At 43.9% G+C, this 72089-nt stretch overlaps 1 protein-coding gene across 1 annotated transcript; it reads left to right on the forward strand.

The window, feature by feature from the left end:
- The first annotated feature begins 21320 nt into the window (after positions 1-21320).
- On the forward strand, positions 21321-41276 carry LOC125634676 (cysteine-rich venom protein-like). The gene is made up of 8 exons (XM_048845746.2): positions 21321-21443; positions 24340-24401; positions 25650-25766; positions 26362-26449; positions 29647-29792; positions 34344-34438; positions 36433-36518; positions 38865-41276. Exons 2-8 carry the CDS (start codon positions 24342-24344, stop codon positions 38990-38992), a joined length of 720 nt encoding a protein of 239 aa, XP_048701703.1. The 5' UTR covers positions 21321-21443; positions 24340-24341; the 3' UTR covers positions 38993-41276.
- The last annotated feature ends 30813 nt before the right edge of the window (positions 41277-72089 follow it).

Below are 72089 nucleotides of genomic sequence, written 5' to 3' on the forward strand. Positions count from 1 at the left end.
GAGGCTTTTATGGTGAGGTGTGCCTTTTTGAGCTTTGACAGCACAATTTCCAAGTGTTTGTTGTGATCGGCCCAAGTGTTGCTAAATACTGCAATGTCATCCACACACGCCCTTGCAATGCTCTGTAAATCATTTAACACTTGGTTGACTAGTTTCTGGAAGGCAGCTCCGGTCTTAATTAATCCATATGGTAGCATTGTGAACTCAGACTCCCATATCAGTGACGAAAGCAGATTGTTTTGCTGTGCATCCTTATCTAAAGGAATCTGCCAACACCATCAAGTTAAATCAAAATTGCTGAGATAGCTAGCTTTGCTTGAAATGGGATGGAAGCATTCATCTGTTGGCCTGACATGGCATCCTGAGAGGTATGCTGCCTGCCAGGAGCCCGTGTCCGAGATGATATGGAGGATCATCTGGCTCTCTGACTACTACCCCATGCTACTCATCCAGGTGGTCACGAATGATACTGCGAGGTATGACCCTGAGAAGCTCAGAAGTGACTACAGGGCTCAGGGAGTAAGGGTGAACGAGTTGGGAGTGCAGGTGGTGTTCTCTTCAATCCTTCCAGTCAAGGGTAGGGGCCCAGACAGAGACAGATCCATCCTGGAGATGAATGCCTAGTTGCAAGGATGGTGTTCCCAGGTGGGCTTTGGCTTCCTTGACCATGGGATGCTATTCCGGGAAGAAGGTCTTCTAAGCAGAGATGGGGTCCACCTATTGAGGAAGGGGAAGAGCGTATTTGGATACAGGCTGATTAACCTAGTGAAGAGGGCTTTAAACTAGGTTCAAGTGACAAAAGCCCACAGATAAGTCAAAAACATGGAGACCTGGGAGAAGGATCAGAATCTGTGGGGAGTATGGGCCCTTGTAGCTGGGATAAGGGAGAGACAAGAGAGAACATGGTGCGGGAGGAATCAAACAGTATCTTAGACATCTATATACTAATGTGAGAAGTATGGGGAGTAAGCTGGCAGAACTTGAAATGCTAGTTAATAAACACAACTATGACACAGTTGGCATCACACTTGGTGGAATAATAGTCATGACTGGAATATTGGTATAGAAGACTACAGCTTGCTCAGGAAGGACGGGCACAGGGAAAAAGGGAGGAGGTGTTGCCTTATATATAAAAATACATACACTTTGAGGTTGAGATGGAAATAGGAGACAGACTTATTGGGAATCTCTGGGTAAGGGGTAAAAAACAAGGGATAAAAGGGGTAAAAAACAAGGGTGATGTCATGGTAGGGGGTCTACTGCACACCACCGAGCAGGAAGAAGAGGTGAATAGGGCTTTTTTTAAACAACTAACAAAATCATCCAAATTACAGGACTTGGTGGTGATGGGGGACTTCAACTACCCAGACATCTGTTGGGAAAATACAGATTATCCAGCAAGTTCTTGGAATGTATTGGAGCCATTTTTTTATTTCAGAAGGTGGAGAATGCTACTAGGGGGGAGGCTGATCTAAATTTGATTTTGACAAATAGGGATTAACTGGTTGAGAATTTGAAAGTGGAAGGCAGCTGAGGTGAGAGTGATCATGAAATGGTAGGGTTCATGATTTTAGGAATGGTAGGAGGGAGAACAGCACAACAAAGACAATGGATTTCAATCAGGCAAACTTTAGCAAACTGAGGGAGTTGGTAGGTAAGTTCCCATTGTAAGCAAGTCTAAGGGGAAGCAAGTTCAAGAGAGTTGACCGTTTTTCAAAGAGACATTATTAAGGGCACAAGAACAAACTATCCCACTGCGTAGGAAACATAGGAAGTATGGCAAGAGCGCACCCTGGCTTAACCAGGAGAGCTTCACTGATCTGAAACTCAAAAAAGAGTTCTACAAAAAGTGGAAACTAAATCAAATGACAAAGGATCAATATAAATAAATAACACAAGTATGTCAAGATAAAATTAGAAAGGCCAAGGCACAAAACAAAATTAAACTAGCTGGAGACATAAAGGGTAACAAGAAAACATCCTACAAATCCATTATATGCAAGAGGAAGACCAAGGATAGGGTCAGCCCATTACTCAATGAGGGGGAAAAAACAATAACAGAAAATGTGGAAATGGTAGAAGTGCTTAATGACTTTTTTGTTTCGGTTTACACCAAAAAGGTTAGCAGCGATTGGACATCTAACATAGTGAATGCCAGTGAAAATGAAGTAGGATCAGAAGCTAAAATAGGTAAATAACAAGTTAAAAATTGCTTAAACAAGTTAGATGTCTTCAAATCACTAGGGCCTGATGAAATACATCCTAGAATACACAAGGAGCGGACTGAGGAGACAGCTGAACCATTAGCAATTATTTTCAATAAGTCATGGAAGACGGGAGAGATTCCAGAGGACTGGAAAAGGGTAAATACAGTGCCAATCTATAAAAAGAGAAATAAGGACAATGGGGAAATTACAGACCAGTCAGCTTAACTTCAGTACCTGGAAAAGATTATGGAGCAAATAATTAAGCAATCAATTTGAAAACATCTAGAGGATAATAAGGTGATAAGTAACAGTCGGCATGGATTTGTCAAGAAAAAATCATGTTAAACCAACCTAATAGTTTTCTTTGACAGGGTAACAAGCCTTGTGGATAGGGGGGAAGCAGTAGATGTGGTATATCTTGACTTTAATAAGGCTTTTGATACTGTCTTGCATGATCATAAACGAACAAGGGAAATACAACCGAGATGGAGCTACTATAAGGTGGGTGCATAACTGGTTGGAAAATTGTTCCCAGAGAGTACTTATCAGTGGATCACAGTCAGGCTGGAAGGACATAACAAGTGGGGTCTCGCAGGGATCGGTTCTGGGTCCGGTTGTATTCAATATCTTCATCAATGATTTAGAAAATGGCATAGAGAGTACACTTTCAAAATTTGTGGATGATACCAAGCTAGGAGGGGTTGCAAGTGCTTTGGAGGATAGGTTTCAAATGAAAAATGATCTGGACAAACTGGAGAAATGGTTTGAAGTAAATAGGATGAAATTCAATAAGGACAAATGCAAAGTAGTCCACTTAGGAAGGAACAATCAGTTGCACACATACAAAATGGGAAATGACTGCCTAGGAAGGAGTACTACGGAAAGGGATCTGGGGATCAAAGTGGATCACAAGCTAAATATGAGTCAACAGTGTAACCCTGTTGCAAAAAGAGCAAACATAATTCTGGGATGTATTAGCAGGAGTATTGTAAGCAAGACAAGAGAAGTAATTCTTCCACTCTACTCCATGCTGATTAGGCTTCAACTGGAGTATTGTGTGCAGTTCTGGACCCCACATTTCAGGAAAGTTGTGGACAAATTGGAGAAACTCCAGAGAAGAGCAACAAAAATGATTAAAGGTCTAGAAAATATGGCCTATGAGGGAAGATTGAAAACATTGGGTTTGTTTAGTCTATAAAATCAGGTTGGGCAAACACCTGCCAGGGATAGTCTAGATAATACTTAGACCTGCCTTGAGTGCAGGGGACTGGACTAGATGACCACTCGAGGTCCCTTCCAGTTCTATGATTCTATGGATCTGTGTTCTAGCTGTGGAACAGCATTACCATGAGGCTTTTTAACATAATATGTATCTTAATTTACCACTTCTGTTACCTCAAAAGGTCCTTCCCAAGAATTTTGCATTTTGTACTTTTTTGTTTTACAGGGCATAATGCCACCACCAAGTCTCCTATTTCAAGAGTGTTTATAAATATTTAATAATGCTACACATATTGTTTGGATTGACTGTCTTTGAGGTTAGTTCTAAAAATACCCACCATGTCTTTTAATTCCTTCCTAAACCTTTGTACATGGTCAGTTAGTGGCTCTTCCTTTGCCTCAGTGTGCCCTTCACAGGAGTCTCTGATGAGATCTAGGGGACCCCTCACTTTCTTTCCATATAGGAGATCAAATGGGGAAAACCCGGTTGATTCTTGGGGTACCCTCCCTATAATCAAACAGCAAATATGGTAATAATTCATCCCAATCTTGAACCCTCTTAATTGCAACATACCCAGCATGGATTTTAGGGTCCCATTGAATCTTTCCACCAAACCATTTATTTTTGGATGAACTGAGGTACCTTTTAGTTCTTTCAGCCCACATGACTTCCATAGCTCATTGAATAGCTGAGACATGAAATTTGACCCACAGTCAGATAAAATCTCTTCAGGGAAACCCGCTCTGCTAAAAGATAGTGAAAGGGTCTCTCGCTACAGATTCTGCCTCAATGTTAGAGCTACTACTTCAGGATATCTAATGAAAAAATCAATCACCACCAAGATATGTTTCTTCGTCCTACAGGTAGAACGTGGCATAGGGCCCACACTGTCCATTGCGACCCTCAGAAATGCCTTTTGTATTACAGGCTATGAGCATAGGGGAACTTTCTGAGGTCCTGAAGATCTTCAGCAATAGTTCCTCACAGCTTCCTGTATTCCTGGGTAGTAGAATTTTTTCTTTAATCTGGCATAGTTCTCTGTGCCCCCAAGTGACCAGCAAAAGGACAGGCGTGCTAATAACATTAATACTCCATAGTGCTGGGTGGGCATAATTAACTTTTTATAGGGCTACCCCAGGCTTTTGTTTTTTCCCCATACAGTCTATCTCCCCATTTTCTTTTCCTGGGCCCCTCCTTTAGGACAGGTTTCAGAGGAACAGCCGTGTTAGTCTGTATTCGCAAAAAGAAAAGGAGTACTTGTGGCACCTTAGAGACTAACCAATTTATTTGAGCATGAGCTTTGATGAAGTGAGCTGTAGCTCACGAAAGCTCATGCTCAAATAAATTGGTTAGTCTCTAAGGTGCCACAAGTACTCCTTTTCTTTTTCCTTTAGGACACACACTCTTATTCTCTATAGAGTGGCATCTATCCTTTGTTAACTGCAAAATGCTGGCAGCTGATATCTGGAACAGCTTATTCAGTCACAGGGGTTATTTCCCACCCCCAACCGCTCCCACACCTGGATACACACTGTTTTCTTCTGCTGCAGGAGAGTTAGAAAGACCTTCCCTGTGCCCTCCGTCAGCAGTTTCTGGTACTTTATCATTCCCCTTGGGATTCCAGCACAATATTCCCTTTTGCTACAGGTTACTACATTAATAGCCTTAACCATATGCAAAATATCATTCCCTACAAGAATTTCAACAGGGATACTATACAGCACCCCTACTGTCAAGACTCCTTTTAAACCTTGCCATTCCACATTCACTTTGGCTGAAGGTATAGGAATCCTTCCACTGCCAGAAGCGTCACTTTTCGGTAAGGTAACATGCCAATCTCTTGGCCCATGTTTCCCTTGACCAGAAAGATCTGTGCTCCAGTGTCTCTCCACTGTATGTACTCCTTGTTATTTACTCTGGCAACCTTAATAAATTCCATATGCACCCCCTCTGGGTCAGTCCTCACAAAACTCACCAGGTGAACTGTAGGTTCCTCTGGGGCTTCTGTGTTAAGGACAGCTGCATTAATGTGGGTTGGATGGGGCTCAGTTTCTTTTAGCTCAGGGCACTTATCTCTCAGGTGCTCAGTGGAGTTACATTGGAAACAGTTTCTTGGACTCTCCTCTTTCTCAGGAGGCTTGTGATGAGGACTTCCATTTCTGAGGAAGTGAGTGCCTGGGCTCCCAGACACCCCCATCCTCCTGTCTTGGGGTAAAACAGGATCCCCCCTTTACACCGGGTTTTTGTCCCTCCTTTTGGGCTTGCACAAGGGCATCAACCAGAGTGGCCATTGCTAACACAGATTTAATAGACTTATCCCACTAGCTATTTCTTACCTCTTCAGTGCTTATACTTAAGAATTGTTCTTGAGGAAAGAGATTAAACAATTGGTCATAATCCTCAGCTTCTTTCCCCTTTACCCATTTTCTCATCAGGTCATACATCTTATAGGCATATTCAGTATTACTTATGCCAGCACCTTTCCTGAGATTTCTAAATGTTAGCCTATACAGTTCAGAAGTAATTTGAAATCTTTGTAAAATAGCTTTCTTAAATGCAGTATATATCAGTTTACGGGTCTACTGTCAATCAAATGTTGACCCCGCCCCTTAACCCTTAAGGCCCTGCCAGCCTATCACCATAAGCCCCTCACCATGGGATATTACTTCTGGGGTCAAGATTGACACATAAGTGGAAGCAAAGGGTGGCATGTGACCCTTCTAAGAACTCCTGCCAGCACTCTCCACCAATTGGAGTGGGTTTCAGCACCATAGAAACTCCCCTAGAACAGGTTTGAACAATCAGGTCAGGTTCTGCGGTGAGGTGACCTATCTGCATGTGGGTAATGTGACCCCTCTAAGAACATCTCCCAGCATCCTCTACTAATTGGGGCATGTCAAGGTTCCTTCCCCACTCTGAACTCTAGGGTACAGATCATAGAATCATAGAATATCAGAGTTGGAAGGGACCTCTGGAGGTCATCTAGTCCAACCCCCTGCCCAGAGCAGGACCAATCCCAACTAAATCATCCCAGCCAGGGCTTTGTCAAGCCTGACATTAAAAACTTCTAAGGAAGGAGATTCCACCACCTCCCTAGGTAACGCATTCCAGTGTTTCACCACCCTCCTAGTGAAAAAAGTTTTTCCTAATATCCAACCTAAATCTCCCCCACTGCAACTTGAGACCATTACTCCTTGTCCTGTCATCTGCTATCACTGAGAATAGTCTAGATCCATCCTCTTTGGATCCACCTTTCAGGTAGTTAAAAGCAGCTATCAAATCCCCCCTCGTTCTTCTCTTCTGTAGACTAAACAATCCCAGTTCCCTCAGCCCCTCCTTATAAGTCATGTGTTCCAGACCCCTAATCATTTTTGTTGCCCTTCGCTGGACTCTCTCCAATTTTTCCACATCCTTCTTGTAGTGTGGGGCCCAAAACTGGACACAGTACTCCAGATGAGGCCTCACCAATGTCTAATACAGGGGAATGATCACGTCCCTCAATCTGCTGGCAAAGCCCCTACTTATACACCCCAAAATGCCATTGGCCTTCTTGGCAACAAGGGCACACTGTTGACTCATATCCAGCTTCTCGTCCACTGTCACCCCTAGGTCCTTCTCTGCAGAACTGCTGCCTAGCCATTCGGTCCCTAGTCTGTAGCGGTGCATTGGATTCTTCAGTCCTAAGTGCAGGACTCTGCACTTGTCCTTGTTGAACCTCATCAGATTTCTTTTGGCCCAATCCTCCAATTTGTCTAGGTCCCTCTGTATCCTATCCGTACCCTCCAGCATATCTACCACTCCTCCCAGTTTAGTGTCATCCGCAAACTTGCTGAGAGTGCAATCCACACCATCCTCCAGATCATTTTGAAGATATTGAACAAAACCGGCCCCAGGACTGACCCTTGGGGCACTCCACTAGATACCGGCTGCCAACTAGACATGGAGCCATTGATCACTACACATTGAGCCCAACAATCTAGCCAACTTTCTACCCACCTTGTAGTGCATCCATCCAGCCCATACTTCTTTAACTTGCTGACAAGAATACTGTGGGAGACCGTGTCAAAAGCTTTGCTAAAGTCAAGAAACAATACATCCACACTCCTTCCCCCAGTGAACCTAGTTTAAAGCCCTCCTCACTAGGTTAGCCAGCCTGCTCACGAAGATGCTCTTCCCTCTCTTCATTAGGTGGAGCCCGTCTCTGCCTATCACTCCTCCTTCTTGGAACACCATCCCATGGTCAAAGAATCCAAAGCCTTCTCTCCGACACCACCTGCGTAGCCATTCATTGACTTCCACGATTCGACGATCCCTACCCCGGCCTTTTCCTCCCCGGGGAGGATGGACGAGAACACTACTTGCGCCTCATACTCCTTTATCCTCCTTCCCAGAGCCACGTAGTCTGCAGTGATCCGCTCATGGTCATTCTTGGCAGCATCATTGGTGCCCACGTGGAAAAGCAGGAAGGGGTAGCAGTCCAAGGGCTTGATGAGTCTCGGCAGTCTCTCTGTCACATTGCAAATCCTAGCTCCTGGCAAGCAGCAGACTTCTCAGTTTTCCTGGTCGGGGCGGCAGATAGATGACTCAGTCCCTCTGAGGAGAGTCCCCAACCACCACCACCCGCCTCCTTCTCTTGGGAGTGTTGGTCGTGGAACCCCCAACCTTAGGTCAGTGTATCTCATGCCTTTCAACTGGCAGAGTCTCCTGCTCCCTTCCCCCAGACGTATCATCTGGGCCACTCCCCGCAATGGCACCTGTGGAGAGAACATGAAAACGGTTACTTACCTGTATCTGTGTTGCTGGTACATGGACGTTCCCCCTTCTTCTTCTGGAGGTCACATGTTACCAAATTTCTTCACTGTCCTCCTGTCCCCGCTGCGCAGCCTGCTCTGAATCTTCAGAATCTTCAGATGTGGGGACCTGCATGAAAAACCTCCTAAGCTTATTTTTACCAGCTTAGGTTAAAACTTCCCCAAGGTACAAACTATTTTACCTTTTGCCCCTGGACTTTATTGCTGCCACCACCAAGCGTCTAACAAATATATAACCGGGAAAGAGCCCGCTTGGAAACGTCTTTCCCCAAAAAATCCTCCCAAACCCTACACCCCCTTTCCTGGGAAGGCTTGATAAAAATCCTCACCAATTTGCATAGGTGAACACAGACCCAAACCCTTGGGTCTTAAGAACAATGAAAAAGCAATCAGGTTCTTAAAAGAAGAATTTTAATTGACAAAAAAGTAAAAGAATCACCTCTGTAAAATCAGGATGGTAAATACCTTACAGGGTAATCAGATTCAAAACATAGAGAATCCCTTGAGGCAAAACCTTAAGTTACAAAAAGACACAAAAACAGGAATATACTTCCATTCAGCACAACTTATTTTATCAACCATTTAAACAAAACAGAATCTAATGCATATCTAACTAGATTGCTTATTAGCCCTTTACAGGAGTTCTGACCTGCATTCCTGCTCTGGTCCCGGCAAAAGCAACACACAGACCGAGAGAACCTTTGTTTCTCCCCCCTCCAGCTTTGAAAGTATCTTGTCTCCTCATTGGTCATTTTGGTCAGGTGCCAGCGAGGTTATCCTAGCTTCTTAACCCTTTACAGGTGAAAGGGTTTTTCCTCTGGCCAGGAGGGATTTAAAGGTGTTTATCTTTCCCTTTATATTTATGACAGGGCAGGTTTCACCTTCATAGACCCAGACAAAAAGGAAACATGTGCCAATCAGAAAAGGTATAGCAGAGGATCTAGGTCAGAACCTTCGATCTCTGGAGATCAAGAATTGGCCAGTCACCAGCACTGCCCCCGAAAGCCCCATTGCTGCATGGAAGAGGCCATCCCATTTCAAGAACATGTTTCTCAGGAATCGTGGAAATGCTGAGGGGAAACATGGCTTCCTTCATTAGCTCTGTGAGAGCTACAGAACTGGTTTTAGCTCCAAGGGAGCTCAGTCACCTACAGAGAAAGTGCTACATCAGCAACAGTTCTGAGGAGGAAGAGGCGGTGAGAGCCACCAAAGGGAGCCCTTTGGCCCGGCCATTGACGGATACACTGGAACCTGTCCCTCAGACCCCAAAGATCGTGAGGCAGACTGACAAATGTGATGGCTGCCCGGCCTCTGCCCCTGTGGAGGAAGATGACCACAGCTTGCTGGTGTCGGACAAGCTGAATGGAGAAGATATTGGTCAGGTAAACACATTATAAAAAGTGTCTGTTGAGCATGGGGTGTAATGGGCTAGGAACTGACCCGGGGCTGTATACATCTAAAAACAATGGACTTATAGCTGTTTTTTTCTGACAATCTCTTGACAGCTTGACACTTTTCTGGAGATCTTTGAGAGCCTACACATTGGTAGCCCTGTGGGGGTAAATCTGTCATGCATCAGCTGTTTTTGCTCATTCCTGAGATACAGCTCTCAAAAAGGAGACTCCAGATAAGAACAAAATGGAAGAATGAACCAGCTCAGATCCCCTGTAAAGGCAAGGGGCCTGGCCTCAGTTTTCCACAGACAGCTGTAAAGTGGTGTGTTGAACAGGTGATCATTAAAACTTGTTTAAATTTGTCATTGTGAATATGTCCTCTCCTTACTTGTGTTAGTAAAAAGACAGTACAGCTAACAGTCATGTCTACACAGATGGCTCTGTTAAAGAAAATATATTACACCCCCAAGGTGAACCCTCTTTTTCAAGCTGCCAAAAAGCATAGTAAAACTTTGAAAAGATGATAGGTAACAGCTTGGCTTTCAGACCAGGATGCTTACACTTAACACAAACTGGCTCAAATACGTTTTAAAAGAAACAAGACCATGGTTTCAGATGTGGATGCACAATGGCAGGCAGATTTAGTGGATATGCAGCAGTTTTCCAAACACAATGGTGGTTTTAAGTACATCTTAATAGTGCTAGTATGTCTATCTAAATGTGCCTAGGACTTAGGCCTACAAGACAAGATGGGTGGTGAAATATCCAAGGCCTTTAAAACTATTTTCAGTGATGGTCATGTGCCTCAAAAATTACAAACCGATCAGTGAAAAGTATTTTTAAACAAACATTTAAACAAACTGTTAAAACAACATGTTCACCGTTTTGTTACTAATAATGAAGTCAATGCTGGGGTTGTGGAGCAGTTTAATAAAGCTTTAAAATCTAAGATGTGGAGATGTTTTACATCTCACAACACCTTTCACTACATTGACATGTTACCTGAGTTTCTAAAGAGTTACAACCAAAGATTTCACAGAACTATATGTATCAGACCCATTAATGTTAACCTCTCAAATTCTCTGGCGGTATGGAAAATAGTGTATGGAGACAGTTCTGAAATAAAACCAGTTGTTGCCCCTTTTAGAAAAAGCGACCATGTGAGACTATCGAAAACAAAGGAGCTTTTGCAAAAGGTTCTGAACAAACTTCAGTCAATGAGATATTCCTGGGAAGAAGCCTTAACCAAGGGACAGAGACTTGTATACCAATTAAAAGATTACAGGAGTAAGACAGTTACTGGATCTTTTTATTCTGAAGAATTACAAAAAGTTAACCCCAAACAGGACAGTATTGAGAGAACTGAAAATGTTCTAGCTGAGAAAAGAAAGGGGAGAAAAAAAGCAGCTATCGGTGGAATGGCTGGGATGGCCCGATACATGGGTTGGGATGGCCCAATAAGTTTAACAGCTGGGTGGAAGCTTCTCAACTCTGTGACATTTAGACATGACAGAAAACAATTACTCCTGCCAAGAGGGAAAAAATGAGTGACAGCGGCTTTTACATCACTTTGCCCAGCAATGCCAACTCTGGACTTTTTTCCCCGAAACACCAGTTTGAACTTTACAATACAGCTAGTTAAACTCTTCACTCTTCCAGGGATCTGGGAGGTGGGGTTAGTGGAAATTCAATACCTGCATAGCTGGAACGGTATCAGCGAAGACAGCCCTTTCCAAATCACTTTTGGAGCTAAGAAATGCTGTTACACCCTATGATGAGACTATTACTCATATATACCTGAATTACTGGATCACATGAATAATATGATGGCTAGTCAACCGGGACCGCTGGAGGTGGTCATGAGCTAAGACTTTGTGGGTAAAAAAGTTAGACTCAAATCCTCTGACGTTGCTTATGCATGTTCAGGAGCACATTGTAGACAGCCACTCCAGCTTGCCTGAAAGGAAATCAAGAAGGGAGCAAAAAGCTCTAGAGAGATTATGGTGGAGGTAAAATCTATTTGGTGTGTGACATGAAGTATCCTGAGAGGAATACACTATGTAAATATGCAGATAGTTAAGCTTGCATCATTTTGCAGGCTTGTTAAATTATTTCCTTTCTGTCTCAGGTAGGTTGTTAAGGGTCACAATTTTAGGCTCCATAGAGATGACGGGCAAAAAATAAACCTTGTTGTTATGATTTAGACAGAACCACCTCTTTCATTCAAGAGAAACGTAAATTGTGCCCCGGTGTCTGAAACAACAGCAGCAGCATTCAAAAACACATGCCCATGGAAAAGCTGGGGTAGAAGCTGAACCATCTGGCCCAATGGGTTCCTCGTGGTATTGAGAGCAAATAGAAGGGCTAGGTCTTTGACCGGTGGAACTGTTTTGACAGAGTATAAGAGAAAGAAGGGCCAGAAAGATACAGAAGTGGCTAGAAAGCCCAGCAGACAGTAAAATAAGTGCTGGTTGTGTGATGTGAGAGGATGCTCTGAGAGAGAGAGAGCGCTGGCTGGAAAAGCAGGTTAGGAACTGTGTGTGAGCAAAGGAATTGTCTCTGACTGTCTGATTCCCACTGTGTTTAGGGAAGCAGGATTTAATGTATAATCTGTGTAAATAAACAAGATTGCATCAAAGGAAATACCTGACTCCATCATCAATTTCTTCTCCGAGTGGAAAAAAGCTGCAGAGCCCCCAGCTTAGGCTATTTACTCAGGCTGAAAAGAAGTGACAATACTGCTATCCCAGTTTTCAGAACGGAAGCTGAGGCACAGAACAGTGAAATGACCTGCCCAAGATCAGACAGACAAGGTGGGGGAGGCAATATCTCTTATTGGACCAACATCTGTGGGAGAAAGAGACAAGCTTTCAACCTGAAGAAGAGCTCTTCGTCGGGTCACATGCTTGTCTCTCTCACCAACAGAAGTTGGCCCAATGGAAGATATTACCTCACCCTCCTTGTCTTTCTAATATCCTGGGACTGACACAGCTACAACAACTTTGCCCAAGATCACATAGTCATCAGCAATCTCAGGAACAGAACATAGGTTTTCGGATTGCCTGTCCTCTGCTTTGACCACTAGACAATGCTTCCTCCCTTAGCACAGACTCTTTTGGGTCAGTGACAGTGAGGGCATCCTTGTTTCCCAAGCCACAGTGTTATCTCCACTGGGAAAGGTATCTTTCTTGGGGTGTGTGGATGCTGAGTTCCTTTGCATCCTTTAAAAAAAAATTCCACCTGGAAGAGAGAGGAAGGAATCAACACACTATGAAGAGCCCTCTGGTAATATTGGTTTTCCTGATCGGGTGCTGAAAGCCCTGTGTCCTCCCCCACAAACCCCATCCTTCATCAAAGGCAAAGAGACAGCTTTACCTTCAATTTCCTGATCACTGTCGCTGCTCCTGGCTGTAAGCCAGCTCCCCTCCTTCCCAAAGCTGCCTGCATAATGTGTGACTTCTCCAATCCTGAGATACAGGCTAGGAATCCAAAACAGGATGAGACCTAGAATGGCAGGAGAGCAGCATGGGTGTGAAGGGGGAATTCAGAGCAGGTTTCCAGCTTCCTCACACCCCTTCAGCCAATGTTAACACCAATGACAGCTCACATGCTGGATTTTGTTACATGGATACAATGTGCGGCAGAGGAGGAGGAGAGTGTGCTGGTGTCTGCATCTCTTCAGCCTCTGCAACAGTTGGGACAATAAAAACAATTTATACATTCGGGAGAGTAAAGTTTGCCACTTCAAAAAAGCTGCCTAATTTTCAGAAGGGCTGAGCATGCACAATTCCTAATGGATTCAGAGGAGCTGCAGGGGCTCAGTACATCTGAAACAGCCAGTGTCTAAATATGGATTTAGGAGCCCATATTTAGGTATATGCAGTTCAGACATGTTTGGTAAAATGTTCAGAAGTGCCTATATGACTTAGCACCTCTGTCCCACTTAAAATCAATAGGCCTTTAAAGTCCATGTCCCAGATCCTCAAAAGTATTTAGGTCACAAACTCCCATTAATTTCAGTGGGAGTTAGGCACCTAAATGCCTTTGAGGATCTGGGCCTAAGGCACTAAGGTGTTTCTAAATACTTTATCTTTAGCCATTTTAGAAAAAAAAAATGACGCACTCACCTTTGTGTTTTGGCTGTGAACTCTGGGGATGTGACTGTCAAGATAAGCAGTGTTGCACCAGCCATAGATGCAGGTAGCTGGCGAAGTAGAACGCCAAAGCACAGATGTAATGATATGAAGCCTACTGAATATTTACCACAGAAGAAGCAGGTATTAAAAAAAAAAAAAAGAATCCGTGGTCCTGCGTATATTCCCCTTCTCTGACTATCACCACACTTGACTAGGTTCTGGCATGGCAACTCATTAGATAGGGAGGCTGATATGCGAAGCTTTCCATGGTCTGCACTTCTGTTGCCACTGGACACCGGGAGAAAAGCCCAGCTTTTATTACCAGAGCACGGGACTTAATGTGGGCACGGAAATACTATTTCTTCAGAAATCACTCGGAGTTATACCCTGGTAACTGAACATGGAATGTGGCCCTTAACCTCTAGAAGGAGAGAGTGGGGTTAAAAATACTTCTGAGGTGTCATGGGAAAATATTCTGTGTAGATACCATGAGTTGGGTTTGTGAAGTGAGAGGACGGGGGTATTGCTACGGTTGGGCATAGCCTGTGCATAAGGGTTAAGGCAGGGGAGCCATGTTGCAGTGGGCAGCTCACAGAGAATTGTGGCTGAATTCTTGCTGGAGTCCGCAAGGAGCACAAGCTGCATGAGCAGTTCTGAGAACATTGCATCAGTGTGTTCCCTTCTGCCCCAACCCCATCCCTCCCTTTGTGCCAGCAATAGCACTATCAGGGAGAATCACATAGAAGGTCAACACCCTGTCCCCCTTCCCTGCACACCCATACAAATACAAGGTCAAATAAAATTGAGCCCCTAGAGCTAGAAGGATGGGCTAGTAGTTAGGGCCTGTCCCAAAACCCTCTCTCGGGGCCACAGTTCCTTCCTTGGCGTTCTCTGTGGGCAACATAGCTACACTCACCCAGGGTGGCATGCCAAAACTTGAGCTAGTCCATAATGTCTTACCTCAGTCCTAATTCCTATCATCTTCCCCTGGCAGGTTTGAGGGTTCATACCGGGTCGATGGTAGTTTGAAAAAGATGTCTACTTTTGGAACCAAAACTGGCAGTGAAAAATGGCCTGCTTTCTGCTGTTGCATGAAGGAATAAAGTAATCCCTTCTTTCTCATCGTTCTCTCTGCTTCAGTATCTCTCTGCTGCCTTCAGGTACATACAGACTCATGAGAAAGTCAACACTAGATCAAATTCTTAATAAAGATTTTGATTCCTCATCTGAGATTCCACAGTCTATTAATAATCCTGAATGATATGCAATGCCTGAGATTCTATTTCTGTATCTAATCTGCTTCACTGAAGATCAAAACCAAAGATCTGCATAGCCATAATGCCATGAGAGAATACTTGTTACCACTTTCCTATAAAACTGTATAAGCACAATCTAGACCTAAAACTGTGGAGATTATTTTTTATATAAACTAGAGCGCTGTCACCTAATTTTTAGCATATTTCACTTTTCTGGGCAACTTATCTAGTTCTAAGTAACTAGCTTTAGCTGTTATGATTGTTCATACTTCTCCACATAATGCAATCATATTTCTAACCAATTGTGGTGCTGTGAAATGTCTATTGCTTCATAAATACATTATTAATAAGTCAATCATCAACTTGCTAAATACATGCCTTGTTTAACCAGATGCTAACACAATTAGTCTTGTTTGGAATTCTTGACCCTACTGCCTAAGAAGTGCTGTAGAAGAATCATAACAACATTGAATTATATTTTGAACAAACAAACTATCTCTTGTAGATTTAATCCAGATGGTACATTGACAGGAAGAGCTACTTTGTTTAAAGTAATAAAGAAACAAAAATTACACTCCCCAAATAAATAAAGTCAATGTGGGGAGAAGGAATGCTGGAAAGAATTGGGTCCATTGTATCTAAAATATCAGAGGAAGAAGCTCCACTGAAACCTTCCTAGGTTCTTAATGTTGAGCGCTAGTGTATAATACATTGCTCTCAACCCTCTGCCACACATGACACTCTGTACCGATACGAAAGATACCAGTGTTTGCCTGACACGCATTCAAGTTATAGGACAGACATTCTCAACAGAATCCATTATCACTGAGCACTCAGTTCATTCCACAATTTATTATTCTGTTTATTTGTACCTGGGAGCCCCAATCAGGACCCCACTGTGCAGGCACTGGACAAACACAGATCAAAAGTCCCTACCCCAAAGAGCTTACACTCTAAAACAAGAGGCAACAGGTGGGCACAGACAGACAAGTGGGAGAACACAAGGAAACAAAGAGACAGCTTTGGTCACCATGATGGGCTGTAGTCTCAGCACACCAGCTGCCTAATTGTTGCCACCTTTTTATAGGAATCACTGAAAAGAGCTGTAAGGAGGGATTCAAAGGAGGACAGTGAGGAAGCTTTCCAGATATTCACAGGTAGCTCATCCAAAAAGACAGCGTGGAAGATAGCACAAAAATGCTTGTTTGAAAATTTAATGAGTGGGCAATGAAAGCTGACATCATTGGCTGATTGGAGATGGCAGTCATCATCTCAGGAGTGTATGAGAGAGGATAGGGAGGGTGAGGATTAGGCTATGAAAGGTCTTGAAAGTGAAGACAAGCAACTTACGTTTGCTGCAGCGGAGGGGAGCCAGTGGAGATTTATAGAGGAAGACCAAGAGTTACGTTCATGCTAGCAACACTATAGTTATGGTTCTATTATAAACACTAATTATCTGTTTCTTATAAGTTGACTTGAAATCATTAGGAAGGAATTGATTGAAAACGTGAGCCTAATACAGAATTCAGAAAGCAGGGATAGCAAATTATTTGATCTTAGCATAGTACAGAACTGGGTTCACAGAACAGAGCAGTAGAGGGGGAAATGGATTCAGGAAAGCAAATGCTATAGAACTAAGAATTCTAGTAAATCTGATGCAACAGGAGGAAATATTCAAATTCAAGAGGATGCAAGAAAACCTAAAAATTCTTTCATGCTGTAATAAAAGACCAATAGACTATGACTCCTCTCCAAAAACAAAAAAGCCACTCACCCACAACCTGAGACAAGATGTTATCAATATGACATCATGAGGATCGCTGAGATTCAGAAGGGTAAAAAATAAATTTATATTGGTAATGAAGAAATTGGTGGTGCATAGGAAGAAATCAGACAAGAACATGCAGTCAGTTAAGCCATTCTGGAAGTTAGCCTGAATCCCCTCATAAATAATGGATCCCTATGTAAAGAAACTGTCATACTGTATCTCAAGATCCTCCAATGTTTGTAGATTGACTGTTCCTTCAGTTGGGACTACCAAGGTCTTTGGAGCAAAGACAGAGTTCTGGATATTATCCTCATCTTGTTAGTACATCTTTTCCTGACTTAATTAAACCAAGAGTAGAAAAGGTGGAAAAGCACACAACTTTTGACTCATGCATGGGTCTTGATCTCACATGTACAGGTGTAAATCTGGAATAACACCAATTTCCTCAACTTGAGGAAATTGGTGTTATTCCAGATTTATATCAATATGGCTGGCATCAGACTCTAGCCCTAAAACCACAATGGACAATGAATTTACTACAGTTTCATAATAGTGTAGCTGAGCTGAATTGGAGAGGATTCAGAGAAGAGCCATGAAAATGACGACTGGATTGGAAGACATGCATGATAGGGAAAGAATCCAGGGGCACAATCTGTTTAGTTTATCAATGAGAAGGCTAAAGAGTGACTTGACCCTGGTCTCTATGTGCCTATATAGTGAACAGAAATTTGATGGCAAAGGGCTCTTTCATTTGACAAAGTTATAACAAGATCTGATAATGGAAGTTTAAGCCGGATAAATTCAGACTGGAAATGAAGGTGCATATTTTTAAGAGTGACAGTAATTAACCATTGGAATAATTTACAAAGGACTGTGGTGGTTACTCCACCAAGGGAGATCAAGATTGGACTTTTTTTTTCTATTTTAAGAGAGGAGACTAACAGGGTGTGGCTTGTTTAGCCCATCAGAACAAAGATGCAGAGACAAATGATTGTTCTGTATAAATACATCAGAGGAGGACACACCAGGGAGGGTAAAAAGCTATTTAAGCTAAAGGACTGTGTTGTCACAAGAACAAATGGGTCTAAACTGGCCATGGATAAATTTAGGCTGGGAATTAGATTCAAGTTTTTAAACATCAAAGTGTAGTTAAAGAAGAGCCTGTAATAGGAGTTGTGGGGGCAAACAACTCAGTACATTTTAAGAGACAGGTGGACAAATTTCTGAGTGGGATTGCATGATGGGGCTGCTTGTGGAGGTAGGGATTAGCAACCCCGGGGGTTCCTTCCAGTTCTCGTTTTGGGTTCCCAAAATGTCATGCTTCAGGGCCTCACCTGGGGTCAGGAAAGGATTCTTCCCCTCACCTCTCCAATGTATTCTGTGGGGGAGGTTTGGTTTGGTTTTGTCTCCTTCATCTGAAGCATCAGAGATGGCCATGGCTGGAGATGGGACACTGGATGGGGTAGGCCGGTGCTTTGAGGTTGCACTGAGCATTCTCTCTCTCAGGTGCTTGGCTGGCTGGTTCTTGCTCACAAGTTCAGTGTCTAATTGATGATCAGATGTGCGTTTGACTAGGAATTGCCACCCACCCCATTTGTGCAGGTGCCTTGGGGTTTTTCTGCCTTCCTCTACATCATGAGACCTGGGTGACTTGCTGGAGTCATCTGAGTATATCTCATTTAATCAGCTCCCTGCCATTACAGGGACTTTATGGCATCAGTGCAACTTGGTCCCTCCTATTCTCTGCCTATGGCACTCAATAATTTAGCCTCTAGAGAGCTGTAATTGTTTGGTCTCATTTTGATTGTTGGGTTTAGTGTGGGATGCTGGTTGGTGCTGGTGGGGTGTGATATACAGGGGGTCAGACTGGATGATCTGGTGGTCTCTTCTGGCCTTCAACTTTATTACTCTACTGTATGGCTCTAAAAATATGGTCTTGTTCAACCAGTACTATTTGCTTTGACTCAGGAATGTCCTATAGCCTGTGTTACTCAGGAGGTCAGGCTAGATGATCACAATGGTCACTTCTGGCCTTAAAAATCTATGAATCTCTGAAAACCTGAAGTCAGCCCTTATTGTTCATAACAAGGAACTAGCTTGTGTTGGTTACACTTGATTTCCCATATAACTATTGATAATTAATCTTTGTTAATCAATAACTTGTCAATAATAACCAATTAACTGATAACCAATAAATGAGAAATTAAACTGTGATTATATGTTTAGTGAGAAGGTTCTCTCATGTCCTGATTTAGTTCAATAATAAAAAAATCAGATAAATCTGCTTTGACTGGGTTTGTTGATTAGCAGATCATAGAGAAACACATACACAGAGGCATGCAGTTACCAACAGCTGTTGAAGATTTTACCCTGTCATTCTCTGACACCCTGCATCCAGACTGCTGATGGTCTTACTTCGTCTATGATTTAGGGGCAATTATACCCTTGTTAGCCTTTTAGTGTGTCATTATGGTCCTTATTTATTGCCTCTTTTGGGCTCACACTTCTTATTTTAGGCTATTCCCAAGGTGCCCTGTTCCATTGCAAATTTCCAACTGGCTCAACATCTGTTGGCTAGTCATTATTTATGTTTTTTAAGACATAGTTATTTGTTTCATATCTTGCGGTTAGTACCTTGCTAAGATACCTCCTAGAACAGTTTTCAAAATGTGGTAAAGATTAGTGCTTGGTAAAATTCTACTTTCTGAAGTTACCTTCATCTTAACTACAAAGCATCATGGGAGTCTTGCTCCTATAAAAAAAAGGAAGAGTTTCTCAGCTCATCTAGTAAAAGTAGCATATCTGTTACCAAGCACAAGTTTCCCTTATGCTTCTATGCAAGTAATACACCAGCTAAACTAGTCATGCCATCTTACCACTCTACCCAATAGCACCAGTGTCCTGGCTCTCTAGGAAATAATGGAAGGCTGTAGATTGTATCAGCAGAGACAAGCTATGGAAAAGAACAACTATGATCACCACTGACTTGGATATGAATGTGTTCACCAGTCAGCACCTGTGCAAAGTGAGAGTAAACCATTACTAATTCTGATCTGGTAGTATTTCACTGTCACTTTATTAGGGTCTAATTCACTACACAAGGTGCAAGGCAACGTACTTTGGCTAGTAGTGATTGGACGTCAAGTCTACTGCACTTGTGCAAGACTGTCAGCTTTAGAATGCTTCTTGCTGTCTTGTAGTTCAATTATCTGGTAGTTAACAACTATGAGCCTCTCCTTTCCCTTAGGTATTACATTGTTATACAATACATATAAACAATGCCATTTTAAACTGTTTGGAGATCAGTCACCTGCATCACTATTAAAACACTGATTATTGTTTCTTTGGCAGACTATATCTTTTTTCTATTTCAAAGGCATATCCCCCCCCTTTTTTAATTATTCTGAATCTTTATCACATACTGGTCTACCGCTGGTGGGAAATTTTAAAACAAAATGTTTTTGTCATGGGAAAATGACAATTTGTTATAACCGAAGCTTTTAATGTGAAATGGTCTGTTCTGACAAAATTTATGCCAGGGAGTTTTCAGCTGCATATATAGCCTGGTGATTAAGGCACTCACTTGGCATGTGGGAGACCCAAATTCAAGTCCCTGCTTTGCCTGATTCAAACCAGGGACTCTAATGTCCAAACCACCAGCCTATGGCATTAGTCTCTCTTTGATCCCCTGAGTATTATTATTTATACAAAGTGGAACAGTTCCTACTGGCAATTTTGAGAGCAACCCACTACAAAATAGCCCACTTGGTTAGGATAATCATATGGGATATAGAAGATGCAAGTTCAAGTCAACGCTATGCCTGCTTCAGGCCAGGGACTTGAACCCAGATCTCCCACATCCCTGTTACTTGTTCTGACCAAGTGAGCTTTTGGCTATTCAAGGATGAGTCACTTTCCCTCTCGCCCTCTGGTTTTTCATGAAAATTTTTGAACCGTCTCAGTTTTATCCCAGTGAGGAATGGAACATTCTTCAAAACTCATAAATATTCACAGGATGGGAAAACCGTTACCCACCCTGCTCTATAGTGGGACAGATTCTCATTTACACTAAGGCCCTTTTACTCCAGTCTGAATTTTATACTTCCACATTGATGAGGAGAGGTCCTGGTGTAAAGAGGATTCTGCCCCATTATCTTTCCAATACCAAGACAATGGCCCATGCTCTCTCCTTCAGTTAAACCACCTCAGTTATGCCCAGTTACTCCATTGACTAGCTAAATTAATTGGTACAGGTGTAGATGAATATCAGATCCACTAACCTTAGAGATTACAGAGAGTTGACACATCTAGTTAAGAGCCTTTGTGGCATGAGTTTATACCGTTCACTCTAATTTGTAAGTAAATTTCACAATGTACAACTGTAAAGCAAAGATTTCCAGGCACTTTAAGTACGCAATAGGAGGAAGTAAAAATCAAATACAAACAACGTCTTTTTGCAAGAATGTATGAGAAACCCAGTGTTCTATCCAGTTCAATTAGGTTTTTATAATGCCCTCTGTGATGTTGACTCACCTTACCACAGCAAGAAACAGGTGAGCTATATATCATGCTCCAGTGAAGAAATCCATTCACTTCCACCAACTCTTGAAAGGTGCAGAAGACATTTCCTGTCTTCCCAGAAAGGAAAGGTAAGATTTACATTCCTTTATTTAACATATAGGGAATTTATTCTCAGGTTTTAAAACATAATTTGCTACAAAGAAGGCTGTTGGAAACATTCGGGCACTCAGAGCAATATAATGCCTTGATTTTTTTCAATGAAATGGGGAAGACTAAAAAATAGTCAAAGGTTTAGCAAAAATAAGAAGAGAAAATATGGAAAGAATCAAGAAAAAATGAGAAGTACCCTTTACACTATGTGACTAGGCAACAAAGCAGCAGCTAAGCAGGGGTATTAAATAATAAAACTGGTCCGGTTTCATTTGAAAACAGATGCATTTTTGCTTGAAAAACTTGTTCACAGCCACAAATTTACCAAAAAATCCTCCCATTGTCTAGTTCATAATGAAACGCAGGAAAAATTAATGTTATTAAGAATATTTCTTTAATCTCAAATACTGGGGCAGTCATGCATAATATTACATTTGGAAATAGTAAGGTAAAGTTATAAGATAACAAATGCGTGATAACGATACTTTAGAGTCAAACAAACACAGCACCATAAACATGTATTAGCAGGAAAGAAAATGCATGTTTATTACCCCTAAAGATCAGCATTAATCTGTTTAGTGTTAATATATTTTAGAGATTAGGAGCAGATCCTTAGCTAGTGAAAATGAACATAGTTGCATTGCCCACTGAGGAACTGTCAATGCATAATGAATGCAGATGCCACAGACAGATACAATTATGAGATATTTTGCATGTACATATCAGTATCTGGGGAGCTGAGATTAGAACCTTAGTTGCAAAAAGCACAGGACTAGACCAGTTCAGCTAAAGCAGAAACTCTTTTAATGGTAGCAGTAGGAGGGCCCTTATCCTCTGTGTGCGTGAGCTGCTACAGGACAATGTCACAAGGCCATTATACTACTCGATTGCCAATACCTCTCACTAGATACCTAAACCAAGAGGAGTGCAGGCAGACATTAAGACTGTGTAAGACAAAATGGACCAGTTCCCTAGCTGATACAAATGGGTGTAGCTTCACTGAAGCTGATAGAGATACACCCATTTGCACCACCTGAGGATAGGACCCATTGCTTACTGTGTCATACAAGCAATATGATGAGCAGTGGAGCTGGCTATACAGGGAGAAAAATGCAACCTGCTTTTCCCCCTCGCTCTCAGTCAACATGCTCTCTTTGCAAGTAGCTTTACAGACCCACTTCTGAGGCACATGGAAATGTCAGCTAACCCCATGGTCATTTTACCAAGAATACATTAAACTAAAACCAACAACCTCCTGCTAAACCAAGCACAAAATTAAGCTAATAACAAATCTACCTGGCATCATGCCCTTAAATGTACTAAGGCTGGGGCTTGGGCAATGGGCCAATGGAAGTGAATTGCAGCCCAGCCACTAGCCCAAGCCAGTTAAACCACAGGTACTTTGAGCAAAGCCTCCAAGCTGATCCTAATGACAATGATAGGGAACAAAGATCACCAGAGATAAATGGGTCCTGGGCCTTACAGGGATTTGAGCGCTTTTTAAATTGCACCCAGAATGAAACAGAAATGCAGTGTAAGGATTCAAGCACACCTCTCACATGCTAAGAGTTCTGTCCAGTGCAAGAAATGGGCAGCTGCATTCTGCACTGGATAGGGCTATCGGGTGGACCACTAAGGCAGGCCTGCATCTCACCAGCTCATCACTATTCCAGGGCTGATCATTAACCACCTACTCATTGAACATGAATTCAGCAGACATCTGAGTGCTTATTCCTCTCAGTTATTCAGCTAGATTATGACTAACACTATGCATTCACACTGAGGAGAAGGAATCCTCCCTCAGCATTCTCATGCGAGCTACTCAAAGGTTGGGTAGGTGTAGGGGGAGTTACTTACCCACTTACTCCTTCCCCAGAGCAGGTGGAAGGGGAATGGACAGAAATTTAGCTCCTGCCCTTACCCACTGGCCAGAGTCATGAGGAAAGCAGTGCGAGCTGGGAGTAGAAGTTGACATTGGTGCTACAGACCAGCAGCAAATTACTATTCTGAGGAGCAAGGAGACAGCAAGGGAGGAATTGAGGCAGAGAAGGATGTCTCCTAAGGATACTTCTGGGAGCACATGCACCACCCCTTGCTCAGGGTTGTATCTAATGTCACCATCTAGCCCTAAATCTTACCTTTCTTCCATGCAGATGGCCACCTCCCTGCTTTTAATTATAAACTAGGGGCACTGGTGTGAACTAAACCTAAGGGGCTGAATTCAAACTGGGTTTGCACTGGCTTGTGCTGCTGTAACCTCAGGTGCGTGGAATAGAAAGTCTGTTGGGGAGACCTCTATGATACCACATCTTCAGCATCCCCTCCACAATGGGATGGACAGTATGGGCAAGTACAACCCAGTAAGTAGCTAGGAGTATTGCAAAGGTGGGTAGTGTGCATGCTAATTCAGTGCATCCCCTCAGCAGTCTCCACAGGGAAGGTTCCTATGGAGCTCTGGCTAGAAACTAAACCTGTCGCCACATAATGAAGGCCCCAAGACAGGGTGGCAGCAGTAGTAATATCTCCCCTTCCTCCATGCAGAGAAATTAGTACCTCCCTCTACTACACTTAACTTAGGCCATTGTGTTTGACCACAGTCTAAAAGAAAACCCACTAGTAGAGGAGCATGTACTGTGAGGAAAACATGGAAAGCTGGTTGGCTCACAGTGCTGATAGAAGTAACAGAGAGAGAAAGAAAGGAGGATTTTTCTCTCTAGTATAAAGACCTGGTGACAAAACCAGTACCTTTCTGATTGAGAAAAACCCTAGATATGTACAGCACATGGGAGCACACTTCTGCTGGAATGTATTATTTAAATAAACAGAAGCTATAGACAGGAAAGAGAACTAAGCAGGTTGTTCTTCCCTTTTCAGAGATGATTCTGCTGGCTGCATTCCTGGGCCTGGCTGCTGTGCTGCAGCCGTCCAGCGGACAGGTAGGACGAGAGCTGGGTGGGAAACGTTTTTCCAACCCCATGAATATCCTGAGATTTCTGAAATTTCTTGTCCTGAAACAGGACGAAAAGTAAAAATTTCAACTATTTTTGCAAACTGAAAGAGAAAAACACATTTGGTTCAAGTCATTCAAAACATTCCACTTCAGTCATTTCAAAGCACTTCACGTTGATTTTGACTATTTTTGGGGGTGGGGGTGAAATTTTAAACCCTGTTAAGTCCCTAAAGCAACACAAGCATTTAACGTGATTTAAGTCCTTAAAATGGCTCAAGTGTTCAAGGCAAACTAAAGGCCAGATCCTCCAAATACTTTCATGATTAACTTTACTCATATAAGTAACATTAAGAAACAATTAAGAAACAATCCTAGGATTAGGACCTAAGACCTTTGGCTGAGTGAGGCTGAATGAAAAGTGAAATGACACATACGTGCAGTAATACTGACTGAGCTTAGATGTTCATAATTGGGAAAACTGAGGGTTATAATGAAAACTGTTTTGTAACCTTAGGTATGACATTCACGATCATGAAGAAATACTATAGTACACTAAAAGAAAAGGAGGACTTGTGGCACCTTACAGACTAACAAATTTATTTGAGCATAAGCTTTCGTGAGCTACAGCTCACTTCACTGGATACACTAAAGAACTCAAATTGTTCATGGTATTTTCACAGATGTGAAAGAAGAATTTCAAAATGTCAAAAGCTTCGGCAAAAATTTCCAAACAGATGCTTAATAGTCACATACTCCATATAAGAATCTCTTTGCTATATGTCCGTGCAGTTCTTAGCACAATGGGATCCTCATCAATGACTAGGGTTCCTAGGAGTAACCACAATGTAAATAAATAAATAATTCTATGTAGTTGTTCCTGTCTTTACCAGCACTAAATATGGCCAAATATACAGTATTTAGAAGAATCTGTCAATCTAAAAAAATCCTAAGATTAGATACTAATATTAGTTTCTCAGTTCTAAATTGTGCTCACCAGGAGCACATATGAAGTAGGGTGCTAGGTAACACAGAATACAGATAGCAGAATCTGACCCATAATTTATTAATTAATTGTTGATTCATTCTGATTAAATTATTCTTAAAATATTTCATGAACTGATGATGTTTATAAAGACACATTACTTGGAATTGATTCCTAGCTTCACTTATAAAATATTTTTTCACTCACACAACCTATATACCAAAAAACCATTGTACTTTTTTTTTTATTTAGACATCAGGTTTTGCTTCTCTGTCAACTGACAAAGCAGATCAACAAAAGGAGATTGTTGACAAGCACAATGCCCTAAGGAGAGGGGTGATGCCAACTGCTCGCAACATGCTGAGGATGGTAAGATGCATTTTGCAAACTAATCTGTAATGTATACTAATGTTACTAGGTTTCAGAGTAGCAGCCATGTTAGTCTGTATCTGCAAAAAGAAAGGAGGACTTGTGGCACCTTAGAGACTAACAAATTTCTTTGAGCATAAGCTTTCGTGAGCTACAGCTCACTTCATCGGATGCATGAAGTTACTAGAGAATATGCAAGGGCAGAGCATTTCAGCCGGCAGAAAACATGCCATTTGAATCTTTTCCCCAATAAGATGTTAGAGAACATGAGTTATCAAGGGAAGGGAGCACCTTGCGGGTGACAAATCTTGCTGCTCATGAACAACATCTCCTTTTCAAGTGAATGGAAAACCCATTAGCTCTGGTCTCCCACGTGCCTTGTGGTATGTTCTCTCTAGCTAGTCACCATGATATCTAGCCACCTAAGGTGTGTAGCTACAGAGCCCCTTCTCCTTTTACTGCCCAAATGAAAGAGAAGGAGTTGTCAAGATTTTAAACACTTTGAAAATGCAATATCCAAGTGTATGTTCTCTTCTACATTCTGCATTACTAAGAGGTGCACATCTGAACACGTAATGTTTCTCGTTTCATTAAGGAATGGAGTCCTGCAGCTGCAGAGAATGCCAAAAGTTGGGCAAATGAATGTACTTTATCCCACAGTCCTGAAAACAGAAGGACAACTAGTAAGTAAAGTGTCAGTTTGAAATGAATAATGCATAATTCAAGCAATTTTCAGATAATATAACCCCATTCATATTTAAGTGGTATTAATATTTTGCTGAATGAATAACATTTATAACAGCGGAGTGTATGGATCCATCTATTCTGCTGTGTGATATTTAGAGTTAAGCAATATTTTTTTAATATAGACTAAATTTCAACATTAAAGAAATAATGAAAAATTTCCAAGAAATTTCACAATTTTTAATTTTGGGGAAAAAAGGGAAAAATTTTCAAATGTTTTTGTTGAGATTTATTTCCTTCCAATCCCCCTCCTCTGACTCCTTATCCCTAAACAGCTCTAACAATTTGAAGAGTATTTTGTATGAAGGTAAAACACTTTTAATAGAGGTCACAGAGTGATGAACAATGCAGTTGTTACTTTGAGATTATTCAAGACTCGACCCAAAACAAAACAATGGACATGAACACTCCTGACACATGAGAAAGTTTGAATCCAGATCCAAATTTAAGCTTTGATTCTGATCTATGCTGTACCAGTTTTACACTGGTGTAATGCCACTGACTTCCATGGAGTTACTCCTAATTTAAGAATCATTGCAAGAAAACCTATTTTCTCAATATTTTCATAACAAACACCAGGGTGGATTAAGAACATAAGCATAGCCATATTGGTTCAGACTAAAAGTCCAACAGCACAGTACCCTGTCTTGCGACAGTGGCCAATGCCAGGTGCCTCAGGGGGAATGAACAGAACAGGTAATCATCCAGTGATCCATTCCCTGCTGCCCACTCCCAGCTTCTGGCAAACAGAGGCGAGGGACACCATCCCTGCCCATGCTGGGTAATAGCCATTGATGGACCTATCCTCCATGAATTTATCTAGTTCTTTTTTGAACCCTGTTGTAGTCTTGGCCTTTACAACATCCTCTGGCAAAGAATTCCACAGGTTGTCTGTGGATTGTATGAAGAAATACTTCCTTTTGTTTGTTTTAATCCTGCTGCCTATTAATTTCTTTTGGTGACCCATAGTTCTTGTGTGATGAGGAGGAGTAAATAACACTTCCTTATTTATTTTCTGCACACCAGTCATGATTTTATAGACCTCAATCATAACCCCCTCCGTCTCTTTCACAAGCTGAATAGCCCCTGTCTTATTTATCTCTCCTCTCATACAGAAGCTGTTCCATACCCCTAATCATTTTTGTTGCCCTTTTCTGAATCTTTTCCAATTCCAATATATCTTTTTTGAGATGGGGCCACCACATCTGTACGCAGTATTCAAGATGTGGGCATACCATGGATTTATGTAGAGGCAATATGATATTTTCTGTCTTATTCTCTATCCCTTTCTTAATGGTTCCCAACATTCTGTTAGCTTTTTTGATTGCCGCTTCATATTGAGTGGATGTTTTTAGAGAACTATCCACGACTCCAAGATCTCTTTCTTAAGTGGAAACAGCTCATTTAGACCCCATCACTTTATCTGTATTGTTGGAATTTTGTTTTCCATTGTGCATTACTTTGCATTTATCAACAGTGAATTTCATCTGCCATTTTGTTGCCCCGTCACCCAGTTTTGTGAGATCCTTTTCTAGCTCTTCGCAGTCTGCCTGGGACTTAATTATCTTGAGTAGTTTTGTATCATCTGCAAATTTTGGCACCTCACTGTTTACCCCTTTTTCCAGATCATTTATAAATATATTGAATAGGATTGGTCCCCGTGCAGACCCCTGTGGGACACAACTATTTACCTCTCTCCATTTTGAAATCTGATAATTTATTCCTACCCTTTGTTGCCTATCTTTTAACCAGTTACCAATTCATGAGAACACCTTCCCTCTTATCCCATGACAGCTTACTTTGCTTAAGAGCCTTTGGTGAGGGACCTTGTCAAAGTCTTTCTCAAAATCTAAGAACACTGTATCCACTGGATCCCCCTTGTCCACATGCTTGTTGACCCCCTCAAAGAATTCTAGTAGATTGGTGAGGCATGATTTCCCTTTATAAAAACCATGTTGACTCTTCCCCAACAAATTATGTTCATCTATGTGTCTGACAATTTTGTTCTTTACTATAGTTTCAACCAGTATGCCTGGTACTGAAGTCAGGCTTACTGTCCTATAATTCCCAGGATCACCTCTGGAGCCCTTTTTAAAAATTAGCATCACAATTAGCTATGCTCCAGTCATTCAGTACAGAAGCTGATTTAAATGATAGGTTATAGATAGGTTGAATGATAGGTTATAGATGACAGTTAGTAGTTCTGCAATCTCACATTTGAGTTTCTTCATAACTTTTGGTGAATAGGATCTGGTCCTGGTGACTTATTACTGTTTATCAATTTGTTCCAAAATCTCCTCCAATGACACCTCAATTTGGAACAGTTCCTCAGATTTGTCACCTAAAGAGAATGGCTCAGGTTTGGGAATCTCCCTCACATCCTCAGCCTGATGCAAAGAATTCATTTAGTTTCTCCACAGTAGCCTTATCGTCCTTGAGTGCTCCTTTAGCATCTCGATTGTCCAGTGGCTCCACCAGTTGTTTAGCAGGGAAAAAATTTTGCTATAAATTTTTGAGACTTTGACTAGTTGTTCTTCAAATTCTTTTTTGGCCTTCCTAATTATATTTTTACACTTCATTTGCCAGAGTTTATGCGCCTTTCTATTTTCCTCACAAGGATTTAACTTCCACTTTTTAAAGGATGCCTTTTTGTCTCTCACTGCTTCTTTTACTGGGTTGTTTAGCCATTGTTTCACTTTTTTGGTTCGCTTACTATGGTTTTTAATTTGGGGTATACATTTAAGTTGAGCCTCTATTGTGGTGTCTTTAAAAAGTTTCCATTCAGCTTGTAGATCCTTAACAGTAGCTCCTTGAAATATAGACATAGTTTATGGAGGAAACCAGAAGGCTGGTCCAGTATGAGACTATTCGGGATCTGAATCTTTGAATGCTTATGAGAATCAAAGTTAACCTTTGAACCATTGGGATTTACCCAACACCATTCACTCATGACCTGGAGAGTGACAAAGGGCAACACTGTAGTGTGTGGATGTTCAGGAAATGAAACAAATTCTTCCCACCAGACTTTCCTAGAAATTTCTGAATCTTCTACTGGTTCTATCCACATGATGAAGCACTTGTATCTTCTTAAGCCTCTTTCATCAGCTTTTGTGAACGGTTTCCTTTCCATTTTCAGCAGTGGGCTGTGGCGAAAATCTCTACATGTCAACTGCACCCAATTCCTGGTCAGATGCAATTCAAGCCTGGTACAATGAGGTGGAAAATTTCATGTACGGCATTGGACCAACCAAACCAGGTGCAGTGATTGGCCATTATACTCAGGTAGGGACCATAGCATCACTTGTTACATTCATGTTTTAACTGATACATGTTTGACTAAATGATTATCATGGGTAGGAGAAATAACAGCTTCAATATATTTAAAGAAAATAAACACCATAAAGGATAAGAATTATTCCAACAGAGAAAAATTTAAAAAAAATAAGAATATGGAAATTGTAGACTAAATATTATGACCAACTTCCTCACAGTGAGGTCTATTAGACCAAGGGATATGGTGGAAACCCTATGGTTTGGATATTTTAAAACTAGGCTAGAGCAAGCTCCTTAAGTTGTAGGGAACAATACCACATTGGCAGAGGGATAGACTCAATAACCTAGTAGATTTTTTTCTTGTGGGTGTAATGTTGTTCTTGCTGTACTGATGGCAAATTAGGTTATAAGTTATTATCTTCCCTTAGCGTTCCTTCAGTAACTTCTTCAGACACATACACATTCACAAATTATAAACTAATCAAGCTAATTCTCTTACAGGTTAGGAAGGAAGAATGTGTGAGAGAATTTATTTGTATTTTTTGAATATTTTGGAGGCCCTAAGTTATTACTGGAATGGGGGCGAACCTAGAGAGATAAACATCTCTAGATAAAAAGAAAAGGAGTACTTGTGGCACCTTAGAGACTAACAAATTTATTTGAGCATAAGCTTTCGTGAGCTATAGCTCACTTCATCGGATGCATTCAGTGGAAAATACAGTGGGAAGATGTATATACATAGAGAACATGAAACAATGGGTGTTACCATACACACTGTAACGAGAGTGATCACTTAAGGTAAGCTATTACCAGCAGGAGAGCGGGGGGGGCGGAAACCTTTTGCAGTGATAATCAAGGTGGGCCATTTCCAGCAGTTAACAAGAACGTCTGAAGAACAGTGGGAGAGGGCGAATAAACAAGGGGAAATAGTTTTACTTTGTGTAATGACTCAGCCACTCCCAGTCTCTATTCAAGCCTCAGTTAATTGTATCCAATTTGCAAATTAATTCCAATTCAGCAGTCTCTCCGTGGAGTCTGTTTTTTAAGTCTTTTTGTTGAAGAATTGCCACTTTTAGTCCAGAAATCGAGTGACCAGAGAGATTGAAGTGTTCTCCGACTGGTTTTGAATGTTATAATTCTTGACGGCTGATTTGTGTCCATTTATTCTTTTACGTAGAGACTGTCCAGTTTGACCAATGTACATGGCAGAGGGGCATTGCTGGCACATGATGGCATATATCACATTGGTAGATGTTCAGGTGAACGAGCCTCTGATAGTGTGGCTGATGTGATTAGGCCATATGATTGTGTCCCCTGAATAGATATGTGGACACAGTTGGCAATGGGCTTTGTTGCAAGGATAGGTTCCTGGGTTAGTGGTTCTGTTGTGTGGTGTGTGGTTGCTGGTATTTGCTTCAGGTTGGGGGGCTGTCTGTAAGCAAGGACTGGCCTGTCTCCCAAGATCTGTGAGAGTGATGGGTCGTCCTCCAGGATAGGTTGTAGATCCTTGATGATGCGTTGGAGAGGTTTTAGTTGGGCTCTGAAGGTGATGGCTAGAGACGTTCTGTTATTTTCTTTGTTGGGCCTGTCCTGTAGTAGGTGACTTCTGGGTACTCTTCTGGCTCTGTCAATCTGTTTCTTCACTTCAGCAGGTGGGTACTGTAGTTGTAAGAACATTTGATAGAGATCTTGCTGGTGTTTGTCTCTGTCTCAGGGGTTGGAGAAAATGCGGCTGTATCGTAGAGCTTGGCTGTAGACAATGGATCGTGTGGTGTGGTCTGGATGAAAGCTGGAGGCATGTAGGTAGGAATAGCAGTCAGTAGGTTTCCAGTATAGGATGGTGTTTATGTGACCATCGCTTATTAGCACCATAGCGTCCAGGAAGTGGATCTCTTGTGTGGACTGGTCCAGGCTGAGGTTGATGGTGGGATGGAAATTGTTGAAATCATGGTGGAATTCCTCAAGGGCTTCTGTTCCATGGGTCCAGATGATGAAGATGTCATCAATGTAGCGCAAGTAGAGTAGGGGCGTTAGGGGACGAGAGCTGAGGAAGCGTTATTCTAAGTCTGCCATAAAAATGTTGGCATACTGTGGGGCCATGCGGGTACCCATAGCAGTGCCGCTGATCTGAAGGTATACATTGTCCCCAAATGTGAAATAGTTATGGGTGAGGACAAAGTCACAAAGTTCAGCCACCAGGTTTGCCGTGACTTTATCGGGGATACTGTTCCTGATGGCTTGTAGTCCATCTTTGTGTGGAATGTTGGTTTAGAGGGCTTCTATATCCATAGTGGCCAGGATGGTGCTTTCAGGAAGATCACCAATGGATTGCAGTTTCCTCAGGAAGTCATTGGTGTCTCGAAGATAGCTGGGAGTGCTGGCAGCGTAGAGCCTGAGGAGGGAGTCTACATAGCCAGACAATCCTGCTGTCAGGGTGCCAATGCCTGAGATGATGGGGTGTCCAGGATTTCCAGGTTTATGGATCTTGGGTAGCAGATAGAATACCCCAGGTCGGGGTTCCAGGGATGTGTCTGTGTGGATTTGTTCTTGTGCTTTTTCAGCGAGTTTCTTGAGCAAATGTTGTAGTTTCTTTTGGTAGCCCTCAGTGGGATCAGAGGGTAATGGCTTGTAGAAAGTGGTGTTGGAGAGCTGCCTAACAGCCTCTTGTTCATATTCAGACCTATTCATGATGACAACAGCACCTCCTTTGTCAACCTTTTTGATTATGATGTCAGAGTTGTTTCTGAGGCTGTGGATGGCATTGTGTTCTGCACGGCTGAAGTTATAGGGCAAGTGATGCTGCTTTTCCACAATTTCAGCCCATGCACATCAGCGGAAGCACTCTATGTAGAAGTCCCGTCTGTTGTTTCGACCTTCAGGAGGAGTCCACCCAGAATCCTTCTTTTTGTAGTCTTGGTAGGAAGGTCTCTGTGGGTTACTATGTTGTTCAGAGGTGTGTTAGAAATATTCCTTGAGTTGGAGACGTCGAAAATAGGATTCTAGGTCACCACAGAACTGTATCATGTTCGTGGGCCTGGAGGGGCAGAAGGAGAGGCCCTGAGATAGGACAGATTCTTCTGCTGGGCTAAGAGTATAGTTGGATAGATTAACAATATTGCTGGGTGGGTTAAGGGAACTATTGTTGTGGCCCTTTGTGGCATGTAGTAGTTTAGATAGTTTAATGTCCTTTTTCTTTTGTAGAGAAGCAAAGTGTGTGTTGTAAATGGCTTGTCTAGTTTTTGTAAAATCCAGCCATGAGGAAGTTTGTGTGAAAGGTTGGTTTTTTATGAGAGCATCCAGTTTTGAGAGCTCATTTTTAATCTTTCCCTGTTTGCTCTAGAAGATGTTGACCAGGTGGTTCTGCAGTTTCTTTGAGAGCGTGCGGCACAACCTGTCAGCATAGTCTATGTGGTATGTAGATTGTAATGGATTTTTTACCTTCAGTCCTTTTGGTATGATGTCCATCTGTTTGCATTTGGAAAGGAAGATGATGTCTGTCTGTATCTGTATGAGTTTTTTCATGAAGTTGATAGATTTCCACTCCATACGGATAAATTCAGTGCCTTGCATAATGACAGGTTTCAGAGTAGCAGCCATGTTAGTCTGTATTCGCAAAAAGAAAAGGAGTACTTGTGGCACCTTAGAGACTAACAAATTTATTTGAGCATAAGCTTTCGTGAGCTACAGCTCACTTCATTGGGTGCATTCAGTGGAAAATACAGTGGGGAGATTTATATACATAGAGAACATGAAACAACGGGTGTTACCATACACACTGTAAGGAGAGTGATCACTTAAGATGAGCTATTACCAGCAGGAGAGCGGGGGGTTCTTTCCCCCCTTTTCTCCCCCCCACTCTCCTGCTTGTAATAGCTCATCTTAAGTGATCACTCTCCTTACAGTGTGTATGGTAGCACCCATTGTTTCATGTTCTCTATGTATATAAATCTCCCCACTGTATTTTCCACTGAATGCACCCGATGAAGTGAGCTGTAGCTCACGAAAGCTTATGCTCAAATAAATTTGTTAGTCTCTAAGGTGCCACAAGTACTCCTTTTCTTTTTGTGAATACAGACTAACATGGCTGCTACTCTGAAACCCATCTCTAGATAGGTTTACAAACCCTGTAGAATCGGATTGTCTTAGACTGCCTGCCCTGAAGGGGCCATTATGACCATCTAGTCTCACCAGCTGTGGGTAACACTGACAGGATATTTTTATCTAGTGAATCCTGAATCTTGCCCAACAGTCTGTGGCTGAACCAGAGTATGTGTTGTTTGTATGTATATGTCTTGATTTAAATATTCCAGGTGACTGAGAATCTACCATGTTGCTTGCGTTTCATTCCCATTACATCCTATAAAGGGTGAATAAGACCATATGAAAACTACTTGCTTGTTTCTGGTTTCTCTCCTACAAGATGTGACTTATATTCTGCCACACTGTGTAATAAGATAATGTGCCCAAATCCAGCTTCATTCAAAACTTTTTAAAATGTATATTTGATATTAAAAATATAGTCTTTCACATTCACTCACGTAGTTACTCTTCTGTCTCCAGGTAGTTTGGTACAAGTCTTACCAGATTGGATGTGCAGTTGCCTTTTGTCCTGAGAGCGAATACAAATACTTTTATGTTTGCCATTACTGCCCTGCGTATGTATTAACTATAGATTTAATTGATTATTGGAATTCCTTTGTTTTTTAATTAATTAAAATGACCCAGGAAACTTGAAGCTACATTGCAGATTGCATCATAATTTTTAGTGGGTTTATGGTCGGAGGGGCAATTCAGTCATAATGGTGTGCAGAAGCATATGTGCAAATTACATTCTAAAATAAAACAACTCATAAAACCCTTAATAATTTCTCAGTGAGGTCTGCTCTGCTTAAAAATCTAAGCATTCTTTTCTAACTGCTTAGTAAGCGAGAAATACGAGCATCTTCTTTTTATCCAATAACTGCAAGAAGCTTTTCCTGGGGCATGTTATCCAATAACTGCCTCCTGCACAGGAGCAGATTTACCATGAAACAAACTGTGCGGTGGCAGGGGGTCCCCCAAATGCAGGACAAATATCTTACAATCTGCCCCCGCGTCCCGCCTGGTGGTGCAGCAGGGCTCAGGCAGGCAGGCTGCCAGCATGCCATGGCCCGTGGCCCCACGCCGCTCCCGGAAACGGCCAGCTGCTGGAACTCTCTGCACGCCCCTGACGGGGGGGAGGTGGCTCCGCGCACAGCACCCACCCCAGGCAGCGCACAGAGACCCGCTGTCCCCCACCCACCCAAGGGGTGTGCAGAGACATGCCAGCAGCAACGCAGTATGGCTAAGGTGGCTCCCTGCCTGCTCTGCCTCCCTCCCTCCACACTGCTTCACTCCTGGAAGCAGCCAGCATGTCCCTGCAGCCCCTGGGGGGGGGGGGAGGTGTCTCCACGCGCTGCCCCCACCCTGAGCTCTGACTCCGCAGCTCCCATTGGCCGGGAATCGCTAGGAGCTGCTGCCGGGGGGTGGGGGGGTGCTGGTCACTTTGGGAGCCATGCCACCCAAGAGAAGCACTGCCCCCCTGCCCCCTCCCACACCCCAACACCCTGTCCCATCCCAGAGCCTTCACCCAAACTTCCTCCCAGACCCCATACTCCTCCTCCCCTCCCACACCCCAATCCCCTGCCCCACCCCAGAGCCCAACCCCTCACCTCCCACACCCAAACTCTCTCCCAGAGTCTGCACCCCACACCCCCTCCTGCATCCCAACCCCCAGCCCAGAGCCTGCACTGTGCACCCCTTACCCCTTCTCACACTCCAACCCCCTGCCCCAGCCCAGAGCCCACATCCAGCACCCAAACTTCCTCCCAGAGCCGTACCCCTGCACCCCCTCCTGTACCCCAACCCTCTGCCCCAGTCAAGGTTCCTCACTTTATTTTCATTTACTTCCCATTACTTATACTATAGGAGGAGGATGAAAAAAAAGAATGAAAAGTGTGGGGGGGAGCTAAGAGAGAATGTTATTTTTCTTGGCTGGGTCCTGAGGGGAGCCCCCCCACCCCAAAATGAAGTGCGCCCAGGGCCCCACTAACTCTAAATCCGCCACTGCCCGCAGCATTCATTGTACCTGCCTCTGAAGTAGCAGCGCTGGTCGCTGCGAGCCCTCTGATCAGGATGGCACATGAACACTTGCAAGTATTGTAAGCAATCGATCGTTAACGATAAAGCCAAGGGGTGAGAGTTTCAAAGAAATGCAGGGGGTTTGGCTATACATCTTTGATTCATATTAAGAGTTACACTTTGACATTTGAAATTGTGATTTGATACACACCAGACTAAGGGTGTGTCTACCCTGCAATGGCACCTGTGCTAGTTTTATTCTAGCTCGCTTGCAAAAGTAATAGTAAGCGTGCATCAAAACAGGCATCAGCCCAGGCTGGATAAGCCTGCCTGACCCCTCTAGGCTCACTTGAGCAGCCTGTGCCCAAGCCTGCCCCATGACGTCTTCACTGATTTGCAGCCTGGTAGAAGGATTAGAGCTTGTGAGGGGTTGTCTGCACAACCTGCTAATCACACCCATTCCTGCAATGTAAATGTCCCCTGGGTGTAAATGAAGATGTGTGTTGTAGACTGGCTTTACATTTTATGCTGTTTAATTTTACCTTTTCAGGGGGAATATCAATTCCTTAAAAACACCTTACGAATCAGGAGCCGCGTGTGGAGATTGCCCCAATGCTTGTAACGATGGACTATGCAGTAAGTTTTAGCAATTTGAAGTATTAATAAGTGACAACTTTGCCACCACAAAACAATGTTTAATTCCCTTGGCGGGAAGGCTTTGGGAAATTATCAATTCAAAAACCATGGCTCCAGAGCCAGACTGCAATGCCCTTACACACGCTCATTGCTAAAAGAAAAGGAGTACTTGTGGCACCTTAGAGACTAACCTTTTCTTTTTGCGAATACAGACTAAAACGGCTGCTACTCTGAAACAGCTCATTGCTAAGCATGCCATGTTTGAAAATGAACATGTGTCAGGGCTCGTGTAAGGGCTTCTGATGGGGGACTGGTATGTCTGGGGAATGTCATCGTGTCATCATGTCCCCCTCAAGAGAGAAGACTGAGGGGGACATAGTCTGCAAAGATGTGCAATTTTGTTATAAAGGAGATGGCGATCAATTGTTTTGCACATCCCTCCAGGGTAGGACAAGAACTAATTGGCTTAGTTTACAGTAAGGGAGATTTAGATATCAGGAAAATCTTTCTAACTATAAGGATAGTTAAGCACAGGAACAGGCTGGAATTCCCATCATTGGAAGTTTGTTTGTTTTTAAGACTAGGCTAGATTAACTTGTCAGGGATGGCCTAGGAATATTTATTTCTGCCTCAGCATTGGAGCAGATGACCTCTCAAGGTCCATTCCGGCCCTGCATTTCTGTGATTCTGTACTGAATAGGACTTCATACCATTAGCCTGATTTATTATTTGTATTGCGATAGCACTTAGGAGCCACTGTCATGGACCAGGACTCCGTTGTGCTAGGCACTACATAAATAGATAATGAATATTCCAACTGAAATCAGTGAGACAACTTGTGGAGTACGCTGCTGCTTAATATGAGCCAGGAGATCACCATTAACTCTGCCTCTTCCCCATCCCCCCCCCCCCCCCCAAAAAAAAAGAAAGAAAGAAAAAGGAGCTTTTGAAAACATTTAAAATATTTAACACCTACAATGGCAAGAGCAAGTTCCTACCAGGGTTTTAGATCAAATTAGTTGTCCAGTCCAAGTGGAGTAATGGCAATTTCCTACTTCTCATTCTGGGTAATAACCTTTGAGCCCCAGTGTGGAACTTTTACTCACCCTGGTGAGCTCTTACTCATGCAAGTAGCTCCGTTGGCTTCAGTGGGACTGAGTAAGTGCTCCTCCACCTGAGTGAGCATTGCACATTCTAGCCCTGGGTGTTTTATATACCAGACCCTTTGCCCGTGAGCAACAAGTTCCTTCTAAGCTTGCCGTGGTGCCTCTCTAACGACAGCAAAGCTGCCTCGTGGTGTGCGAGAACAAGCTGGCTGAATGACCGAGTCTCTAGTCTGTTATGTCTCCTCCTATGCCTCCCCAGGCAGAGAGAAGCGGCTCTCATCCCCCTCTCTCATATGGTAGACTGTCAGGGCCTTTTGCTAACAACCAAAGCCACTTGGATTTGTACTGCTGAGTGTATAGAAAAACCTGCAGTGGATTTTGCAGTTGTAACTTCCAAGACACACATACGGACAGATGGTGGAACTCCTGGAGGCAGGCACAATAGTCCTGGGAGTAAAGGGACAGTATGGCTGCTCTCACCCTGTGAAATGATGCAGACAGCACACCCCACTGAATGTGCACAGAGGAGAATGGGGCCATTGCTCTGCCCTCCATTCAGCTCCTCTACTCATTTTGGGGTGACTAGCACCATCACACTGAGTCACTGAATTCCCGAAAGATGGAACTTACCCATGTGCAGAGGGTCATCACAAACCCGATGCCCCATTAAGGACCCACGAGTTGCTATTTTCATGGGCTAAGTTGGACTGTAATGTGGCACTGGCCTTGCACTGACCGTCAACACAGGGATGGATTTCACCCTGAGCTCAAAGTGAGATTGTGCCAAGCCCCGGGGCAAACGTGCAAGGGAAGTAGGACAGTTCCTTATGACATCTTCCTCCTGGATGACTGGGCCGATATATTGATACACTAGGTTTGCAAATCTGGATAACTCATTCCTGGGACAAAAATGCTACTGGGAAATAAAGGACAGAGAACAGATCCTGTCTTTTTAAAATGAAACCAGCCTCCAAACCTGACTTCTCCTTATTGTAATGGTATTGTAATAAGCTGTATTAAAGCAAAAAACATTGCTCCACCTAATAAAATGCCTTGAATTAAGTAAACAATATTTCTGTGGCCACTTAGACTTTTAGAACCTTACTGGGGAATAAGTAAAACTGTGCTGAAAAAAATACAGTGAAAAATGTTTATTTTGTCAAAATATGCTTTAACAAGAGGAAAAACAGCCTACACTGTTTCCTTTAATATCTAATCTCATGATGTGTTTCATTTTCAGCCAATCCTTGTACGTATGTGGACACATACTCAAACTGTCCTGATTTAGCAAAGAACTATGGATGTGAACACTCCATGATCAAGAAATACTGTCTTGCCGCCTGCCATTGCGCCACTGAAATAAAATAACAGCCTCGGATTCCGCCCTTCATGGAAATTCTTCTTTTTAATGAGAGCACCTTTTAGAAAATCAGGGTCCCATCTTGCAGCCCTCATGTGTGTAGTCCTAGTGACTTCAATAGGGCTACTCATCTGAGTGTAGGATCTATCCATTCAATTTAGGTTCTTATCCTACTTTAATTCTTTGTTTTAAAATGTTGTAGATTTTTCTTCTTTGCTTGAAATTCAGCATCTGACATGCTAGACTTATATCATATTCCATGACTGAGATTTCTTCTCCATCAATAGCAACTACACTCTCTACAAAATACTATTTAAAGTACTATCTATCTAAAGATCAGTTCCTGCCAAGATATACATGTATAGTCCTTATTCTGTAAGTAATCCCATTGATACAATGGGCCAGACATAGAATCATAGAATATCAGGGTTGGAAGGGACCTCAGGAGGTCATCTAGTCCAACCCCCTGCTCAAAAGCAGGACCCATCCCCACTTAAATCATCCCAGCCAGGGCTTTGTCAAGCCTGACCTTAAAAACTTCTAAGGAAGGAGATTCCACCACCTCCCTAGGCAACGCATTCCAGTGTTTCACCACCCTCCTAGTGAAAAAGTTTTTCCTAATATCCAACCTAAACCTCCCCCACTGCAACTTGAGACCATTACTCCTTGTCCTGTCCTCTTCCACCACTGAGAATACATCTCCATCTTCATTCATGTGGAGAGTCACCTTACTGCACAAGCATTCCTGCTAGTTGCAACAGGAATACAAGGGTTGTAAGGTCTTAATCAATGGGAGTAAGGGTAGCAGAACTGTTCCCACTAAAAGTACTGAGGGCTGGATTCTGCCACACTTGATCACATGGAGTAGTACCTTACTCTGCAAATAAACCTGTGGACTGCATTGCAAGGAGGACATCAGAATTTGGTTCATTTAGATTAATTGGACTACTCCTAGTATAAGATACTACCCAGCATGAATAAGAGTGCCAAAATCTGACCCTCAGTGAAAAAGGGCTGTTGGAACAATGGCATCAATAAGTCTATTCTTGAAAGTAATTACCACACAAGGAAGGAAGGATTATGAGATAGGGAAATGTTCTTCTAATAACAAATAGAGAGCTGTCACCTGAGTTACTTTTAAATTGTCATTTCTGTATTACTCATTACATTACTCGTTCGATATTGCACAATTTGTTTTGGCTTTTATTACTTTTGCTTCATGTAAAATACTGTTTCACCAGGTTCCCTGGAGTGTAAGTCTTTATCACAATTCTTTGTCCGTATAGCCTTGGTGCTGCAATCAGTGTTTGACTGATATTCCTGGAAACACTGCAGAAGATCTGTAACACACAGTTATATTTTGAAGAGGTGAAGTTTCTCGGGTAGAAAAAGTCAAAGAATGTAGACATCAGAGAAGCAATTCTAGTCCAAGTAACAACAAATAGACAAAAAGTTCTGCGGCTCACAAAGGGCCAAGTCGAATGAGTAAAGACTATTCATGTAAGGAGGTGGAATTTCACTAAGAATGAATTTGCCCTTCTCTCTCCTTCTTACATTCAGTCTGGCATCCGGTTTCCTCCCACCTCACTATCACAGAGAGGGAGTGTTATAGATAATACACAACAACTGTCTCTGAGCTTTGGGAAAGAGCTGTTGCATTGGGCATTCAGCAGAGAGTGGATAACAATGAACCCACAGTTCCCATAGCATCCCTTTAGTTCTCCATAACACGACTTCTCCTTTAGGCACTCTGCCATGCAGGGCACCTCTATAGCTTTAAAGGCCCTGATTCAACAGAGTACTTAGGCAGACGTTGAACTTTAAGTGCAAGCTTATGTAAGCAAATGCTTGCAGTTGAGCACATGATTAAGTGTTTTGCTGAATCAGGGCCAAAAGCATGAGTAGTGAATAAACCATTCATTCATTTTACACCTGCCAAAAAAAGTATTACATATGGATATGAAGAACATCCAAAGTTACAATTAATACAGTTTAGAAGGGATATTAAACCTTGTGCTTCAGGGATAAGCTAAATTCCAACTATGAGAGACAAGAATGAGAGCTAATGTGGGAAAAAGGGGATTGCAGGGTTCTTACACCTTCCTCTGGATTAGCTGGTACTGGGCACTCTCGGAGACAGGATACTGAATTAGATGGACCCCTGGTCTGGTCCAGTTTGGCACTCCCTAGGTTACCCATTGCACAAGTGATACCATATATGGAATGTGACTTCCTCTCTAAAACCTTATGCTGGCTTGTTGGCTCCTGTCTCAAAATACAGTTGTCGTCAGATGTTGGCTGCATGTGTGTGTGTTTTCTCTGCGTGCTGTCCTGGCTCTGCACAGATAGTTGGCACAGCAGACCTTGATCGATCCGCCTGTTACCCGCACAAAATTCTCTTGTAATTCACACATTCAAGGGCACCCACCTTTACCCAGTTCCTAGGGCTCAAGGCGTAACCCTCTTCATTTAGGCACCATCACCCTTTCCCAGTTCATAGGGCTCCGGGCAAAAAGCACCTAACTTTACCCCTCCATGGGCTCTGGGCTCTACTCCTCTGTGGCCTCCGGGCAAACACCCTTTCCCTGTGGACTCAGGACTTAATCTTTTGCAGGTTTACGGGGTCTTTTACCAGTGAAAGAGCCTTACACAGTAATATACTACATAACATCTATTTATTAACAATCACCAAAAACAGAATGCACACTCTACACATTCAGTGCTCTCCACTCCCAATAAGACAGATGAACTTTTCTTGATGGCCAGTCAGGATCAGGTCCATCTGGGGGACTCCAGTTTCTGCACGGTGTCATTGGCAGAGTGTTGCGGTCTGGCAGCTCTGATCTTTGGGGCTGTGTACTGGAGCTGGTTACCAAAGAACTTCCTTTTGAACCCCAGTTTATATAGTGAAATTTGAGTTCTGCTTTGCTATACCTTAACCAATCATTATACTGAAACCTATCTAACCAATCCTAACATAGTGTAACAAAATTCTTTAACCGATTATATCCCACTACTCTAATTAACTTACACCTAGCAAAATTAATTATACAGCAGACAGACACAATTAAAGAACCAGACAGAGACCATACAGGTAAACAATAGGGAAGTGGGGACCATAATGACAAAACAATAAAGAAACGAGGATTTCACAACCACAACTATTGATACATGATTTCTTGACAGACAGCATGCTATCAAACTAAGTTTTCTTTAAACATCTTAAGAGCTATTTCTTTATCTGGTGATAGTGGGTGCCATTAGGATGAGGTCTCCTTCTTAACAGCCTGATATATATTGTTTTACTGTAATTTAGATGGAATGTGAGGATATGACTTCCTGCTTCCTAGCTAATGGCTGCTGCTTGGCTGCTCTTTTAATCTGGCTGCAGATGAAGGCCTTAGGCCTTACAATATGGCCGCAGACAAAGGCCTTATTCTTACACGCCCAATAAAACCACAGACCCAATTTAGTAGCGAAGGCAACCAGCCAGGTTTATTGTTAACGAAGCAAGGACCTAGTATCCCTTAGTCTCTACAGGACCACTAACATATGTATGCCTGTCACAATGGACCAGCTCAGTCAGTGGTGGGACTTTCCACTGCCTCCTAGCCTGGCCAAAGACACTTCCCGAGACTCCATTTTATACACCAATACAAACAAGTTATGTATTGCCCCTCTTACATGGGTAGTTACCACCCTCTACTATGTACATGTGGGTTCAAGCAAAACATCTCTATCCATCACACCGTCCTCCTAACCTTATCTTTAGGTCAGCATGTTCCTGTTATCTTTGGGGAATGTGTCTGCACCATACTTGGTATCAGGGTGTTCTGGTACCACTCTTCTGGAATGTGTTTGCATGAGTGTCCTATGCCTAGTACTGTGTGTGTTTTTGCAATACCAGCCCTGTTCTTGCCAGGCTCTGTGAGCTTGCAAGCCGGCATGTTTTATAGCAGGGCCTGCCTTCTGCTTACAGCCTGACTTTTGCTAACTTCACTTTATATCAGCAAAGCTTGACCACTACTTTAGTTCGGGCCTTAGGCCTCACACTGGGCTTCTCATACACAGGGGCAGTGAGTTTTATGGGTCTATTGTGCCTGGGCTCCAGCAAATTCAGGGCCCCAGGGGCACAGCTCCACCAATGTTCGGGGTCTCTCCCCGGGACCCACCTGCCACTCCCCCGTGCGCCTCCCCCAAGCGTCCCTGCCGGCCCTGGGATGGCTGCCCCTGCAGCTCCTCACTGTGCTCCCTCACCAGCCGCTGCCAGCTACAAGGGAGCAGTGCCCAGGGCAGGCTGAGGCGGCTACCAGGGCCGGCCTTTGACCAGGTGATAAGGGCAGTTGCCCAGGGTGATGTGCTGATGGGGGCGCATTTGATACATCCCACATGATCTTACCTGCAGTCAGCCAGCTGGGCTTAAGGACGGGAAGTGCTCCTGCCAGCCTAGCCAGGGCCAGGGTGGGAGAGAAAAAAAATCACACATCCAAGCTGTAGCTTGAGGTACTCACTCTCAGGTAACTCCTCTGGTGGGAGCAGCAGCAGGGACGGGTGCCCGGGGGGATGCTCCCCACTCTCCCAGGACAGAGGGCCCCCTGTAGAAACCATGGGGAGTGGGGGGGGCAGGCTGGGCTCAGTCCCGACCTGATGTCTGGGATGGGCGGCTGAGGTTGGTGCAGGGTGGGGGGGAGGGCGGGGGTTGAAAGAGGAGTATGTGTGCAGCTTGTCTCTGTGTGCTCCGGTTGACTGGGGGCTTGGAGCAGCCCTGTGATCTGGTTGTGTGATATTGTAGCGCAGGTTTGGGTCCATCCCCACTTAGAATCATAGAATCATAGAATATCAGGGTTGGAAGGGACCTCAGGAGGTCATCTAGTCCAACCCCCTGCTCAAAGCAGGACCAATCCCCAACTAAATCATCCCAGCCAGGGCTTTGTCAAGCCTGACCTTAAAAACTTCTAAGGAAGGAGATTCCACCACCTCCCTAGGTAACGCATTCCAGTGTTTCACCACCCTCCTAGTGAAAAAGTTTTTCCTAATATCCAACCTAAACCTCCCCCACTGCAACTTGAGACCATTACTCCTTGTCCTGTCCTCTTCTACCACTGAGAATAGTCTAGAACCATCCTCTTTGGAACCACCTCTCAGGTAGTTGAAAGCAGCTATCAAATCCCCCCTCATTCTTCTCTTCTGCAGACTAAACAATCCCAGTTCAGCCTCTCCTCATAAGTCATGTGTTCCAGTCCCCTAATCATTTTTGTTGCCCTCCGCTGGACTCTTTCCAATTTTTCCACATCCTTCTTGTAGTGTGGGGCCCAAAACTGGACATAGTACTCCAGATGAGGCCTCACCACTGTCGAATAGAGGGGAATGATCACGTCCCTCGATCTGCTGGCAATGCCCCTACATATACATCCCAAAATGCCATTGGCCTTCTTGGCAACAAGGGCACACCGTTGACTCATATCCAGCTTCTCGTCCACTGTAACCCCTAGGTCCTTTTCTGCAGAACTGCTGCCTAGCCATTCGGTCCCTAGTCTGTAGCGGTGCATGGGATTCTTCCGTCCTAAGTGCAGGACTCTGGACTTGTCCTTGTTGAACCTCATCAGATTTCTTTTGGCCCAATCCTCTAATTTGTCTAGGGCCCTCTGTATCCTATCCCTACCCTCCAGAGTATCTACCTCTTCTCCCAGTTTAGTGTCATCTTCTCTTCCCCTTCCCCACTAAGAGCCCCACTTGCCCAGGAAAGGGCTTACTCATTCCTCTGGCACTGCTGGTAGGACTGGAGTGCACATTTAGCTCCACACAGTGAGCATCATGCTAACCAGGGGCGCTGCTGCAGCCTGCCTGCTCCAATCCCATCCCTTCCCTGTGACCCACAGGGGGGCATGAACTGGGTCACGTTACCCCTCCTCTCCAGTTTTCTGCTAGGGTTTGCCTGCCGAGCTCTCCCGCTCCCTCCCCTGCTTGCTGGAAGCAGCCTGGGACCAGGACGGGAGAGGTAAACAAACAGCAGGTGAACCAAATAGCTGGGAGCCTGGGAGCACTCGGGAGGAAGGGCTGATGCTTCAGCTCTGCAGGGAGAGGTTAGGTAGGGGAGGAAGGAAGGAACAGCTGCTTCCCCATAGGGGAACTGAGGGCAAGGGGGAGAGCTGGGCTGCCTTGGGGGGGGGTATGACACTCGAGTTGTTGGGGGGGTGAACCTTTAAATTGTGCCCCCCATCAGCAGCTGAAGGTCCTGTCCTCCCTGTTCCCCTGGCTCAGAAGCTTCACTCACTTGGTCCCGGAGGGGGGGCGGGGGGCTGCTGTCTCCCCAGAGTCAGGCAGGCGGGTGCATAGGAGATAAATGAGTGTGACTGAGATCAGCTCCCCCATGTGCCTCCTTCCCCCTCCCTCCCCATCTGAGCAAGAATGGGAATGGGAGTCTCAGTGGGTGGTAAAAAGAAAAGGAGTACTTGTGGCACCTTAGAGACTAACCAATTTATTTGAGCATGAGCTTTCGTGAGCTACAGCTCACTTCATCAGATGTTTACCGTGGAAACTGCAGCAGACTTTATATACACACAGAGAATATGAAACAATACCTCCTCCCACCCCACTGTCCTGCTGGTAATAGCTTATCTAAAGTGATCAACAGGTGGGCCATTTCCAGCACAAATCCAGGTTTTCTCACCCTCCACCCCCTCACACAAATTCACTCTCCTGCTGGTGCTAGCCCATCCAAAGTGACAACTCTTTACATAATCAAGTCGGGCTATTTCCTGCATAGATCAAGGTTTTCTCACATCCCCCCCACCCCCATACACACACAAACTCACTCTCCTGCTGGTAATAGCTCATCTAAACTGACCACTCTCAAGTTTAAATCCAAGTTAAACCAGAACATCTGGGGGGGGGGTAGGAAAAAACAAGAGGAAACAGGCTACCTTGCATAATGACTTAGCCACTCCCAGTCTCTATTTAAGCCTAAATTAATAGTATCCAATTTGCAAATGAATTCCAATTCAGCAGTTTCTCGCTGGAGTCTGGATTTGAAGTTTTTTTGTTTTAAGATAGCGACCTTCATGTCTGTGATTGCGTGACCAGAGAGATTGAAGTGTTCTCCGACTGGTTTATGAATGTTATAATTCTTGACATCTGATTTGTGTCCATTTATTCTTTTACGTAGAGACTGTCCAGTTTGACCAATGTACATGGCAGAGGGGCATTGCTGGCACATGATGGCATATATCACATTGGTGGATGTGCAGGTGAACGAGCCTCTGATAGTGTGGCTGATGTTATTAGGCCCTGTGATGGTGTCCCCTGAATAGATATGTGGGCACAATTGGCAACGGGCTTTGTTGCAAGGAAAAGTTCCTGGGTTAGTGGTTCTGTTGTGTGGTATGTGGTTGTTGGTGAGTATTTGCTTCAGGTTGCGGGGCTGTCTGTAGGCAAGGACTGGCCTGTCTCCCAAGACTTGTGAGAGTGTTGGGTCATCCTTTAGGATAGGTTGTAGATCCTTAATAATGCGTTGGAGGGGTTTTAGTTGGGGGCTGAAGGTGACCGCTAGTGGCGTTCTGTTATTTTCTTTGTTAGGCCTGTCCTGTAGTAGGTAACTTCTGGGAACTCTTCTGGCTCTATCAATCTGTCTCTTTACTTCTGCAGGTGGGTATTGTAGTTGTAAGAAAGCTTGACAGAGATCTTGTAGGTGTTTGTCTCTGTCTGAGGGGTTGGAGCAAATGCGGTTGTATCGCAGAGCTTGGCTGTAGACGATGGATCGTGTGGTGTGGTCAGGGTGAAATCTGGAGGCATGCAGGTAGGAATAGCGGTCAGTAGGTTTCCGGGATAGGGTGGTGTTTATGTGGCCATTGTTTATTAGCACTGTAGTGTCCAGGAAGTGGATCTCTTGTGTGGACTGGACCAGGCTGAGGTTGGTGGTGGGATGGAAATTGTTGAAATCATGGTGGAATTCCTCAAGGGCTTCTTTTCCATGGGTCCAGATGATGAAGATGTCATCAATATAGCGCAAGTAGAGTAAGGGCTTTAGGGGACGAGAGCTGAGGAAGCGTTGTTCTAAATCAGCCATAAAAATGTTGGCATACTGTGGGGCCATGCGGGTACCCATAGCAGTGCCGCTGATCTGAAGGTATACATTGTCCCCAAATGTGAAATAGTTATGGGTAAGGACAAAGTCACAAAGTTCAGCCACCAGGTTAGCCGTGACATTATCGGGGATAGTGTTCTTGACGGCTTGTAGTCCATCTTTGTGTGGAATGTTGGTGTAGAGGGCTTCTACATCCATAGTAGCCAGGATGGTGTTATCAGGAAGATCACCGATGGATTGAAGTTTCCTCAGGAAGTCAGTGGTGTCTCGAAGGTAGCTGGGAGTGCTGGTAGCGTAGGGCCTGAGGAGGGAGTCTACATAGCCAGACAATCCTGCTGTCAGGGTGCCAATGCCTGAGATGATGGGGCGCCCAGGATTTCCAGGTTTATGGATCTTGGGTAGTAGATAGAATATCCCAGGTCGGGGTTCCAGGGGTGTGTCTGTGCGGATTTGATCTTGTGCTTTTTCAGGAAGTTTCTTGAGCAAATGCTGTAGTTGCTTTTGGTAACTCTCAGTGGGATCATAGGGTAATGGCTTGTAGAAACTTGTGTTGGAGAGCTGCCGAGCAGCCTCTTGTTCATATTCCGACCTATTCATGATGACAACATCACCTCCTTTGTCAGCCTTTTTGATTATGATGTCAGAGTTGTTTCTGAGGCTGTGGATGGCATTGCGTTCCGCATGGCTGAGGTTATGGGGCAAGTGATGCTGCTTTTCCACAATTTCAGCCCGTGCACGTCGGCGGAAGCACTCTATGTAGAAGTCCAGTCTGCTGTTTCGACCTTCAGGAGGAGTCCATCTAGAATCCCTCTTTCTGTAGTGTTGGCAGGGAGACCTCTGTGGATTAGTATGTTGTTCAGAGGTATTTTGGAAATATTCCTTGAGACGGAGACATCGAAAATAGGATTCTAGGTCACCACAGAACTGTATCATGTTTTACAACGCACACTTTGCTTCTCTACAAAAGAAAAAAGACACTAAACTTTCTAAACTACTACATGCTACAAGGGGCCACAGCAATGGTTCCCTCACCCCACCTACCAATATTGTTAACCTATCCAACTATACTCTCAGCCCAGCAGAAGCAGCTGTTCTATCTCGGGGCCTCTCCTTCTGCCCCTCCACCCCCACGAACATGATACAGTTCTGTGGTGACCTAGAATCCTATTTTCGACGTCTCCGTCTCAAGGAATATTTCCAAAATACCTCTGAACAACATACTAATCCACAGAGGTCTCCCTGCCAACACTACAGAAAGAGGGATTCAGATGGACTCCTCCTGAAGGTCGAAACAGCAGACTGGACTTCTACATAGAGTGCTTCCGCCGACGTGCACGGGCTGAAATTGTGGAAAAGCAGCATCACTTGCCCCATAACCTCAGCCATGCGGAACGCAATGCCATCCACAGCCTCAGAAACAACTCTGACATCATAATCAAAAAGGCTGACAAAGGAGGTGATGTTGTCATCATGAATAGGTCGGAATATGAACAAGAGGCTGCTCGGCAGCTCTCCAACACAAGTTTCTACAAGCCATTACCCTATGATCCCACTGAGAGTTACCAAAAGCAACTACAGCATTTGCTCAAGAAACTTCCTGAAAAAGCACAAGATCAAATCCGCACAGACACACCCCTGGAACCCCGACCTGGGATATTCTATCTACTACCCAAGATCCATAAACCTGGAAATCCTGGGCGCCCCATCATCTCAGGCATTGGCACCCTGACAGCAGGATTGTCTGGCTATGTAGACTCCCTCCTCAGGCCCTACGCTACCAGCACTCCCAGCTACCTTCGAGACACCACTGACTTCCTGAGGAAACTTCAATCCATCGGTGATCTTCCTGATAACACCATCCTGGCTACTATGGATGTAGAAGCCCTCTACACCAACATTCCACACAAAGATGGACTACAAGCCGTCAAGAACACTATCCCCGATAATGTCACGGCTAACCTGGTGGCTGAACTTTGTGACTTTGTCCTTACCCATAACTATTTCACATTTGGGGACAATGTATACCTTCAGATCAGCGGCACTGCTATGGGTACCCGCATGGCCCCACAGTATGCCAACATTTTTATGGCTGATTTAGAACAACGCTTCCTCAGCTCTCGTCCCCTAAAGCCCTTACTCTACTTGCGCTATATTGATGACATCTTCATCATCTGGACCCATGGAAAAGAAGCCCTTGAGGAATTCCACCATGATTTCAACAATTTCCATCCCACCACCAACCTCAGCCTGGTCCAGTCCACACAAGAGATCCACTTCCTGGACACTACAGTGCTAATAAACAATGGCCACATAAACACCACCCTATCCCGGAAACCTACTGACCGCTATTCCTACCTGCATGCCTCCAGATTTCACCCTGACCACACCACACGATCCATCGTCTACAGCCAAGCTCTGCGATACAACCGCATTTGCTCCAACCCCTCAGACAGAGACAAACACCTACAAGATCTCTGTCAAGCTTTCTTACAACTACAATACCCACCTGCAGAAGTAAAGAGACAGATTGATAGAGCCAGAAGAGTTCCCAGAAGTTACCTACTACAGGACAGGCCTAACAAAGAAAATAACAGAACGCCACTAGCGGTCACCTTCAGCCCCCAACTAAAACCCCTCCAACGCATTATTAAGGATCTACAACCTATCCTAAAGGATGACCCAACACTCTCACAAGTCTTGGGAGACAGGCCAGTCCTTGCCTACAGACAGCCCCGCAACCTGAAGCAAATACTCACCAACAACCACATACCACACAACAGAACCACTAACCCAGGAACTTTTCCTTGCAACAAAGCCCGTTGCCAATTGTGCCCACATATCTATTCAGGGGACACCATCACAGGGCCTAATAACATCAGCCACACTATCAGAGGCTCGTTCACCTGCACATCCACCAATGTGATATATGCCATCATGTGCCAGCAATGCCCCTCTGCCATGTACATTGGTCAAACTGGACAGTCTCTACGTAAAAGAATAAATGGACACAAATCAGATGTCAAGAATTATAACATTCATAAACCAGTCGGAGAACACTTCAATCTCTCTGGTCACGCAATCACAGACATGAAGGTCGCTATCTTAAAACAAAAAAACTTCAAATCCAGACTCCAGCGAGAAACTGCTGAATTGGAATTCATTTGCAAATTGGATACTATTAATTTAGGCTTAAATAGAGACTGGGAGTGGCTAAGTCATTATGCAAGGTAGCCTGTTTCCTCTGGTTTTTTCCTACCCCCCCCCCCAGATGTTCTGGTTTAACTTGGATTTAAACTTGGAGAGTGGTCAGTTTAGATGAGCTATTACCAGCAGGAGAGTGAGTTTGTGTGTGTATGGGGGTGGGGGGGATGTGAGAAAACCTTGATCTATGCAGGAAATAGCCCGACTTGATTATGTAAAGAGTTGTCACTTTGGATGGGCTAGCACCAGCAGGAGAGTGAATTTGTGTGGGGGGGTGGAGGGTGAGAAAACCTGGATTTGTGCTGGAAATGGCCCACCTGTTGATCATTTTAGATAAGCTATTACCAGCAGGACAGTGGGGTGGGAGGAGGTATTGTTTCATATTCTCTGTGTGTATATAAAGTCTGCTGCAGTTTCCACGGTAAACATCTGATGAAGTGAGCTGTAGCTCACGAAAGCTCATGCTCAAATAAATTGGTTAGTCTCTAAGGTGCCACAAGTACTCCTTTTCTTTTTGCGAATACAGACTAACACGGCTGTTCCTCTGAAATCAGTGGGTGGTGTCTGCCTGCCTGCTTTGACTTCCTTGAAACCCATTTACCTTTCATTCAGTGCCTGATTGCTTACTCACACCCTCATGCTCTCTTTTTTTAACTGTTTCTGTTTCCACTACAAGTTGTACTTAACAGTATAATGAGATTCCTTGGGGCAGGGCCTTGTCTAAGATGTTGGGCACAGGGTTGTGTACATTTCTATACTGCATCAAGATTTAGAATAAGGAAACTCCTTTCTTTACTCCCATCTTAATCCCATATCCTGCAAACCTCATTCATCCTTTGGAAGTCAGTGGGGTTCCTGCTCTTAGGGCCCGTCTACACTGGCAGAGTTACAGCACCATCAGTTACAGTGCCTCAGCGAGCGCTGAAGGGAAACCGCTGTTGCGCGTTCACACTGTCGGCTGCCTGCACAATAGCGTGTTCACACTTGCAATGCTTGCAGCGGCATTCGGAGCAGTGCACTCTGGGCAGCTATCCCACAGAGCACCTCTTTCTCGTCTGCCGCTAAGACTTGTGGGAAGGCGGAGGGGGTTGTGGGGCATCCTGGGTCCTGACCCAATGCCCTGTGATGCATTGCTTCGCATCCCAGCAACTCCTGTGCTTCTGTCCGCATTTGCAGCCATCTTTCAACCATTTGTGTACTGCGCGCCCTGCCTCTTTGAGCTGCAGGAATGGATCCTGAACTGGTGACCAGTGTGCTGCTCGCTCTGACCAACACGTCACAAGTGTCAGTGGAGTTATTCCTTAAACTACAAAGGCAAGAGGAGTGTGACACTGATCTCGCCACACATAGTAGCTATGACACGAGAATGCCTCTGACATTCACGGAGGTGCTGACCACAGTGGAACGCCGCTTTTGAGCTCGGAAAACAAGCACTGAGTGGTGGGATCACATCATGATGCTTGTCTGGGATGACAAGCAGTAACTGCAGAACTTTTGCATAAGGAAAGCCACATTCACGGGACTGTGTGATGAGCTCGCCCCAGCCCTGCGCCGCAAGGACACAAGAATGAGAGCTGCCCTGCTGCTGGAGAAGCGCGTGATGATTGCACTGTGGAAGCTAGCTACTTCAGACTGCTACGGATTGGTTGCTAATCACTTTGGAGTGGGAAACTCTACTGTTGGACTTGTGTTGACGGGAGTGTGCAGGGCCATTAATCTCATCCTGCTCCGAAAGACAGTGACTCTGGGCAATGTGTGTGACATTTTAGATAGCTTTGCACAAGTGGGCTTCCCTAACTGCAGAGGGGCAATAGATGGCATGCACATTCCACTTCTGGCACCAGATCACCTAGCCACCGAGTTCATTAATCGCAAGGGGTATTTCTCAGTGGTTCTCCAGGCACCTGTGGATCACCGTGGGCATTTCACAGACATTAACGCAGGCTGGACGTTATGCAGGCGGAGCGTTCCGCATCTTTCGGAACGCTGGTCTGTTCCCCCTTAAAGTGCTCCATTGTGACTGCTCTGGACAGCACTCTCAACTCAGATGCACTGGCCAGGTAGACAGGAAAAGAACCGCGAACTTTTAAATCTCATTTCCTGTTTGGCCAGCATGGCAAGCTGCAGGTGACCATGCAGAGCTCATCAGCACAGGTGACCATGATGGAGTCCCAGAATCGCAAAAGAGCTCCAGCATGGACCGAACGGGAGGTACGGGATCTGATCGCTGTTTGGGGAGAGGAATCCGTGCTATCAGAACTCCGTTCCAGTTTTTGAAATGCCAAAACCTTTGTCAAAATCTCCCAGGGCATGAAGGACAGAGGCCATAACAGGGACCCGAAGCAGTGCCGCGTGAAACTGAAGGAGCTGAGGCAAGCCTACCAGAAAACCAGAGAGGCGAACGGCCGCTCCGTGTCAGAGCCCCAAACATGCCGCTTCTATGATGAGCTGCATGCCATTTTAGGGGGTTCAGCCACCACTACCCCAGCCGTGTTGTTTGACTCCTTCAATGGAGATGGAGGCAATATGGAAGCAGGTTTTGGGGACTAAGAAGATGATGATGTTGATGAGGTTGTAGATAGCTCACAGCAAGCAAGCGGAGAAACCGGTTTTCCCGACAGCCAGGAACTGTTTCTCACCCTGGACCTGGAGCCAGTACCCCCTGAACCCACCCAAGGCTGCCTCCTGGACCCAGCAGGCGGAGAAGGGACCTCTGGTGAGTGTACCTTTTAAAATACTATACATGGTTTAAAAGCAAGCATGTGAAAGGATTACTTTGTCCTGGCATTCGCGGTTCTCCTAGATGTACTCCTAAAGCCTTTGCAAAAGGTTTCTGGGGAGGGCAGCCTTATTGCGTCCTTCATGGTAGGACACTTTACCACTCCAGGCCAGTAACACGTACTCGGGAATCATTGTAGAACAAAGCATTGCAGTGTATGTTTGCTGGCATTCAAACAACATCCGTTCTTTATCTCTCTGTGTTATCCTCAGGAGAGTGAGATATAATTCATGGTTTCAGAGTAACAGCCGTGTTAGTCTGTATTCGCAAAAAGAAAAGGAGTACTTGTGGCACCTTAGAGACTAACCAATTTATTTGAGCATGAGCTTTCGTGAGCTACAGCTCACTTCATCGGATGCATACCGTGGAAACTGCAGCAGACTTTATATATACACAGAGAATATGAAACAATACCTCCTCCCACCCCACTGTCCTGCTGGTAATAGCTTATCTAAAGTGATCATGGCCCACCTGATGATCACTTTAGATAAGCTATTACCAGCAGGACAGTGGGGTGGGAGGAGGTATTGTTTCATATTCTCTGTGTATATATAAAGTCTGCTGCAGTTTCCACGGTATGCATCCGATGAAGTGAGCTGTAGCTCACGAAAGCTCATGCTCAAATAAATTGGTTAGTCTCTAAGGTGCCACAAGTACTCCTTTTCTTTTTATATAATTCATGGTCACCTGGTTGAAATAGAGTGCTTTTCTTCAGGGGACACTCAGAGGAGCCCATTCCTGCTGGGCTGTTTGCCTGTGGCTAAACAGAAATGTTCCCTGCTGTTAGCCCCAGGGAGGGGGGAAGGTTGAGGGGGTAGCCACGCGGTGGGGGGGAGGCAAAATGCGACCTTGTAACGAAAGCATATGTGCTATGTATGTAATGTTAACAGCAAGGATTACCCTGAAAGAGTGTAGCCACTGTTTTATAAAATGTGTCTTTTTAAATACCGCTGTCCCTTTTTTTTTCTCCACCAGCTGCATGTGTTTCAATGATCACAGGATCTTCTCCTTCCCAGAGGCTAGTGAAGCTTAGAAAGAAAAAAAAACGTACTCGCGATGAAATGTTCTCCGAGCTCATGCTGTCCTCCCACACTGACAGAGCACAGACGAATGCGTGGAGGCAAATAATGTCAGAGTGCAGGAAAGCACAAAATGACCGGGAGGAGAGGTGGCGGGCTGAAGAGAGTAACTGGCGGGCTGAAGAGAGTAAGTGGCGGGCTGAAGAGAGGGCTGAAGCTCAAATGTGGCAGCAGCGTGATGAGAGGAGGCAGGATTCAATGCTGAGGCTGCTGGAGGACCAAACCAGTATGCTCCAGTGTATGGTTGAGCTGCAGCAAAGGCAGCTGGAGCACAGACTGCCACTGCAGCCCTCTGTAACCAACCGCCCTCCTCCCCAAGTTCCATAGCCTCCACACCCAGACGCCCAAGAACGCGGTGGCGGGGGCCTCCGGCCAAACAGCCACTCCACCACAGAGGATTGCCCAAAAAAAAAGAAGGCTGTCATTCAATAAATTTTAAAGTTGTAAACTTTTAAAGTGCTGTGCTTAAAGTGCTGTGTGGCATTTTCTTTCCCTCCTCCACCACCCCTCCTGGGCTACCTTGGTAGTCATCCCCCTATTTGTGTGATGAATGAATAAAGAATGCATGAATGTGAAGCAACAATGACTTTATTGCCTCTGCAAGCGGTGATTGAAGGGAGGAGGGGCGGGTGGTTAGCTTACAGGGAAGTAGAGTGAACCAAGGGGCGGGGGGTTTCATCAAGCAGAAACAAACAGAACTTTCACACCGTAGCCTGGCCAGTCATGAAACTGGTTTTCAAAGCTTCTCTGACGCATACCGCGCCCTCCTGTGCTCTTCTAACCGCCCTGGTGTCTGGCTGCGCGTATCCAGCAGCCAGGCGATTTGCCTCAACTTCCCACCCCACCATAAACGTCTCCCCCTTACTCTCACAGATATTGTGGAGCACACAGCAAGCAGTAATAACAGTGGGAATATTGGTTTCGCTGAGGTCTAAGCGAGTCAGTAAACTGCGCCAGCGCGCCTTTAAACGTCCAAATGCACATTCTACCACCATTCTGCACTTGCTCAGCCTGTAGTTGAACAGCTCCTGACTACTGTCCAGGCTGCCTGTGTATGGCTTCATGAGCCATGGCATTAAGGGGTAGGCTGGGTCCCCAAGGATACATATAGGCATTTCAACATCCCCAAAGGTTATTTTCTGGTCTGGGAATAAAGTCCCTTCCTGCAGCTTTTGAAATGGACCAGAGTCCCTGAAGATGCGAGCGTCATGTACCTTTCCCGGCCATCCCACGTTGATGTTGGTGAAACGCCCCTTGTGATCCACCAGAGCTTGCAGCACTATCGAAAAGTACCCCTTGCGGTTTATGTACTCGGCGGCTTGGTGCTCCGGTGCCAAGATAGGGATATGGGTTCCGTCTATGGCCCCACCACAGTTAGGGAATCCCATTGCAGCAAAGCCATCCACTATGACCTGCACATTTCCCAGGGTCACTACCCTTGATATCAGCAGATCTTTGATTGTGTGGGCTACTTGCATCACAGCAGCCTCCACACTAGATTTGCCCACTCCAAATTGATTCCCAACTGACCGGTAGCTGTCTGGCGTTGCAAGCTTCCACAGGGCTATCGCCACTCGCTTCTCAACTGTGAGGGCTGCTCTCATCTTGGTATTCATGCGCCTCAGGGCAGGGGAAAGCAAGTCACAAAGTTCCATGAAAGTGCCCTTACGCATGCGAAAGTTTCGCAGCCACTGGGAATCATCCCAGACCTGCAACACTATGCGGTCCCACCAGTCTGTGCTTGTTTCCCGAGCCCAGAATCGGCGTTCCAGAGCATGAACCTGCCCCATTAGCACCATGATGCATGCATTGGCAGGGCCCATGCTTTCAGAGAAATCTGTGTCCATGTCCTGATCACTCACGTGACCGCGCTGATGTCGCCTCCTCGCCCGGTATCGCTTTGCCAGGTTCCGGTGCTGCATATACTGCTGGATAATGCGTGTGGTGTTTAATGTGCTCCTAATTGCCAAAGTGAGCTGAGCGGCCTCCATGCTTGCCTTGGTATGGCGTCCGCACAGAAAAAAGGTGCGGAACGATTGTCTGCCATTGCTCTGACGGAGGGAGGGGCGACTGACGACACGGCTTACAGGGTTGGCTTCAGGGAGCTAAAATCAACAAAGGGGGTGTCTTTACATCAAGGAGTATTTCAGGCAGGACTTCACGGAGGGTTCCAATAAGAAATGGTGCACCTAAGTTATTGTTCTTATTGGAACAAGGAGGTTAGCCTGGCCTCTGATTGATACATGGCTAGATTTACCTCGCTGCACCTTCTCTGTGAGTGACTACAGTGTGACCTAGAAGAATGAGTCCCCTAGACGGGGGAGAGGGGGAAGCAAATGAATACAGAACAAATCTGGTCTATTTCTTGTTTCGATCCACTCCATCTATCTTTTACATCTTTGGCTGGCAGCAGACGGTGCAGAAGGACTGCATGCCATCCACATCTCATGGCTGCTCGGCAGAAGATGGTACAGTACGACTGCTAGCCATCCTCATCTCTTGCTTGCCCGGCAGAAGATGGTACAGTACGACTGCTAGCAATCCGTATCGCCTACCTGCTCACCATAAGACGGTTCAATAGGACTGACTGCAGGACTAAAGAGAATGACCTGGTCAAGTCACTCTAAATTAAGTCCCTGCGCCCATGTCTGTCCAGGCACTCCCAGCCGACGTGGCCAGGAGCACCTCGGACATGACGATGACGGCTACCAGTCGTATTGCACCGTCTGCTGCCACAAGGCAAGGGGTTGCTGCTACTGTGTAGCAAAGCCGTACCGCGTCTGCCAGCACCCAGGAGACATAGGGTGACGGTTACCTGAGCGGGCTCCATGCTTGCCGTGGTATGGCGTCTGCACAGGTAACTCAGGAAAAAAGGCACGAAACGATTGTCTGCCCTTGCTTTCACAGAGAGAGGGAGGGAACGGGGGCCTGACTATATGTACCCAGAACCACCCACGACAATGTTTTAGCCCCATCAGGCATTGGGATCTCAACCCAGAATTCCAATGGGCAGCAGAGACTGCGGGAACTGTGGGATAGCTATCCACAGTGCAACGCTCCGGAAGTCGACTCTAGCCTCGGTACTGTGGAAGCACTCCTCCGAGTTAATGCACTTAATGCACTTAGAGCATTTTCTGTGGGGACACACACACTCGAATATATAAAACCGATTTCTAAAAAAACGACTTCTATAAATTCGACCTTATTCCGTAGTGTAGACATACCCTAACAGGGCTACCCCTCTAATTCTCTGTATCCTGTTCCTCCCACTTATGTCCTCTAATGACAGGTTTCAGAGTCCTCTAAATTACTGAGCTAATTGTCTCATTAGCCCACCAATTGCCAAACAAGTGTCAGTAATTCCCAACAGAAACTGCTTAATTGCCTTCAGTGAAGCCTGCACTCCTCTCAGTGCTGCAGCAACTACAATGATCTTCTATACTTTCCACTTCATGCATCCGATGAAGTGAGCTGTAGCTCACGAAAGCTTATGCTCAAATAAATTGGTTAGTCTCTAAGGTCCCACAAGTACGCCTTTTCTTTTTGCGAATACAGACTAACACGGCTGTTACTGTGAAAAATGATCAGTCAGTTACTAATAGTGCCCTGTCACAACCTCATGGACACAACACTACTTCCACATACATCACAATGCAGGATTGGGACCTATAATTGCTACTTTTACTATTATACAGACTCAGCACTGAGCATGGTGGGGCAAATCTACGTTTGTTAGAAATTGGTTAATGGAAGTGGCCAAAAATGCACTAGATTTAAAAGGCAGGTGGTCATGTTATTATCCTATAGGATGTTTTTTTTTAAAAAAAAAATCACTTTTATAGCTCTTTGAAAATTTGCTGTTTTTTTAAATGCCAATCCCATCTTTTTTTCCACTTTTGAAAGTATCAGCCACCCCCATACATAGCTCAGAAAAGGAAAAATGTCACATAGAATTAATTGGTTTTTTTCCCCGTTGAAATTCAGAATTTCAGAAAATGGTCAAAACTACGAAATTTGAAAATCTTTAACCAGTCCTCCATGCTATACTAAAAAAAAAAACCTAAACTTTTCAATCTATAACTTATATTTGTACAGGACAAGAAGCCGTGACAAAAAAGAAATGATCAATTAAAGGAAAATTAGGCAGAATAATTCAGAACCTAAGAGGGTAGAAACTATGATGACTCCCAGAGGCTTTATGTAGACACAAAACCACTTTAATTGTACCAGTGTAGCTGCCACAACAAACAGGACTAAGCTGTACGGGTATAATGTACCTTTATAGGAATATAACTGTATCTACACTCAGGGTTGTACAGGTAGAAAAATCACATGCCTGACCAAAATAGTTGAACCAGTAGGATAGAGGTGCCTCTGAAACTCCCAGGCTTAACCTGATTCATAGAAAGATGGTGTGAAGGGCTACTGCTGCTGCTACAGAAGGTGCAGGTCCTCTCTCTCGGAGGACTGACTGCTCAGCAAAATAACAGCTTAACCGTCCGTGTCCTGCTGAGATGGAATATACAGCAGCATGACATCACAATGATTAATTACCATGCAAGCTTGTGACCCTAGCAGCATCCCAATGCAAGAGGGCAAGTGTCTTATTGCTCTCTGGTGGAGAGGGTCAGCTGGTCTGGCCAGTTCAGTGTGCCCCAGCTCACTCATGTCATAACCTGTATCTAAAAGGTGTCATGTAAGATATCAGTAGAAAACCAATAACCTCAGATCATTAATATTATTGTGTGGGGTATGTGTGAAGGTCAAGTTCAAAATCACACATATACTAGAAATTATGTTCTTAAAGTGTGTCTGCCAGGTAGGACTGAAATTACCCTGCCCTAGATAAAGGAATGTTGTTCTGCCATCTTGAAGGTATTTGCAGGAAACATTAAGAGATAATGGAAATGCAATTTATATGAGAGATAAACAGACCCATTGCGACACACCAGGCTACAATCCAGACTCATGAGAAGCTGTGTCACCCATGCCATCTAACTTGGGGTGCCCTTTACAAGCCTTTGCTGCTGTAGCCTCTAGTCTGGACTGCTCACAAACAGCCTCCAACATGCAAGTCACTCCCAGGTATGTCTGTGTGTGTGCTGCAGCCCAGGGCGGTAACTAGGGTGGGACAAGAGAGGCAGCCACCCAGGGCTCAGAGCTGGTGGGGGTGCAAAAATGGGGCTGCACACAGGATCGGGACCTGCATCACCACCATCACCCGCCCCCTGCCCCAGATCAGGCCTAGCAGTGTCAGCTGGAGCCCAGGGTGCTCAGGCCCCCCCGTCCTGCACAATTGTGGGCCCAGTAACGCCAGCCAGAGCATGCTCTCCCCGGCGCCAGGCCTGCGGTGGGGGCGGCAGGCGATCAGGGCACAGAGTACTGTTTGGCTCATGCTCTGAGCATGCTCCCATGAACTGAGCATGCTCAATAATATCTGCTGACGCTGCTGCCCTCGCTGGGGATTAAAAAGGTTAAAGGGGGCAAATCGGAGTGGGGGTATGGGCAGGTCTGAGCAGGGGGCAGAAACGGACTGTGGGGGGTTGGGAGGAGTCAAGCAGCTGGGGAAGGAGAGGCAAAATCAGGGAGCCGGGGTTAGGCACTGTGACAGGGTGGCAGAGGGCAAAACCCTGGCACAGGGAAGTGCAGAGGGGGTAACAGTTACCCCAATGGGTGAGTCACCTGCAGCATTTAAAAAATAAGGTGAGAGGGGAAAGAGGGGCTTTTTATTTCCCCTTTCACAGGACATGTCACAGCACCAACTTCCCAGGGCTCTGTTCTTCAAAGCACAGGCAACCCAATGCCCAGACACCGCAGCTCCTCTCTGTCTGATGTAACCTACTGAGGTGCTGCAGGAGACCGAGTCAGTGAAATATTTTACACACACCCTCAAAAACTGCATGACACACATTTTGAGTATTTCTAAAAATCCCTTATCAGTTTATATACCTGCGTAAAGTCTCCTAGCAGGTCACAAATGTGCCTTATCTGCTGCTGTGATTCCCTGAATTGGACTCCCTCTAATTGTTGACTTCTTGAAATGTGTTTTATTTTGATTACTCTTAGCACTTCGATCATTTACCTTTTGTCAACATTGGGGCAGGTGGATGGTGTTGTGCTATTTAGTGTATAGTGTAATGGCAATTAATCACTGGAAATATTTATAAGCAAATCATTGCTGGTAGTTTTAGCAACGGCATTTGCGTTTCTAGTATCGTGTTTCCGATGTTTTTACTGCGATTTTTCATTTGGAATTTTTAATTCAAAACTTGCATTTTTCTAGCACAAGTTTATTGCGTTGGATCATGTGACTTCCAGTCTGACTGATCTCCTCGCCTGACGTTAAAACTTCTTCATTTTCACTTGATCCACCAGTGGGGATTGCCCTTGTCAACTGTTATGTTGCCTCTCAATCCAGCCCTTAGCGCTTTTTCACGTCATTGCTTGTGTGTAGAACTTGGTTCCCAAATATTCACTAAGGGCAATACACTATCTCATATTAAATCCTTCTCAAAAGTATCAGTCTCAAAGGCAATAAAGCTACTGTAACTTTTACTGAACGCCCATGCTGGGTCAGATCAATGGTCCATCAAGCCCAGCGTCCTATCTTCCGACCGTGGCCAGTACCAAGTGCTGCTGAGGGAATGAACAGACCGAGTCTTCGCTGAGTGATCCTGTCGTCACTCCCAGCTTCTGGTAGTCAGAGGATAGGGTTATGGACATCCAAAGCATAGGGTTTCATCCCTGACCATCTTGGCTAATAGGACCTATCCTCTAGGAATTTATTTAATTCTTTTTTTTTTTTGATCCAGTCATAGTTTTTGAATTGCGTTATGCCTAGCCTCACGCTTTCTTCTGTTACCTCTCCCAAACAATTCATATACCCAAGGCCATATCGCCACTACCAACGTATGCTAACTCAAGTTACATCAGCATGCAGTGACTGCGGTTAGTATGGCACTTGTGCACCTGCCTACTTTGCTCCTTGTGTCATAGAATCATAGAATATCAGGCTTGGAAGGGACCTCAGCAGGTCATCTAGTCAAAGCAGGACCAACCCCCAGTTTTTGCCCCAGATCCCTAAATGGCTCCCTCAAGGATTGAACTCACAGCCCTGGGTTTAGCAGGCCAATGCTCAAACCACTGAGCTAACCCTCCCCCCCAGTGTCAGTGGTGTAACAGGCGCACTTGTACTGATTCAGAGTGTGGTGTACAATGGGTATGTAGCAACAAAGCATCACAATTTGCTACCTTTGTAGGAGGAAGAGCACCTGAGATACCTTGTATCAGAGGCCTGGTATGAGGCAGGACCTGCTCACACAACGTGGCAAGAACAGTGCTGATATTGCAGAAATACACATTCCTAAAATGTGCTAAGCACAGAGTACTCATGCAAACACATTCAGATATCAACTGAACATCCCGATATCAAGGATGGTACAAGAACATTCCCCCAGGATAACAGGAGCACACTGACCCCTCCTAAAAGATAAGGACAGGACGACAGTATGTAATAAAGATGTTTTGATCAAACCAACATGTACAAGGTGATGGGTGGTGACTGCCCTCAGATGTGGCTAGTTATTAACTATGTCAGAGGCAGTACTACCTTGTTTGTATCAGGGTAAAAAGATGTATCTCAGAGGGGGTATCTTGGTCCAGCTGAGGGGCAAATGGAAAGTCCTGCCCTTTACTGAGCTGTGTCCATTGTCACGGACATACATATCTTACTATCCTCAGAGTCTGCCAGGTGCTATTACTGTGCCTTGTCGACAATAAACCTGGCCTGGTGCCTTCATGCCTTAATGCATTTTGTGATCATTGGGCGGTTTGGTCGAGGTCTACAGTGCCGGCTGTCTGCCCAGAGCTGGGGCAGCACACAGGAGAACACACACACACAGCCGAACATCTAGCCACACTGGTGACCCCGACTACTGATCTGATAAGTAAGCAAGCTGTCCTCCGTAGGAATCGGGATCTAACATGACAGAAAACCACAAGCTAGGGAACTCCCTTAACCCCTCCCTGCAAATCCCCACAGAGTGTCATAATGTATGGACGTGCTGGGCTGCTAGCAAAAGAGGTCCATATGAATTTAAAAAATATAGTGGGGAAGGAACATGGAATAAAACTATAGCCTTAAAATGTAGAATATTGCAAACTATAGCCCTGGCTGTTAAATGGTTAAAACAACATGCCATAAAATTGGCAGGGCAAGTAACAGAAACAAAGAAAGAGTTAAAAGAAGCAGGAGACGCCAGAGAGCCCTGGAATGCTCCCACTCTCCTAACAGGGCAGCAAGCCATCCAGAGACAGCAAGCACAGGAACAGAATAAAACATTGGAAACAAGTGGAAAAATACCTGCAAAAAAGAGATGTGCCTTCCCCTTTTATAAATATTTGTGGTCAACAGCAGGCTTCAGGTAGCTACCCTGTGCCTGAAGAATGGGGACAGAAATGGAAAAAAGGTGGCCCTAGCAAAATGAAAAGATGAAACAGGGTCCACTGCATTGCAACCGCCACCATATGATAAAAGCCAGGTTCCAGTAGAACCTAAACTGAGACCTAGACTGTGCCTGTCACAATGGGACAAGTAAGTGCACAGAAAAAGTAGCAAACAATATTTTCACAATATACTTTCATATTAAATCAGATGAGAGGGAAAACAGAACAATTCAGAGAGCCCATTAGGAGACAGGAGATGCTACTCAATCGCAGGGGAGTGAATAAAAAAGAACTTAAAAGTAAAAAAAAAAAAAAAATTGAGCGGGTTAACATCTAGAATTAATACATTAACAGATGGAGTTGCCCAAAAACAGGTACTGAAGCATGTAAGGGCACTCCCACAATCCATTTACTATGCAGACAAAAGCAACATACGCTGGCAGAACAAATTCAGGTTTTGCAAAAGCAGGTTAGTCTCAAAGGTGCCACAAGTACTCCTTTTCTTTTTGCGAATACAGACTAACACGGCTGTTACTCTGAAACTACCTTTCTATGTTGCTCTCCCTCTTTCACGCCCGGCCTCCGCCTCTCCTCACTTTCTCTCTCTCTCTCTCTCTGATTTAAAAGTTAAAAGTTATAGTTTTTACAAAAACCTCCAGAAAATAAAGGAATTAAAAACAGAACAAAACAACAATCAAACAAAGAAAAAACAAGGTAAAAATTTTACTTTAAATAAATCCAGTGAATTAATAATTTGAACCCTTCAGGAATGCAGCAGCTGGAATTACTCCTAACTTTCTTGAAGATAAAATGCAGACTCTGCTTCTAATCCTAACCACTAACTAATATTTAAAATATGGACTTTCCTTATTACCATATAGCAAAGTTTTAAAATAAAGTTATTATAAAGTAATGGAAAATGCCTTAAATTATTAAATTAATAAAACAAATTTGGCGAATAATAATATACTTTTTTATCAATTTTAATAAAAGTTTTAAATAAAAAGGTAATAACTTGCTTATTTAAATGTTTAACCCTTTTGTTTGTATTTATTTTTTCTTTTTGTTTGCCTTATTTTGCAGTTATAAATAGAATTCTGGCGCCAATTGTTTTTAATTGTAAGTTTGTTATGTATGTTGTCCTGTGTTGTATGTGTGTGTCATGTGACTGCTTTTTATTGTTTTTATTTTGTTGCAACAAAAGTCAATTTTATACTTAAAAAAAAAGTGGTCTCACACTACTTTAATATTATGGTTGATGTATAACCATCATAATATTATTAATACAATTTTTAAGTTCAAAAAGGTCTCAGTTATAAATATATGTACATATATTTCTGCCTCAACAAATAATGCAATTGAAAACAAAAACAATTCTCTTTTATTAATCACAGTTTTTTATTTTTATTTTTTATTCAAAGGAAAAATGTAAGGGAAAACCTCAATGTCAAAGTAAAGGTAATATTAACAAAGTGTCACTTTCTTGTTTGGGTTTTTATGAACTTGTTTGCACTTTTAAATACAGTTATAAAAACGTTATAGCAAAAATGTTTTAAAATAACAATATACGCATAAAGCTAACCAAACAATTTGAACAGGTTTCCACCTTTGGCTTCCAAACACAACGAAGTGCCACAAGAATTTCATACCCTCAAGGTTTCAGAGTAACAGCCGTGTTAGTCTGTATTCGCAAAAAGAAAAGGAGTACTTGTGGCACCTTAGAGACTAACCAATTTATTTGAGCATGAGCTTTCGTGAGCTACAGCTCACTTCATCGGATGCATACCATGGAAACTGCAGCAGACATTATATACCCACAGAGATCATGAAACAATACCTCCTCCCACCCCACTGTCCTGCTGGTAATAGCTTATCTAAAGTGATCCCTCAAGGTGTTTGCATGAACTTGCACTTAAAATTTATTTTGGTATAATTGTTCTATGCTTTTATCTTATGTTGTGTGAAAGGGAAGTAATGGTTGTTAAAGTTTGTGCTTCTAAATAGTTAAAAGTGGAACTGGCATCACAAGGAAATTAACTCTAAAAAGCTTGGTAAAAATTATGTTACTAACTCTTTTGCTAAAACAGAGTGCTCAACAGGAGAAAGCAATACACCTTCTCATAGAAGATTGTGAGCATCTATTTAAGCACTTAAGCATTACATTTAGTATAAAATATTAGTAAAAATTAATGTCCGTACAACAGTTGTGTTATAAAAGACTTGGTCCACATTACATTGTAAACAAACAAAGTTAATCTGTGTATTAAATTTGGGTTACTGAAAACAAGAACAGGTTTCAGAGTAACAGCCGTGTTAGTCTGTATTTGCAAAAAGAAAAGGAGTACTTGTGGCACCTTAGAGACTAACCAATTTATTTGAGCATAAGCTTTCGTGAGCTACAGCTCACTTTGTAGCTCACGAAAGCTTATGCTCAAATAAATTGGTTAGTCTCTAAGGTGCCACAAGTCCTCCTTTTCTTTTTGAAAACAAGAAGAAATGTAAAATAAACAAAAAACTTTGTGACATTAACTGATTAGCTGTTTAAGGTTGCATCCCACAGACCAAAGACGCCAGAAGATATCACACCACAAAAACACTAAAACCGGGGTGGCCAACCTGTGGCTCCGGAGTTACATGCGGCTCTTCAGAAGTTAATATGCGGCTCCTTGTGTAGGCACCGACTCCAGGGCTGGAGCTACAGGCACCAACTTTCTAAGTGCCTGGGGGTGCTCATTGCTCAACCCCTGGCTCTGCCCCAGGCCCTGCCCCCACTCCACCCCTTTCTACCCCCTCCCCTGAGCCTGCCGTGCCCTCGCTCCTCCCCCTCCCCACGCCATGAAACAGCTGATCAGGAGGTGCGGGGAGGGAGGGGAAAGTGCAGATCGGCAGGGCTCCCGGTGGGTGGGAGGTGCTGGGAGCGGAAGGGGGAGTGGAGCTGATGGGGGGCTGCTGACGTATTACTGTGGCTCTTTGGCAATGTACACTGGTAAATTCTGGCTCCTTCTCGGGCTCAGGTTGGCCATCCCTGCGCTAGAAGATATTGGTATACAGTGAAGGAACCCCCAAGCATCAAGAAAAGAAAAGTGAAGTGCTTTATAAATAAGAGACTGGTCAACTACACCTCAGTCTACCATATATGGATGATTAAGTTGGCAATCAGTTAATAACCACTAGCTGGACCAGGTTAAACTGTCATTTAATTTGAATTTGGCTACTGTGTAAAAGCAACTGTATGACTGCTGTATTGTTGAATTATTGCTCTAGGCCATTAACAATGTGCATAGCATTGCTAAACTGTTTAATCAACACACAGGTGAAAATCAACAAGCAAATAGCAGCAAACAACATGAAGACAAGAAAAAACAAATGGGTAAAAAAATTAAGTTACACAGTAACTACAAATTGGGTAAACAAACTTCCTGGTACGACAAAGCCCTGGCTGGGATGATTTAACTGGGAATTGGTCCTGCTTCGAGCAGGGGGTTGGACTAGATGACCTTTTGGGGTCCCTTCCAACCCTGATATTCTATGATTCTATGATTCTATGACAAGTCACACTTTGGGATCAGGGACACTGCATCCTCAGTAAGGCACATGTCATTCAAAACAACCTTGTTCAGTGTCTGCGTACCAGTACTAAATGCTGACACAGCAATATTTGATAAATTGGTTACTGTCCATTCAGTAAGTTATCTGGAAGACAGCATCCATAAGAAACAACTGGATCTACATCAGCAACTGGTGTTTTACAGAGCAATGCAACCAATAAAACAGAGAAGCTAGCAGTTCCTGTTTCCTGCCTAGCACAGCTTACCTGAGGGTAACAACCAGCAGTAAGGGTAACCTATAACATGGATGAACAGTACTGTGCACTAACTAAACACAAGAAAATTTATATATAAAGGCCTCATTTGTAATGTCACTACTCCAAATTTCTGTTTTACTTCTCATATATGTGGCACTGTGGGACAGACTACAACAATGCATAAGAACATAAGAATGGCCATACTGGGTCAGACCTTAGGTCCATCTAGCCCAGTATCCTGTCTTCCGACAGTGGCCAATGCCAGGTGCCCCAGAGGGAATGAACAGAACAGGTAATCATCAAGTGAGCCATCCCCTGTCGCCCATTCCCAGCTTCTGGCAAACAGAGGCGAGGAACACCATCCCTGCCCATCCTGGCTAATAACCATTGATGGACCTCTCCTCCATGAATTTATTCCCTATCCCAGTATTCAAAACATTCAGCCTACTATCAATAATCATACAGGTGATAACTGTAATTGCCCTAATAGGAGTGTGTTGCTATCTGCGGCACCAAAATAAAAGGGCCAGACTACAACACCAGACTGAAAAAAAATTGCTATGCTTGGATATAAGGTGGTGTCATATACACACATACACACTACACATATATACCCATGTACACTAAAAATATATACATCATATCCATATTATTCATATGTATTAAATATCTGGTAGCGCTCCCAAGGCTCAATCATAAAATTACATTACTCAATCAAAGTCCTGGGCCTAACATTCCCAGGCCCACCATAAGGGACTACACATGACTGGAAAATAAAATCTGTCCTTCAGTCGTACAAGGGAATGTGCAGACCAAGGGACAGATGGGGCATAAATGTATAGATGGGAAAGTGAGGTGGCCAAATAACAGTGTTTAGCCCGCTGGGTCATCTTCAGTCCATGCATTATGCTTTTCTGGGATGATGAGTAAACATCCTCCCCATAAGAAAACAAAAAGCAGGCGAATGTAGTAAGAAGAGAGCCTGACACATAAGCACTTGTATCAGAGGCCTGGTATGAAGCAGGACCTGCTCACAGAATATGGCAAGAACAGGGAAGATATTTCAGAAATACACATTCCTAAGAAGTACTAGGCACAGAGTACTCATGCAAACACATCCCGATATCAAGTGATAACCAGAACATCCCAATATCAAATGGTACCAGAACATCCCGATATCAAGGATGGTACATAAACATTCCCCAAGATTAATAGGAACACACTGGCTTCAACGGTCCATGACAATTTGCTATCCAAAAACCAGAGGATGACAAAGGTGAGAGGTGTGGTTAGATGTTCAGCTGCGTGTGTGTGTTCTCCCTGTGTGCTGCCCCAGCTCTGCGCAGACGGAGCACAGCAGACCTCGACCGAACCACCAAATGACCACGAGATCTGTTAAGGTAAAAAAAGGCACTGGGTCAGGTTTATTGTCGACAAAGCACGGTAATAGCACCTGGCAGACTCTAAGGATACTAAGACATGTATGCCTGTGACAATGGACACAGCTCAGAGAATGGCGGGACTTTCCATTCCTCCTGGACCAAGATACTCCCTTTGAGATACATCTTTATAACCTGAACAAACAAGTTAGTACTGCCTCTGACATAGTTAGTTACTGCCCCTTGATGTGGCTAGTTATTACCCATCATCACCCTGTACATGTTGGTTTGATCAAAACCTCTTTATTATGTACTGTCACCCTGACCTTATCTTTTAGGGATGGCCAGTGTGTTCCTATTAATCTTGGGGAATGTTTATGTACCATCCTTGATATCGGGATGTTCTGGTACCATTTGATATTGGGATGTTCTGGTTATCACTTGATATCGGGATGTGTTTGCATGAGTACTCTGTGCCTAGTACTTCTTAGGAATGTGTATTTCTGAAATATCTTCCCTGTTCTTGCCATATTCTGTGAGCAGGTCCTGCTTCATACCAGGCCTCTGATACAAGTGCTTATGTGTCAGGCTCTCTTCTTACTACATTCGCCTGCTTTTTGTTTTCTTATGGGGAGGATGTTTACTCATCATCCCAGAAAAGCATAATGCATGGACTGAAGATGACCCAGCGGGCTAAACACTGTTATTTGGCCACCTCACTTTCCCATCTATACATTTATGCCCCATCTGTCCCTTGGTCTGCACATTCCCTTGTACGACTGAAGGACAGATTTTATTTTCCAGTCATGTGTAGTCCCTTATGGTGGGCCTGGAAATGTTAGGCCTAGGACTTTGATTGAGTAATGTAATTTTATGATTGAGCCTTGGGAGCGCTACCAGATATTTAATACATATGAATAATATGGATATGATGTATATATTTTTAGTGTACATGGGTATATATGTGTAGTGTGTATGTGTATATATGACACCACCTTATATCCAAGCATAGCAATTTTTTTTCAATCTGGTGTTGTAGTCTGGCCCTTTTATTTTGGTGCCGCAGATAGCAACACACTCCTATTAGGGCAATTACAGTTATCACCTGTATGATGATTGATAGTAGGCTGAGTGTTTTGAATACTGGGATAGGGAATAAGTTCATGGAGGAGAGGTCCATCAATGGTTATTAGCCAGGATGGGCAGGGATGGTGTCCCTCGCCTCTGTTTGCCAGAAGGGAAAGGGGGGAGGTATAAGAAACACCAAAGCCAAAGAAAAAGTGACCCTGGCTGGTACAAAACCTCACTCCCCTACCCCTCCCATGAGGTACAAAAGAGGTGGTACCAAAGCCCCCAGACTCAAGATGCTCCAAAATGGAGCATGAACATAAATGGTCAGGGGTGGGTGCCAGGGCCACCCGCTATCGGTATAATTAATCCTACTTAGAAGGAGGGGGGAAGGAAGCTCTGCTGGTGTACAGAGCTGTGGTTATGCTTGCTTGTTAACACCAATGAACATCACGTTGCCTGCATTTTGGATTCTGACCTTCTGCTTTCTGTCTGCGTGACAAGAACAAAGGGAGGGTAGGGGAGCCCTAACAAGTAGTTTCACAAGATCTATATTCCATAAACCCATGTTGATGGGCATTAATTATACCCCTATCCTTTAATATTTTCATTAATTGAATCATATCAGCTGTTTCATTAGTTTGCACAGGATTGATGTCAGGTTGCCAGAAGTTATCTGGGTCATCCTATTTACCTTTTTAAAATAATTGCACAGCATTGGTTTTCTTTCAGTCCTCTTAAATGTCCACAGAGTTCCAAGGCTTAGCAAGCTCCTTGGCCTGCTCTTTCAAATCTCTTGGATGAAAGTTACCAAGGCCTCATGATTTAAAAATCTCTAGGTTTAGAATCTGCTGTTTAAAATGTACTTCAACTGGAATGGAATGTATTCCATCATCTGTTATTGTTGTTGGGGTTTTTCCCCTCCCAACTATAAAACAAGGTCTAGGCTGTGAGAATGAAATGTCTGATGTCAAAAGGTGAAGGGAGGAAGTGAATGTAATGTGAAGAAAATGGTTAGAGTTCTATCCTAGGACCAAGGTTCAATTCCATGCTCTGCCACAGACTTCTTGAGTGCTCTTGGTCATGTCAATTAATCTCTCTGTGTTTCAGTTCCCTAGTAGGGACAATAGCACTTCCCTACTTTATTGTAGGGGGAGGAAAAACTCATTAAAGATCATGAGGTGCTTATATGCTATATTATTGGGGACTGTGCAAGTAACCATGGTACCTGAAAAATTATGGAGAAAGGGGATTGCAATATATATTTCCTCTTAGTCATAATTCAAAATGTCTAAAATAATTGTATACAGATAAAAAATAGTACATTTCAAACAGATCCAATGATAGATACATTTTCTTATTTAAGAAAATCTGACCTATCAATCTATCTATTTAGCTCTCTGTCATCTGCAGTACCTCTAATCATGGTTTCACCTGTCACCATCTAGTTCACCTATGGTAGAAAGGGGAACACATATTTGAGAATTAGATCATTTTTCTTCTGTCCCCCTTTGCCAACGATAAGTATGCTGGAGTGCTGGCTTTCTGATTAGTGATCTCACACCAAAAAAAAAAAAAAGAAAAGAAAAGAAAAGAAAAAAAAAAAGCAGTTGAAATGCTTGAAATGCATTTTCAAGTGAATTACGTTAGATATTGAAACTGGCCATGTGATTTAGTGGACTAAGACTATATTGAAAGAGATCACAAGATCAAGAGGATCTTGGTTTTGTCACCGTCTCAACCGATGCAGTCACAAGGCAGTCACTGAGTTCCCTGTGTCTTAGACAGTTCGCTGTAAAAGTGAATATAAACCAGAATGTCATGACGTCCAAATGCTGTATCCGATCTAATCTTCCCTGAACAAATAAGCAATGAGAGAGCCTGATCCTGATCTATTCCAATTAAGGAGAATGTTGAACATGGGAAGAAGGATGAGGCAGAGAAAGAAGGGAGAGCAGCATGGGAGTGAAGGGGGAATACACAGCAAGGGGAAGGGAAGGGAAAGGTGGGACTCACTTTAGGCAGAAGTCCTGCCTTGACCCTGTCTCTGATATGCCTAGGATCTATCCCCAGCCATTCCTCAACACTTTCTGTTGTCCTACTGGTCACCCTACAGAGCTGGCCAGATCTTAGTCATCTTGTGCATTTTGTATATTCATTCTTACATACTATACTTATGGCCCTGTATACACACTAAATGAATTGAAATAAACCAATAGAAAAGACATCTAGTTGATTCTCTTAGTTCTGGCCAGTTACAGTCCATCCTGTCTAGAAGCAAGGATGTACTTAGTAATGGTAAAGGGACAGGGTTGCATAGAGAACTAAATTCTGTACTTATGCCCAGTGCTTAGTGAGATCAATGAAATCATATGGGTGTAGCTGAGGGGAGAATCTGGCTCATTGTCTCCAACAGAATGACAGTGTTGAGACTGTGAATGGTCTCAGGAGGCCTGGTACCTGAACATCAAGCAGGTTTCCAGCTTCCTCACACCCCTTTAGCCAATGTTAACACCAATGACAGCTCACATGCTGGATTTTGTTACATGGATACAATGTGCGGCAGAGGAGGAGGAGAGTGTGCTGGTGTCTGCATCTCTTCAGCCTCTGCAACAGTTGGGACAATAAAAACAATTTATACATTCGGGAGAGTAAAGTTTGCCACTTCAAAAAAGCTGCTTAATTTTCAGAAGGGCTGAGCATGCACAATTCCTAATGGATTCAGAGGAGCTGCAGGGGCTCAGTACATCTGAAATAGCCAGTGCTTAAATATGGATTTAGGTGTCCAATGTTAGGCATACAGTGTTCCAGTGTGTTGGGTAATATTTTCAGAAATGCCTACGTGACTTAGCACCTCTGACCCACTGAAAATCAATAGGCCTTTAAAGTCCATATCCCAGATCCTCAAAAGTATTTAGGTCACAAACTCCCATTAATTTCACTGGGAGTTAGGCACCTAAATGCCTTTGAGGATCTGGGCCTAAGGCACTAAGGTGTTTCTAAATACTTTATCTTTAGCCATTTTAGAGAAAAAAATGACGCACTCACCTTTATGTTTTGGCTGTGAACTCAGGGGATGTGACTGTCAAGATAAGCAGTGTTGCACCAGCCATAGATGCAGGTTGCTGGTGAAGTAGAATGCCAAAGCACAGATGTAATGGCATGAAGCATGTTGAATATTTACCACAGAAGAAGCAACTATAAAAAAAAGAAGAATCCGTGGTCCTGCGTATATTCCCCTTCTCTGACTATCACCACACTTGACT

Source organism: Caretta caretta, chromosome 3 (genome assembly GCF_965140235.1).
Source record: "Caretta caretta isolate rCarCar2 chromosome 3, rCarCar1.hap1, whole genome shotgun sequence".
Taxonomy (NCBI): domain Eukaryota; kingdom Metazoa; phylum Chordata; order Testudines; family Cheloniidae; genus Caretta; species Caretta caretta.

Coding starts and splice junctions, on each gene's coding strand:
- LOC125634676 (XM_048845746.2), top strand. CDS start 24,342: ATGATTCTGCTGGCTGCATTCCTGGGCCTGGCTGCTGTGCTGCAGCCG. Junction 25,767..26,361: donor CTCGCAACATGCTGAGGATG/GTAAGATGCATT, acceptor CGTTTCATTAAG/GAATGGAGTCCTGCAGCTGC. Junction 34,439..36,432: donor GTTTGCCATTACTGCCCTGC/GTATGTATTAAC, acceptor TTACCTTTTCAG/GGGGAATATCAATTCCTTAA.